The sequence below is a fragment of the Pholis gunnellus genome, assembly GCF_910591455.1.
Source record: "Pholis gunnellus genome assembly, chromosome: 11".
NCBI lineage: Eukaryota > Metazoa > Chordata > Actinopteri > Perciformes > Pholidae > Pholis > Pholis gunnellus.
Genome location: NC_136538.1, coordinates 10,080,443 through 10,138,446, shown reverse-complemented (window position 1 = coordinate 10,138,446; position 58,004 = coordinate 10,080,443). Strand labels below are relative to the sequence as shown.

Genomic DNA, 58,004 nt, shown 5'->3' with positions numbered 1-58,004 from the left:
TATCGCCTACAAATACTGATTCTTTAAACCTGGATATGTAAAACACATTTGTAAGCATTTGCATCAAGGCTTGTCTAACCACTTGTTTCTGTCTTCTAGGCTGTGGCTCACTGCAGAAGCCATGTGTGGGTGTAGAGGAAGCACAAACTGACCTGTAGGGAATTAAAAGAGAAATGACTGTAGTGCTGCGTCCCACTTTTTTAATTTTCGTCCCACTTTTTCTTTTTAATGACTGCAGTGTGTTTAAATTAACTTTGATATTTTGAACGATGTCATGGTGGAAAGGGACTGGGCTTTTGTTTTTCTGGGGGTGTGTGGCACGAGAGGAGTGACGTCTGCAGCGCAGCCTTTTACTGCTTTGCTAAACAAAAGTCCCAAAGCTTCACTGTCGGGCTTTGCAGATGTGCATCATTTAGGTTGTACTTAACAATGTTGCTTGCTGAGTGGTGTATGAAAGGACACAGATTTGTATCATTTTAAATCTGCAGCAGAGAGTGCTGCTTTCCTGATTGGTCTTTAGTGCTACCCCCCCCCCCCCACCTAATTATTTCCTTTTGATTCCTTCTCACTGGAGTAACCGCTCTGTGTTAAGAATATCCAGCAGTACATACTAGCAGTATGTCTGATCCCTAAACAAATTATTTTGTAGAGGAAATGTTTCTGTATTAAGAGGATATGGAGATAATCGACCCGAGAGTGTCCCTCCCATTGTTTGCACTGTTCCTACTGTTTGTAAATCACTGTTTCTAACGTACAGAGAACAACTCTAATTTGATTGTCTGCCTCAAACCGTGAGCCAGCTGTCAGTCGATCTGTACATTTAACAATTAAAGTGATCCCAATCCACTTGGTTTCATTTCTCTTTTTTCTTTTTTCTTTGTTGTAACCTGACCATAACTCAGCATTCTTATCAAGCTTGTCATAAAAACCTACTGGCTCCTTGTTATTTTACTCTATCCAAAAGTACGCTTTACTCTTGATATACAATAATGTTCTTGGCCTATAATCTGCAACTTGTTATAAATGACAGCCTACAGTTCTGCTCTAGATTCATTTCTCAAAGACATCTGTGTTAATCCATTTAGGGGAATACAGAAGGATGACTTGAGAATTAAAACTGTCAAAGATGGGTAAATATATTTTTAAATGGCTAGCAGTAATGTAGTATATTACATAAGTATATGTGTTTTGATCTCAAGTTGCAGATAAAATAGATTGACAGGCCATTGAAAAAGCTAAATATTTAATATAGGCAAAGGTGTTTAAGATGGAACATCAAATATTTAAAAAGGTGGCTACTTTCCTTCACTCCTACTGGACTGCAGTCTTCTAGAAATTATGACAAAACAAACGGTTACTGGAAATGTTCAGTTTATAAAGTCTGCTTAAGTAACAAGGTTCACACACATTAACCACATGCTCGTCAACAACCAGCATGTATCATGTAGCGGCTGTATCCCACTCAGCTGTGATGCTTCTTTTCCCTCTGCATGTTTGCTTACAGTGGAACTAAAACGGCACCTTCTGCATAACGACTGATTATTATTATTTTTGGTTCAGTTTTGCAATATGAAAATGTGGTTTAATAGACTGTGCGCCTAAGGGCTACATTAGTGAAAACAATCCATATTAATGTGAGGCGTTACGGTTGAGAGAGGCTTATCAGTCCTTTCCTTTCATGGCAGACTTTTGGCTTTACTGGTGCACTTAGCGTCGGTGCTTTGACGCCACTGTCCAGCGATTGTCTGCCGTATACCACAGTAAATGACTAGGTTATTGCTCAACAGCCTGGTCAGATGTAGTGCACAATAAGCACGGAGAAAGCCGATCCCACAGCCAGTCCCAGAGTGAGAAAGAAGGACATGACCACTCCTGTGGCCTCTGCCAGCTCCCGGGGTACGACCTTAGGGCCGTAGATCATTGGCAGAGTGCCGAGGTAGCCATTGGTGAGGCCCAGCAGGCAGTTAAAGACCACGGGGTACACGTCGTTGGCGAAAAGCACAGTGTGGAGGTGGTCCCTTGGCTGGTAGTTGCAGAACATCAGAAGTGGCACCATGACGGAGCGACACAGCACCAGCACAGGCAGGACTCGGCTGGTGGGGCCGGGGACCTGCAGCCAGGCTGTGGCCTGCCTGCCACAGAAGTCGGCTACATTGTACAGGAGGAAGCTGGTGAGGGGCACAAAATAAGTGGTCGCCCAGGGGCTGCCGCTGTCTTTGTTGACGGACTGGATTCCCGAAGACACCGCGGGGAACACCATGATGGAGACGCAGAAGACGTAGAAGACGCTCACGCCGAGCACCCACGTCTTCCTGAGGATGGGCTGCAGTGGCGGGACGGAGACTCCGCTCCCTGTGCCTGCTGCGCCCCCCTCGCTCATCACCCCTGAACTGGTGCACGCTGCTGCCTGCATGTAGTATCTAGAGAGAAGAGGAGCAGAACGCAGCAAGTGACTCGTACAACTAAAACCTTGGAAGAAAAACGGTGGAAAGGCGAGTTGACAGCCAGGCAGAGCTTGTGGTGTTGGGGGACAGAGATATTCAATGTCAGGGCTGCGTATTTAGATGATTTCGACAATGTGGAGGTCGTCTTTGAATTTGCTGTGACGCTATACCCACAGAGGGAAACTAAGTGATATAAAGAGTGGGACCTTTTCTGCCTCAAGGATAAAGAATACCGTCTTTCTCCGCAGCGTCCTTTCCATAATGTCATAAACGTATAATAACAGAGTATTCAGTGAATGAAACATTACATTGACGCTGCACATTTACCCTTGCAGCTTGTTTTCACGGCTGACGATGACAGCGTTAGCCCTTAATACTGGACCCTTAATACTGGACCCACTTTTGTTGTCCCCATTAATCACTTAGACACAAAAACATGAGAAATACTTTTTAATCTTTAAAATGGCTATTTAATGTCATTAGTCCAACTGTGTTAAATGCAGCATTAAATAATGACAACAAAAGATGTGTTTATGTTTATTGCTCGTGACCTTCATCAAACAGTATCTGCAAAATGAAAATGCACAAACCCAATAACTGGAATAGGTAAGATTATTTATTACAATGAATATTAAGTCATTTGACGCCACTTTGTGTAGGGGCGACTGTGGCTGAGTGGAGAGCAGGGCCGTCTTTCAAACCCTGGCTCTGGCACCACTAGTTGCAAGTCGATGTGTCCTTGAGCAAGACACTTAACCCCGAAAATTGCTCCCGTAGGCATGATAGCATCTAAATAGTAAGTCCCTTTGGATAAAAGCGTCAGCTAAATGACTGTAATGTAACGTAGGATCTGAACACGTCTAATGTTGGCACCATCTGGTGGTGGTGGGAGGAATGAAGGATCGAATGCACACAGCTTAACTGTGATCTATAGTAGTGTACATTTTACATGACACGGGAAAGGTGTAATCATAACCTATATTTGTAATAATAGAATGCAGGGTGATGGGTGTATCCGTATAGGAACCATAACATCTTTGGCTGCTACCGACCTTGAATATGCCAGCTTTGGCAGCAGCAGATATGCGATGATGCAGAGCAGGATGAAGACGTCGGCTGTCAGGAAATAGACCAGAGCGCTGTCTGTCACATCCTTCGCCACTGCCAGGTCCACTATCGATGCTACTGCACTCAGCGTGCCTCCCATGCCCTGGCCTGAGACAAGAAAGGACCTCCGCTAATGTATTGTGCAGTCAGTTAAAAAGAGACATTCATCACTTTATTTAATCAGAAAACCCTTAACGAAGCTGCTAAATAGTGCATATTTAGGACATTTGTACAATGGTAATGTATAAATACAAAGACAATATGACCTGAATGAGAGCCGTACCTGATATAAGAGCCTGAGAAATCCTCATGGGGAAATGCCCACTGATCCCGAACACGCTGCCGGAGAAGAGGTTGGACGCTCCGCTGACCACGGCCACACTGGCCAGCGTGCCGATAAAGAAATCCGTCCGGCAGTCCGACACGTCCACCTTCACCAGCACCGTGGTCACCACAAACACCAGCAGGATGACGAAAAGCGAGGACAGGATCCGCACGTTTGAAGATAACCTACATACACACAGACGTACAGGGACAAGGCAGGAGTTCATCAGAGATCGGTCGAACAACTTAAACACAGACAGAAGCACACGTTTGGTGCTGTGGGACAAATGTGAGACAGTAAGCAGTTCATTATCCACACATGTGTTCTGCTGCATGGGTGCTGTTCAAAAGGTCAATCTACAAGGCCCTTGATAGGACAAATGTGACACTGTTAACACCCAAACATCCAGAGACAAAGAACCATGTGAAGTGAATGTACTTTGGTGTGTGTGTGTGTGTGTGCGTGAATTAACCTGTTAACTAGGATATAGTTGAGAATCAGACACAGCACAGAGGGAACCGTGGAGGCAATGGCCAGATAGCTTTCAAAGTATTCCTGTAAATAATTAGTGAAAAGACAAAACATTTAAATTCGCTTGAATAGAAGACCACGCACTCACACAACATGTAACAATCCTTATCTCTGCCCTGGTTCCTGTCAAATAATATCAAGCATTAATCTCACAATAGCAGAAATCTATAGAATTCCTCCATCCTAAACGAGCGTCTTGGCGTCTCTAATTGTGTTGCGATGGATTCCTTTCAGACATGTGATAGGACACTCAGTCCTCACGTCTGTCACAGGACCGTGACGGTTCGATAAAAAGCATGCAGAATTGCGCAAATGCGCACCTTCCTGTGTGCGCACATGCACATAATAGTCGTAGTTGTATTTGTACTCACGCCGAGGTCTGAAGGTTGCTCCTCATTGCCACCTTGTTGAGTGTTGTTGCTCAGTTTGTAGAGCCAGTAGTGTTTGGCTGTTATGAAGAAGTTCCAGGGCAGCAGGGAGCCGATGCCCATCAGAAAGAAGATGAGATACACCAGGCAGTATGAGTCATCTGGACTGTAGCGCATGGCTAGGGGCACTGAGGAATGTTTGGGCAGGAGCGATACAGAGGAACTCTGGTCCTCGCTCTCCTCATCCTCAGACACATGGTGGTTGCCCAGAGCAGTCGGAGCGTAGGAGGAGTTCAGATTGGGCTGCAAGGGCTCTGTCTCGTCCATTTCCACGGACACTCTCGAAGTAAAGATGAGCGAGAATAGGGAAGATTGTGGTTGTCAAAGAACGCGAAGGCAGGAAGTGTTAAAAATAAAGCTGTGAAGAAGAGGAAGAAAAAGAAACAAGTTAATAAAATCACTGTGAAATAATAACGGTATTATAATAAGTGGGCTCGTATGATGCTTACGTTTACTTGTGCTCGTCCAGAAAGGAAAAGACACACTACTTGTTGTGGAGCCATATTCTGGAGAGATCTCTGTGTTGCAGCTGGAAGAGACCACTCCAATTGTCCAGATCCTGACATGCTGCAATGCAAATAATCACGTTTCACCCTGAGGATTATCATTCATTGGAATCAGTACTATTTGGCAGCAGTGTGTGAACGTGAACCCACTGCAGGAATCTGTCCTGGGCTTCCATGACTGGAGTCAGGGCGTGGCAAATCCCACGAAACAAAAGTGAAATGCTTCATCGCACACATTCAAGTAATTCAGCATTTACCACGAATCACTTCTTACATGTGATTGTGATAACTACAGTTTCATCTCACACCTGCACACGTCCCATTTCTACCACAGACAGAAAAAAACAGACTTTCACCAGCACCACGTGCTTTCAAAATGTGCTGTTGTTAGTGAAACTATTTAAGGAGGCTGCCATGACAAAACAAAGCTGACCTTGCATCCTAAAAGCATCACGTGTGCCACCAATAAGGAACCAATAATCACATGATGAAAACCAATTTCACAGACGCCAGGCTACACTGGGCTGTTCATTCAGAAGCATATGCCTCAGGGTCACTGCGGGAAAAATGTTATCATTATTAATTGCGAAATTATTCTGCGCGGTCTGCCACGGTCTCTGTTGTTGATGTCTTCAGGCGAATAGACAGCAGATCAAGTTTTATTTGTTACGTGCGGACACGGCTGTAAACAAGAAAACTGTATTTTAGCTAAATCTGAATCCCAGCCCTGTACAAGTTACCTACAAACGTAGCAGTTGGCGTGCCAACTGCTCCGACCCGTGCGTAATGTTGGGCTCATTAAATAAAAGATAAACATACCTCACAGTTGCACCTCCCTGACTGCTGCTCCTGTGTTTTCTACAAGTGTTAGGCTGACACAAACATCCATATCACAGCAGCCTTCATTTCTGGTCAGCTGACAGCAGCAACCACGATACCTTTTCCGGCACGAATCCTTCAGACTAAAAGCTCTCTCTTAACAAATCGGGACCAATTTGTTTTAAATATATATATTCTAGCCAATAACAACACAACTTGCATTTATACGGTACTCATTCTAGCCCAGGCCCGAGCTTTGCTTTTCAAAAGTATTTAAAAATAAACACAACTCTTAAAAAGTAATTCACGCTATTATTCGGAAAGCCAACCTACATACCGGAAGTTTGGTTCTTTTCCGGTTCTAAAATAAAAGCACCTATTTACAAATGTACCTTATTTCTACGTTCTTATATTAGACCCCAGAGGTATACTTTTTATCATATCCAAAATAACTTTGCATGCTTTATTCTATCATCCAATTTTTTCATTACGTTGTCAATCAATTTGTCCTTACTTTATAACATTGATGCTGCCTATGCAGTTTTAATAAATGGAACTATTTATTGAGCTCGCCATGGGTCCCAATTTTAAGTGTTACCACTTAAACTTGGTTAAAGCTAAATTAATACTGCCAGCTGGTTGAATTATGCCCTCCTGAATATGCTAGTTTTGATTTGCCAAGGCCATGTAGACAGTGCAGTCCAGTATCTATTGACAATTTCTTCAGCTTTGAGGTACAAAGTGGTCAAAATTTGTGATACAGATCCAGTCGTCTTTGCTGTTATTTAATAACCTCCCAAAACAAATCCATGCTTTAATTTGTGAATTTTCTGAATGTACAGCCTCCATTGTACTGACCTTTGATAGGATTGTCATTACTGACGATTTAAATAATCTTTCTAATTCAATGACCGTTGAATTCAAAGCCATGCTAGAAAAAATAGTCATAGAGATAAAAACTTTTTAATGACTTTTTTCGACATGCTATACTATGACTTTTTGGGGACGTTTTTCGACGTTTTTCTGTGCTATGACTATTCATAGTACAGTATGTCGAAAAAAGTCAAAAAAAAAGTCATAGGATAGCATGTTGAAAACAATGTAGAGGACACAATATCAAAAAAAGTCATAAAACACATAATATAGCATGTCACACATGATGTCGAAACAAGTCATGAAAAAGACAGTACATACAGAAAAAAACGTCATAGTCCATGATGTTGAAAAAAGTCAAAAAGGTCATAGTATAGCATGTTGAAAAAAATTCACTGTACACAATATCGAAAAAAGTAATAAAAAAGTCTTAATATAGCATGTCGAAATAAGTCATGCACAAGTCATAGTATCTTCCAGGTGAGTTTTTATTGACATAACTTGCTAAAACACAATAATGTATGCACTTTGTGTTTAAACTCACCTGGAAATCCTGTTAGTTTTAGTTAGAACATGAGGTAGCGGTGCTTCAGCCTCTTGTGGCCAAGATTAGTATTACAACAACAAACGTGCACAAAAATTACCTGCCAAAAATTCAAGTTAAAATGTTATTTTTCCACCTGGGGATCAAAGTACCACTACTACTACTTTTACTACTATTACTTAGACAGTAAACTCGTTTAGCTTCCAGGTTGTCCTGCATTGTAATTCAGCTTTTGACTTCTTTAGATAATACAGTTTAGCTTCCAAGTCGGCCAGTTAGACATTTCAACTAGAAGGGTTTTCAGCAGTGCAGTTTAATGCTTTTGGCCTTCAACATTTTTCCGACAGGTAGTCTCCCATTTCTATATTTTCAGCAATTGCTTTGCGATTCATTTCAGCTTTCAGCATTCCAACATATTTTCTGCAGGAAATGCATTTTCTAGTTTACTATATCATCAAAAATTCATTGTATAGTATACCATCAGAAATTCATTTAAAAAGACATAGTATACTAAGTAAATTATGCCATCAAAAATTCATGGTAAGGTCACAATATAATCTATAGTGTAGTATATCATAAACATCATAGACAAAAAAGTTATAGTATTGTATGCCATAAATAAGTCATAGCGTAGAATGTAATAAAAAGTCATATAAATGTAAATGTATTGTAAGTCATGCCATTAAAATTAGTAGCAACAACTTCTTGAAACTAAACAAATACTCGTATTTGGTCCCTATTGTCACTATTAGCTCAAAAGTACGAGACAAAAGAGTCTAACTGTAGATAATGCTAAAAACTTAATTGAGTAACTTAAGTACAGAATTAAACGGGGTATGTCTGTCAGTAAGTCAGCCTGTAGGCAAATGTCTGTGTTAATGGGAGTGATGAGGAGGGTGTGTATGAGTATCAAACACAATGCACAAAACAAACGACATTCTCAGTAGGCAGGCCAGGGGAAGAGATCGGGAAGATCTTGCAGGTTTACTTTATAGACTTCTAAACCCAGCCTGCTCAGGTGTGCTGCATGGGTTGATGAGGTCTCAGCTCCACCCACCAATTGCCTGAAGCAAAGGGGAAAACACAGCCAACAACAAGGACAAGATGGGGCAAATCCTGAGGCCGTCACACTAAGCTGAAGAATAAGAAGAAGGCCCACGAAATGAAATCAGAAAAAACATGCCGGGGCTTTGTTCTTAGTTGAGAGTTAAATTTGCCCAAACACATCAAGAACATGACCAAAACAGCTTTTTTTACTCACAAAAGCATTGCCTTCCTATCCTATAAAGATGCTGGAAAAACCCTATTTATGCTTTTATCTGAAAATTAAATTATTCCAATGTTCTTTTTACTGGCCTTCAAAAACAGTCAATTGAAATAATTCAACTCATTCAGAACTGCGCAGCTAGACTTCAAGGTTTAAGGTTAATTTATTTGTTAATGGTTTGGAAGCAGCCTCGTTGCAGAGTCTCTTTTGTTTTATAATCCTTCACAAGCACTCAGATCTTCTACTGCTGGGTTTTTACATACAATTATACGCAAACGAAAATAGGCAGCGTAGGTTTTTCTGAAGATTATAAATAAATAAATTATGTAATACCCTACAGCGACACGACTTCTGTGTACATTTAGAAATGACAGCTTTTTTAAATCAGCTTCTAATTAATGTAATTCTTATATTTTGACAACTTCTGGTTTACTTAATGGTCTGTCTTTTTAAAAATGTTTTTATACTTTTAACATCTTTGAACCTCTACTAACGGATGAGCTAGAGGTCGCCCCTATATTTTCGTTTTACACAATAAGCGAACTAACTGTAACTATCCTAAAATAATAATTACACTTTTAGTTTCAAATAAAATGTAGAACATTATGTTTTTGGAGATAAATTGATATTTCCGAGTAATTTCCAGTGATTAAATCAATCAATGATGATAAAACTAGTGCAGTGTAGTGTAAGAAAATATCATCTTACCGGCAATTGCAATACATTATTATTTGTAGCATGTCCTTAATCAAGCTTTAAATACAATACTATCATACCATTTGAAGTGCTTCATACAGCGAACCTAACCTTCAGATATCACATGCAAATCATTACACCATCAACAGACTACTGTGTGGCTTGGAAGTATTAATACTCTATGTTGTTGTGGACACATTATTACATGATTATTAGTTATTACTACAATAGTACTACTGTTAATGTAATATGATTGTTTGTTAAAAGGTCATTAATCCACTAAATTAAAATACATTTGTATTATTTTGGGCAGTGTAAAACCAACAGGATGGCATGGTCAGGAGCATTGACATTACAATCACCTGTGCCCTTTACGATCCTTAACCCACCCTTCCTTGAGTGACAGTACATAGTAATAGTTCTATGTCACAGAATAAGAGAAAGAACTTGAATACTAAAATAAACATCAATAAAAAAATACAATATAATAAACAATAATTATATTAAAATGAATGTGTGTGTACTGGCTTTTGTTGAGAAGTGTGGGTTACCCATCATATTTACCAGGTGAGGGCACTATAGGACAGTATATCCAGTCGCGTGTTACTGCACCTCTCTGGAATGTGAAAACAATTACAATACCAAGAAGGAAAAAGACGTTAGGTTCTCTACAGTCAAACATGATACCAGGTGGTTTTGTGTCATTGACTGGAGTAAAAACCTGCAGACTCTTGGTTGTCACATGAGTGAACACCACTGTACTAAAATAATCGTTATCAAATGAATCACTGTCTGATTGTAAAGGGTTCTCCAACTCACAGCTGTTGAACTACTGTTTTCCCCTGGCAACAACAGATCTAATTGTGCAGACTCAAAAAATACTATTATCATTTCATAATGTCAAATAATATCTGTTGCAAATGCTGCACGTCACGCAGGTGTGTGCATTTACTGGCATCACATGTTCTCAAAATAGCTTTTACACACCTTCAAAATAATCATATTCTTACTGACGATTTATTCCCTCAAAAGGTAACAAAAACGTCCCGTTTAGATGTGAAGGGGTGGGTTGAAGCTGCAGTCCTATCATTGTATGCATTGCAAAAGGTTAAATTAGGTCATGCACCGACGGGTGGCATATCAGTCCTTAATTAGCAGTGCATCTAATGAAACAGGTGCAAAGTGTTGCCTGCCATTAAGACAATACTGCAGTGCACTCTCACTAGAGATGACTCATTTGGATATTTGCTCGCAACATAAGAGTCTAATCTGCAAATCCCTACACATCCTGCACTCGTAAAGAAAATAAATAAAAAAACACAAGGTTAGAATGCTCGGTCCAATCGCCCAGAGTCAATCCTTAAAGGGCACTATTAGTGCCTGTAAAACCTTTTTAATTTGAAGGCGGACAGCCTGCTTGTTAAAAGCTTTCAAAGCTAAATGGACCTAAAGGGAATTTTCCAATGAGGTGTGAGGAAAAGAGGGACAGGTTTAGCAGCTCTCTATGTGCTGTGAACATGGAGTGTAATTAATAAAAACACATGACATTCTTTTTCCTGCCAAGAAATTCCAAAGAAGCCTGCAATTTGCTCTATGGATTTTATGATAGTTGCTCGTATATTAACTTTGATTTTGCATGTTTTAATTCAATAACAACAACACACAGACTATTGTTAAACTAAGAAATATAATTTATTGCATAAAAATTATATTTAGTTACAGGTAAGAAGGCTAGACGTTTATTTACAATTGATACTTTACAGAGATAAAATAAAGTCACTGAATCCATTTAGGTTTTTTCATAAAAATGTCTGACTTCGTGAACAAAGGCTAAATATTTCTCTTTTATTGGAGCAAGGAAGAATCCAGTCCGGCTCCAGCATAAATTATCCAGAGCTATAGCCAAAGATCCAACAGATACTCGAGAAATCTGGACGAATAAACACTGTAGTCTACAGCTAGCCAGTCTCTGTAACAAGATGTGAGGAACGAAAAATGTTCAGGGATCCAAAGTTCTGAACTGGTTGTATTCAGTTATTTCCTCACAGACAAAGACCTGCAGGGCACGAGTTCATGGTATTAGTCACAACTTGTTTTGTAGCCATTGTACCGCACTTTGTTTTCTTCTACCATATGGGCTTTTTCAATAGTAACTTTCTTGGTCAGTGATCCAATCCTTCCGATCCAGTTGAAGAATTCCCACACATACCACTGTAACCAAAAAATGTTAAACCACTCAAGAATACAAAATCAAAACCCTGTCAATGCCCTAATCTGAAAAAATAGAATTACTCTTCCAGGAAACAAAAGAAGTCAAAATGCTTCACTTTTCTTTTGTACTTGCATAGCACTTACAAAGAGAAATGACAGCTCTTAAGCGTGTGCACACACTGTACGTGCACACCCACCTGCCCACACACTCAGTTACACTCAGTTACACTCACTCACACGCGCACACACACACACACACACACGCTTGCGTTTTCAGTTCATTCACACAAAACAGTGACATGAATCACTGCTGTAGAGGGGGGATACTGCCTGCGTTTTGGTTTTTGTGGTTTCAATGATACAAACACTTGTTTTGCTTTGAGGGAGAAAAAGACTCAAAAACACACAGAACTTAAGTATTAACAAAGTTAAAAGATGAGGGCATTTCAATTTCCGTCTCACAATAACTGACAGATCAATATTGACAATGCAAAAAGCTTGAGGACCCTGACCACAAAGCAGGCGGCTTAGTAAAAAGGTTAACAATATGTTATTAAAAATGAGACAAGGGAGACATAATGAGTTACAGGGCGATGGATAGACAGATGGACACATAGATAAGTGGTGGATAGAGAATAGATTGAAACATAATGTATTAGTGTTGAGGTCAATGTTATGGTCCCTTGTTGCCTAGTTGATTCAAGGAAAGGCTAATCTACTCTGTAATATTCATCTCTGAACAATGGAAACCTGCCCTCAGTTACAGCAAAGCAAAATGCCTAAGAAATACAGCATACAGTATTTTCACCTGGACATTTGACCGCCTCTAATCACGTTTTACAGAATACATTTTACATTTTGAAATAGATGCACCGTATTAAAAATAACAAACACACATGGTTTCGTTATCCACAACTGAGACATCCACTATGCACATAACTCTCCCATTTGGCCTGCTCTACTAGAGTTAAAAAAACAAAACAAAGAAAACACAGCAGCTCAGCAGCCTAAATAAGCACTGATGATAGAACAGGTTCTGTATGATCGTAACAGCAATGACAATGAAATAAAAAAATCCACAAATATGGATAATAACTTAAAGAGCGTTCCCCAAAGGAAACTTTTAAGGGATGACCAGAAAGCTCTTCTGCAGTTCACTCTCAACAGATCGGAGGAGTGTGGCAGAGCGATAGAAGACAGAGGAGCCCCCCCTGTGAGTTGGAATGATATGCCAAGGCTTTGAGGCATTTGTTGGTACAATATAAAGAGTCCGTCGGTTAAGTTATCCGTAAATTCTTAAATGAACGTCACAATTCACCCTCCTACCACAAATAAGAGGCAAGCGCGAGCACAAAGCGACATGCTCAAGCTCTCAGACCCTTGAGGGTTCGCACCTCAAGGGATTTGTTGACAGTCCAAGTGGTTGGACAAGAAATCCTAGTCTGATTCAGAGCCTGTTAATGACCAGTTTGTGTGCGAGTGTGTGTGTGTTGGAGTGTGTCTATAGCCTGAGGAGGTTTTAGACAGGTTGGCGCTGCCTGTCATTCACTGCACACACAGAATGACAATGGAGAAAACAAAAGCCCCCTGCCATGAGGTGAGATGGTGTTAAATCATGCACTTTCATGCTGCAACTGAAACATGGCTAATCCCGTGTTAGCATTTCTCTGTTTGTGTTATTGTGCGTGCTTTAGTATTGAATACATGAATTTTGTTTGTTTGTCCCGAAGCTTTTGTTATTTATATACAAAAATAGCGTAAATTTCAATCTTCGAAGAAGACAGTCAACACAACATATGACATGACTTTGCACCCATTTTACGCATTCGTACCCTCAAATTGGTTTCACATCTTGCAGATGCAACCTTGCTTTGGAGGATCCAGGCAGAATGAGATTAGCAGTTATCATAGGAATGGGTTACGGTGGGTATGTCGCTACAGCGAAAAGGAAGATGAGGCAGAGGTAATACATTGCATGTGACGGAACCAAAATGCTCTGTGGGCTTATGGTTTGTGCATATTCATCGGCAGGTATTCTTATTTTCATCACGGTGGAGAGAGAGAAAAAAAAAAAAAAAAGTCTGGCTTGCTCTCTTGTTCCTTGACCAATTAACAATCCCCATCTGTTGTCATGACAACTAGCACCTCACTTTTGCCCATTTCTTCCAGCGCAGTCGCCAGAGAGACCAGGTCTGCGTCGGCTTGGTGACAAGCTTCCCATAAGTCCAGTAGAACACCTGTGGGGCTGGGCTTTGTTGCAAAGTAGTTCAAGTACCTGAGGGAAAGAAAGACGAGGCAAGTTGTAAGAAGAGTAAAGGAAGCTCTCCGTTATTGATTATAGACATTTTTAAGTCATTAATACTGTATACTGCAAATACTGCTGGTACTACAGTCCAAAATAAATGCCACAGTAACCATATTAAATACCATCATTTACAAATCAGGATTAGCTAATTAGCAATTTATTTGTATTTAGCAATGCACGGCTAAATCATATCGCTGAAATTAATATTCAAGTCTTGTTTTCCAGATTCTTATCAGTAAGACAAGGATATGACCCGATGTTTTTCACAGTTGCCTGTCTACATAAAAAATAAAATAAAAAACATAACCCCACACATCTAACCTCAGACAGAGAATAGCTTCAAGCCTTCTTATACACAAATCTGAGTTATCACTTGACAGGAGGAACTAGGAACCTGAGTATCAACACTGGACTCGTGCATGACCAAGCTGCCTTTCACGCATACATGTGAGGCAGATCTGACCTGTCAAAGCCCAGACTGCGTGCCAGGAGTCTCCAGTCACATCCTCGAGCACTGGGTGCATCCAAACTGGCACAGATCTTCTGGCGGATGGAGTCAGGCAAGCGAAAGGCATAGGGTCCCACTTGAGAGGAAGGCAGGCAGGTGCCTCCTGAGGGGAGGGGTGAGTGCGGGGGTAGAGTCTGGATTGACAGAGAAGGTGGGAAGCATTGAGACCAACCTCTGTATTTTGTTTTTTGGCAAAACTGTGTGGCTTTCATTGCAATTTGATCTGCATTGGCATTATCTAAGCTGTGACCATTACCTCCTGAATATCCGTATGAAGCTGGAATATCTGTCCCTCTCCTTCCACCTGTCGGACACAGATCTTACAGGTGAGCTGCGACACAGCCAGGCTTCCTCTCTCTAGGCTGAAGGTGCAGTGCAGGGGTCTCTGACTGCCGCTCCAGATGTGATAGAATGGGATCTCCTGTTAACATAGACAAATGTCAAGAAGGAAAGCTGAAAAAACATGGGTCTCTGCAATGTGATACAAGCTCTTTTGTCCTAAACAGCACAATCAGGAAAGAGCTAGAAGACAGTTTCCATTCGAGGAAATCGCAATATGCTTTATATCGATATCGGCTGTTTCCACCAACTGGGTCTGGTTGCCAGCAGACAATTTATTTCCTCAGCGAACTGTATCAGATTTCTCTATTTCTTTTTTCAGAGGGAGTTCAGACTGCAATCTCGTTGCAGCTGTGAATGCAGCATAAAGCTTGTTTACAACAGAAGTGACTGGTCGACTAGCTGTGCTTCTTAAGAAGCACATTCACTAGTGAATCTTAGACGGGAAGTGATACTGACAATTCATCAATAGTTTTATGGATCTACATCATTCAAGCTGCTGCCGATGTGTGCTCTGTAGGCATGAACATAATCTATCGACACTATGCATATCAACAGGCTGTTATCTAGTGTCTGCTGCTTTTTCAGTGTCTCACCTGATACTTTGCCAGCAGTTTGCTTCTCCAGTGAGTGTGAGGAATGTCGTGGATGGACAGGCGCAGGTTGTGATAGCTGTCTTTGAACAGCAGAGGCTTGGGATCCTCCAGCAAAACTCCTCCTAGACTCCTCTCCAAATCCAGCACCTCCTGCAGAGAGGCAGAGGGAAGAAGGGCTTCAGGACACATTTATGTCATCAGTCTAACACATTTCAAAACAGGTTTTCAAAAATACTTAATTAAGATGCATTGTGCATTCTCTAAGTTGGGGTCTCCAAATGGAAATGTGTGAGAGCTAACAGTCTGAAAGCTGTTTGAACTTTATCAGCCAGAAATCATGTAGTGTGATGCCAGTAAAATGCACACAGCATGCTAATGTTTACTACCCCGGCTGGTGTGTGACCACTTTATACATAAGGGACTGAGAGAGGGAAAAAATCTAACGTTAGCGAGTCCAAATTTCTCTGGATGGGGTGAGCACTTGCTGTTTACTTGGGGGTTTGTATTGTGCTGTACTATTTAGAGTTGTTGTTTACAGTGGGTAAGGGAGATTCAATGTAATACCAGAATTTGATTTGGGCAAACAGGATGGGAAATTTTGATTTTGTGAATATTAGGAAAAATGTGTTAAATGTTCTCTGTGACCAAACAAAGCTCTATTTTAGCTGTACGTTGCAACTAAAGCTGACTTTATAGATGTATTTAAATGACCAGTATAGCACTTAATAATACTCACACCAAAAGTACAGTAATGCCAAATTGACTCACACGTCAAAGAAATTAACAAACAGAAATGCAATGTGACAAAAGGAAAAAAGCAAGAAGAAGAAAGGTGGACAATAAAGGAGAGAGGTGACCAGACAAATGCAGACATTTTAACAGAATGACAAACACACAAGCGGCACCTTGAATGCATGTGGGGTGTCATGGATGCAGTAGATACGAAGGCTGTAGTCCAGGGAGAGGCAGGGTGCTCGAGGGGCGAACAGTGCCAACTGCAGGCGTTTGCAGGCGGGCTGCGGAGGGCAGGACTGGCCCACAAGACCGTATGTTCCCAGCTGCTCCATGAGAACATGACAACACTCCTCCTCCAGCTGCAAGTAGCACGGAGACGACAAAGTCTCCTCTCCTACTGTCAGCACCTCCTGAAAACAGATGCAAGTAGGGCTCAATGATGTAACATCGTCCAACGAGCTGCCCGTTATATTGTACCAGTCGGAGGATGTCTCACCTCCCAAGCCCCCTGGTGAGTCTGTGTCTTGAGTGTGAGGGTCCAGTCAGGTGTAGGTGTGTCTAGCTGGGCACAGTGCGGCAAAGTAAGAACCACAGGACGATTCAGCAGCATACCGGATGGGCCACAGCTCACCACGGGACTTAGTACAGTCTGACTTCCCTCAGAGGGTAGCCTGTAAATGTTACACGCACACACACACACACACACACGCACACACATGCACACACACAGAGGTAGAACGCCAGGTGTTTGCAACAGATGCCAAAACATCACACTACATCTATAAAAGAACATCACGGCCACGACACGGTTTGGAACATGCAGGTATTGACGTACATGAGAACAGCTGAATGTGAAACTTCCAGAAAATTGGCAAAAAAATGAATATACTCCAGTTTCAGTGTAGAAGTTAAGACAAGTTGATAACATTTTTATCCTCAGAAAAAAAAAGATAGAACTTTCAAACAAACTTCAAGTGGTTCGCAGTAGGTGAGCCGTGCATGGGAAACAAAAATTGTGATTGAGGTGAGCATGAGGTCTGTTCTGCCTTGTGGTTGTGACGGAGATGTATGAAATAGAGGATTGAAGATGAAGGGCACTCACGTCGTTTTGTCCCACTTGTTGATAATAAGGTACATCTCGTAGAACTTCCCCTGGGGGATTGTGCCAGGGGGGATCAGCAGACTCACACCTAAGGGAGAAGATGTCACGACTCGTCTTATCCTATGGGTCATACACACTGGAACCAATGACATGCGATAGCTGCAGGCAATATATATTACCTGTGTTGGGGATGGTAAGGCGTCCTCCCAGATTACCCAGGGTGGCGCTGGTGCTCAGCCCAGGCTCTCTGGAGAGGGTGTGGCTGTGGTAATCTCGCTCTCTACCCATAGTGCCCACTGACTTCAGGCTGAGGATCTCCCCATCACCTAAACACATGTCCACGGGGAGCTCCAGCGAGGAAAGAGTGGAGCCATTAAACACCTTGATTTTGAGACTTGGCAATGGGTCCAGCAAGGGAGAGGTGGTCATGGGGATTTTGTGGGGGCTGTCATTGACCCCCCGCTGCAAGGAGAAGAGCGGCCCACGGAAAGCCCCCGCTGTGGCTGTCAGATCCGGTGGAGCTGAGGGATGCAGAGGGTGAAGGTTATCTGTGGACACGGGAGAAGAGAGGAGCTGTTCTCTTATCAACAGAAATGACACAGGCTCGGTGGAAAGTACTAAAAGTGACGAGAGTGGAATGGATTAATGTGTCTAATTAATATTTAATGGCAAGAACAAGGGAAGGGATACCGTGACAAATGCTTGAAATGTAAAAAGAAAAAAATGTAATGCAGTAAAAGAATAGAGAATTGACTAAGCGAGAGGAGATAATGGTATAAAGAGAATTCATTTATGGGATGATATAAATAGCAGTGTGTTAATGAACTGAATTGTGAACAAGTGCTTCAATGAAGATGAGTAAAAACAAGAAAAGTTGGGGAAACAAACATAATGATAGAAAGGAAATTGTGTGTGAACGTGTAGTGGATGGCGTGTGTGCGAGTGTGCGTGTGTGCGAGTGTGTGTGTGTGTGTTTGAACCCACCCTGTCTGGGAGGCTTGTAGTTGCCAGGGTGGAAGGCGGCAGTGAGAGCAGACGACGAATCGGTGATGTCTCCATGGAGATGGCGGCATCTGCGGCGATATGCGAGCACTCCCACGCATAACACCAGAATCACACACAGCAGCAGGGCCCCCACCAGACCAGCATAGACTGCGACACCCATACCTGGGGGCAGCGCTGAAAGAGGGATAGAGAGGCAGACGGTCAAGACACCGTACAGCGACACGTGGAAACAAACGGATACAAATGAAAGGGAAACACAAGAGGGAAGAAAACACAATTTACACAGAATATATCATCTAATTTACTACACATCAGTTGTAGCAGAAAGAAGTGTAAGTGAGTTATTGTAGTCTAAGTAAGTGCTGAAACGACTGGAATTCTGAGTTGGACTTTGGGAAACTTCTGAATATACCAATACTGACTTTATTTTTTTTTACATGAGTAACCATTAGATTATTCGCTGATTATAATCAATGGTTGCAGCCCATTTATTTTACATGGGCTGTCTTAGTAGAAATTGAATTCTTAAGAGTCTATCTTAAAACAATACTGACATTCTCACATATGTACATTGAAGTAGTTATTGGTCACTGGGCTTAAAGAGATCCCTCCTTAGTATGATTCCAATATAAGTGAAGGGGGGACAAAATCCACAGTCCTTGTTCCGTGTAAAAAAAGAATTAGATGACGCTAATGTGACGCTTCAGCAGTCTGACGTCTAATCAATGTATATCTTAAGTTACACTATTTTTAGTGCTTAATTCCTTTTCTGTGTTGCTTTCAAACTGTCACGGCTCAGCAAGGAAACACTGTCCGGGAAATAAAAAGGAGATAATTAAGCCCTAAAACTGTAACTGTAGCAAATAATAGGAATCCTTTTTAGGTGTATCAGGTATCATTAGGGCCAAATACAGTTACTTTGTCAATGTCATTGTAAAATTCACTGTTTCTACAAGTCATTGACTGATTTAGGCTTGCATCGCGTTACCTTATACAAATGAAGCCAATGAGCTCCATGCAGTCGGGTATATGAATTTAAAAGGAGAAATGCTCTCTTTCTTTGGGAGAAAGAGAGCATTGGTATCAGGAGAGAAGAAGGATTAGTACATCCATGGAAAATATTCACTGCATGCGACTAAGTCAGATTGTCGAAGCCTCATTTTAGCTTCAGTTGAACTTTGAAATGCATTTTTACACAGACACAGGACTTTGAATTTTGCCCGTCATCTGTTTCATAGGGAGGGGATAACTTCACAGCCAGTATGGACAGAAAAAATAATCACAGTGACTGATAACTCTTTCAGTATACTTGTGTGTGTGTGTGTGTTGCTTTAAGATAGACTTGAAGAAAAACAAACTATTCTATAACTCTGGCAGTATGCCTGCTCGGATATACCCGGTGTTCAATTTGATTCTAGCTAAAGCCACATTTTTGTTGTTGTTAAAGGAATCATTGAGGAAAGCAACAATAATAAACAGCTCCTCCTAGCCTGCAGGGGGGCGCATCTGACAACTAAAGTCTGCGTGGATCGAACTGGTGGTTGGCCACAACTTCACCTGCTCCCTATCTTTTCTCCTGCTGAGTGATTGGCTGTGACTGGTCAGCAGGCCCACCACAGCCCAACAATAGCAGAGACATATCCAACACAGACACGTGAGCCATTCACACCCCAGCAGACAAGAGGAGCAGACAATGACCATGGTTGGCGGGAGACAAAAAAAAGAGTGAACAAGAAGAGGAGGCAGAATAAACAGAGGAGGAGAGAGCTGGAGGAAAGGCAATTTGGCAAAAAAGATAGGAAGGAGTAAGATAAGGTTGTGATTTGTTGAGGGGACAGACGGATTATAAGTGTGGTGATGAGGAGAGGGGAGATAAGGATAGCGGTGCTTTAGGAAAAGGCCCATGTTAAAAGAGCAGGAGAGAGTGAGGAGGAAGTTGGAGGAAACAGACACTACAGAGCAGCAGTGAGAGTAGAAGAGAGGGTGGAGGAGAGGAAAGCCGGAGGCAGACTGGCTGGCAGAAGAGAGCTCCCGTGCTCACGTGGCGCAATGGAACCGAAACCGACAGCCATCCGCACTTATTACCAGAAACGGAACAATAGCGAATTAGGTGCATTACCGTGGCTGCTCTCCCCTGAGCCCATGTTACATTGAGCAAGAGGAATAACCATCAGTTCGAATGTGAACTATATCACAGATTAACTGAAAGTCAGACATAAATCGACTGTTTTTCTCCAGCAAGTGCTATGCTCCTACCTCATCGCTTATAGATTCATGGGGCTCAGCTTGGAGGCTTGTCAGTTTGCTCCCTTCATAACAGAGCTTGTAGATTCTTTTTTAACATGTTGGGTTAGAGCCAGATTAACTGTTTTGGGGGCAATTTGTTGAATTACACCAACAACTATTAATCTTTGCAGTAATTGTATCTTTTTTTCCCGTTCAGCTTCAGTGAACTGCTACCAGAATCAAAATCAGGATCAGAATCAGCTTTAGAAACTGTTTATTGCCAAGTACGTTACACATACAAGGAACGTGGCTAGGTGAATAGTGCATAGCAATAATCACAGTGCAATAGCATAAGACATCATTTAAAAAGAGAAAATATGAAAATGTACAGTAAAATATAGTAAACAAACAAACAAACAAATAAGAGTATGTTAAAACAAAAATGTAAAAAAATAAATAAAAAAAAGTTATGTAACCATGATAACATGGAGTCAGCTAAGAAACCTATGTTACACTTAGTCAACATAAAAGACAAGACGGGGTTACAACACTCATAAGAAGGCTTGACAAGAAGGTAAGGCGTGTCTTCACTGAACTCAATCTGAGATGACAACAAGGTGTGGAGAGACAAAACGCTGCACACACTCAGCTTCACGTGCTAACACAGATGTTAGGACTCCTCATCTGTATTAGCACACGGACAGACACACACACACACACACACACACACACACACACACACACACACACACACACACACACACACACGGTACAAACACAAACAATATGGTATGAAACAGCGAAAGAATGAAGTCATGGGAAGGTGAACTTACGATGGCTTGCATGTTCAATAGAAATCTTTTTATCTGTTTGAACAGGAGAAATAAAAACAAGTGAAGAAGAAAATAAAAAAAAAACACAACATAAAAATGGATGGACTAGTTGTTATGCAAATTAAAGATACAATAACATAATACAAAGCAGAAACGTGAAAGTAAACAATAGCTCATCAATATGAAGATAGAAATAAAAGGTGTACTGCAAGAAAGAAAACATATTTTATATCTAAAAAACAACAACCTCTTCCTGAAATGCACGACAATATGCGGCATTGTGGAATGAAGTTCAATATAATTGTTCATATAATATAGAACAAGAGAATAAAAGCCAATTATAAATGACTGTGAAAGAGATTAGGATCATTTGGATGAGTGACAAAGTTAAAGACAGGCTTCAAAATGAACCAGGACGCTGGTGTTGTATGGTACATGAGGGAGAAAATGCAGATTAAAACAGTCTCTTTTACACCCAACAGGGTATGTTATCACCTTCATCATATGAAAAAGAAAATCAACTATCCTGACAGGAACAATCTTTTCTGAAACAACCACCAATTTGAATCATCCCCGAGTGGTTTGATGAATGTCAAAGCCGTCTTTCGCCACTTACTAGAATCTCAAACCAAATAACCTTCTCTCCCAAGGATCATCAACACACCAAATGGTTCCCTCCGACTTTTACATTCATTGAGCAGCAATTAAAACCTACTAGGAGGCAGCAGAGATGATGGTTTGTGGCGTCTCAGAGCATTTTACATTTATGACTGGGGTGAGTCATTAGAAGCAGCCATCGTCTGATCGACTAAAGCATGGTCGGAACGTAAAGAGTCATGATGTCATGGGGACAATTCGTGGCCGCAGAATAATGATATTAATGTGCTGGGAAAGTAAATAAGTCAGTAACCTGCTGTGAGCCAGGTGACACATTTACAGATTTCCAACAGCTTCCCGATTCCCCCCTCCTCCAGAGCCACTTGAGTGCATGTTTTCCCCGACAGCCTCCTGAGAATGCTCCGCTCTGACAAATCAGACAGTGTATTGGTCTAATCAGGCTGCTCCATAGAAGCCTGTTTATGTCAAGGCTTGCATGCATGTCTGATAGAGTTGAAGCACTGTGTGCAAATGATCTCCCCCCCCTCCCCCCCCTCATTACTCATGCTTTTACAAGGGTAGTCTGCATGCTTGTGCATGTTTATGTTTTTAAGCGTGTACTTGAATGTATTTCACTGCCTCTGTCGATGTGCGTCTCAGAGACTCTAATGCGCTGTCAGCTGGATTCCTCCCAGCTCATCACGGGCTGCACATTGGGTGTCAGTGTGAGTCTAACTCACTCTCATATGCTCTTCCCTGTGCTAATTTTTCGACTTGGTCGTGTCATGCTCACATCCCACTCCATGTGCTCCGTTAGCCTCCGCTTGCTTCTTCTCTCCGTCTCTCTCTCTCTCTCTCTCTCTCTCTCTCTCTCCATCTGTGCTCTTTAGATGTGAATCACCTGACTTCTCTCTTTGTGAACCAAAATTTTGCCTCATGAAACATCTGTCTGGATTTAGCTGATTTGTTTTTTAATTTCTCTCTCTCTCTCTCTCTCTCTCTCTCGACATCATTGGCGCTTTCACCATGCTGCAGTGTGAAATCACCTAGGGAATGCAGTTCTACACAAAATAGTTTTGAGATACAATACACCTTATGAAACTGTGAGCTATGACAAAAAATATCACCGCCTGCAACACTCACGATTATTAATAAAACAACCACCTGAAGCAACAAATTTGCCATTAGGGAGTTGACCCTTATAGATACCTGTTTCTTTTAGATATTAGACAGTTGAACTATGTGCACTAATTAACTAAGTTCTTAGTTAATCAGTGGCTGATTTGCATTAACTGAAGAATTAGGATATATCACAAATGAATAAATGAATATATGTCAAATATTTACGAACTTTTGACATTTAACAACCACCCCAGTTCAAACATATTGCTCAGGTGACTTACTGCGTGCACACAACCCCTCAGTGCAGTTTTTGCTTTCCATCATGCTGCCACTGCAGTGCTTTCCTCCGTTTCTAGGTGGGGGGGGCTTGGCACTCGCGACTGCGCCAGTGGGTGCACTCTGTCCCACAGGCGGACCACTTTGTCCACTCTGTCCATCCTCCATCCACTGGAATGAGACAGCAGAGATGTGAGTCATTTTACAGCTAACCAACGGCTAAATACTTCCATCACTGCAGGTAGAGGGGAATCGGGCATGACTGTATAATGTGACGGGATGCATATGTAATGGCTGGAAGTGCATAATTTTGTAATTTGCAAAATGTATTCGATGGTATGTTTTTAAATTACTTTGGAGTCATGGTGGTCCGACGCACGGGTTGCAGCAGTAAGTGGCAGAATGGCGTGTGACAGTAAATCAGATAACAGAAATCAGATGTTCCTAATTTACTTTTCACGATGAAATCAAAGCAGCTACATGACCAAATGTTATTCTGTCCGTATTGGAAAAAATTGTTTTTACATTGAACAAATGTGGGGGTCAACAGCCTGGTTTTTCCAGCATCTTAAGCTCTAAAAGTTTGAAAATTCATCCCGGCACTTCTTGCTAAATACCCCATTTGGGAAATTCCCTGATATTTCAGTGTTTGACTACTTTGCCTGAAGATGTTATAAATAACACTGATGAGTATGTCATCGTCACCTGGGCAAAGTGTGGTGCAGGTCACTCTCTGGAAGGGTGGGCCTTCACAGAAGGCTCCTCCATTCAAAGGGGCCGGATTGGTGCAGCTGCGTGTTCGTCGCTGCCAGCCCCGCCCACACCGAGCGTTACACTCTGACCATTCGGTCCAAGAAGACCAACCTCCGCTTACTGACAGAGACAGACAGGCAAGTCTGGCCGTTAATACCGTGGTCATCTTTAACAATAATCAGGATATAAACCCATCAATCCATTATCCGACTACCAACCACTTTTATAAGCTTTGTATATACAGTATGTATGGGGGTTTTCAAATTATATTACATTTTTAATTTTCAACATTGTCTTATGTAAAAGTACAAGATCCATAAAGTTAATTCAGTAATTTAATGTTTACATTTTGAGCTACTAAAGTATCTCATTTTGCAAATCACAATCTGAACAGAAACAAATGGATGATTTTGATTACTATGTTAAGTCATGATTCATAAACCAATCCGCCCAAAATGGAAGAGGAGGAAAAGCATGCGAGCGTTACCATAAACAATAAGAGTAGCCGTGCTGCTGCGTCTTTTGGCCACCACGTTACGAGCCACACAGGTGTAGTTGGCTGTGTCTGAGAGCCTGGCCTGTTTGATGATCAGATCATGATCGATGGTGATTAGGAAGTTGGAGTCCTGCGATGGATTAATGACATCCTCGTTCTTCAACCAGTCCACCTGCAGAGAGGCAGGCACGCACACAAATACTCAGGCTATTTAGACAAAGTGATGAAATGAATGAAAATAGAAAAAGTAACCACAGCAGCCCACATTTTAGTTGAACAACTTAAAAAAACAATAACGTCTGTACTCTCGAACCTCCGTGTTAAAGCAATTTTGAATGATGGAGTCTTTTAATTCTTTTGGCAGATAACTCTCCAAATAAATGATTGTACAAATCATGCATAAACATGAGTCAGCACACCACACACAGAACCATTCAGACAACACTATAAAGTATTTAGTCTTCACAACACGCTTCAATGCTGCAAAACACTGTCAATATAAGATCATTTTTAGTTTGTTCACGAAAAATATAATTTGAGGCTTCTTTTGTCCAAACTCACTTATATTTTTGAGACATCCTCTTTACTAATGGACATAATATCCGAGCGAACAAACACACTTTATCATAAAACACGTGGTAAAATTATTTTTACGTCACACAATAACATGTTATTTAGCCACTGTAATGGCTAAATAACAGCCTGGCAGAACATAAATGTTTGATTTGTTTTCTCTTTTTAATATATTGTTGCACTACTGTTTTATGAGAGAAAAAAAACTGTTTGATATATCGGCATGCAGTTAAAGCAGCTTAAAACATGTCACTATGTGAATTTAAGCACAGCCTTTTTACCATCATAGTATTACTGATCCACGTCGCCGGATAGACTTAAATCTCCCAAACTCAAATGCCCTTTACTATACTGCCTTTTGTATCATGTTTATGTTGCTCTCTAACTTATTATTTAGAGCTCAGCTTTCTTGCCTCCCTTGAGATACAGAGCTATTCAAAATACAAATGATCTCGCACTATTACCCTTCAGTATCATAAACACAAATGTAACCTCTGAAGTGATTGAAAAGCAATGGGAGTGGGGGTGAGGAGGTAGAGTTATACCTCGGCGGCGGGCATGCCTTCCGGGGGGCGACACTGAAGCAACACCTCCTGTTCGAGTCGCACCTCCCTCCCCAGTGGCTCCTGCTCAAAGTTCTTCCTCAGGTCTGCAGGGGGCGACACAGATGTAGTCAGCCGTTAGTGAAGGCTGCCCTGTGACAGCAGTGAAACCCTGTGACATTGGCTGTCACACAAAAACATACACACACACACACACACACACATACACACCAGGCAAAGCTCTCAAAAAGCCTGTGTCACTGTGTCTTGTTTTTTTCCCTTCATACCCTCATAAACATGCACACTGTCAATCACGCTATGCCACCCATTTCCACGAGGGACTAAGATGGGTAGCTACAGCAAATTTATTTACATATATACTTAAGCTGACACATTTGACAAGCAAAAAGTTGGAAACACTTGGCCTTCTACTAGCTTCCTTCTTCACACACACACACACACAGCCTTGGTACTGACATGCAATGCGAACGTAGGCACGGTTGCTCTTGGTGGTTCCGGCCGAGCTCCAGGCCACACACTGGCACCAGTAGTCATCCAACCCAAACAGCTCCTCCACCTGAGTCCTCGACACCGAGATGTCCACCTCCCGCACCACCAGACCTGAGCAGGCAGAGGCAGAGGCAGAGACAGAGACAGAGACAGAGAGACAGAGAGAGAGAGAGAGAGAGAGAGAGAGAGAGAGAGAGAGAGAGAGAGAGAGAGAGAGAGAGAGAGAGAGAGAGAGAGAGAGAGAGAGAGAGAGAGAGAGAGAGATATTAGTGGGGCATATTTTTCACGGCGCATATAAATAATGCATTGGCTGCAGGCCAAATGCAGTTAACGTGCACATAAAGTCCTATGGGAACTAATAGATTATGTAGTTGAAAATTATGTTTGTATGAGTATGATGTTTATGTCTGTGAAATACAAGGTGACATTACTATGTGTGTTTGTGTAGTTGTGTTTACAGTACATGTATCTGTATGTGTGTGTGTGTGTGTGTGTGTGAATTACCCGTGATCTGGTCCAGGCTCTCTCTGGTGACGTGATCGTTTTGATTGACCCATTCTCCGTTACATTTGAAGTAGATCTGGGTGGCCGGTGATGCCCGGCACCGTAGCTGGACTGGCCGGTTCTTTACGATGAAAGCGTCCTCCGGTTCCAGCAGGAATTCTGGGAGAGGTTCTGCTGGTGCCGACGGGAAGGAGTCGGGGAGAACCTCGGCCTCGCTGTAGTCGCTGCCCTCTGAAAACACAGAACACAGAAGTGATTTAGATGCATTGCAATGGAAAGGCCTGACTTATAGTGTCTGCCTGCTGGAGGCGTATTCGAGCAGTGCAGCCCCATCAGTATTTTGATGGCTGCTCTGTGGCTGACCCTCTGCTTTGACCTAACTGTTGAGGGGGTAAGAAATAAAGAAAATGACAAATGTATCCCTCTGGGATCAATCACATCAAACACCTGAAGGGAAAATGTGTGTATGTCACCTTGTCTCAATCCAGCTTTCAACAACAAATCTGTCACCAGTGTTGCATGGCATACATTAAGGCAACAATGTTAGTGTATTTCAAGGTGTTGACAGTTTGCACTGTAAATGGAACGGCACGGTGACATTTCCGCCTCCTTGTATTGCCAGTAATCTGGCCAATGCAGGCCTCCTGCTCTGGTCTCTCTGGGAGAGTCCATGCCTCTCAGCTGGGGAGGAGAGCTGCTGACCTTCCGCGGACCGGTCCTGTTGATCGCACATTATCCCCTGACATTCTCAATGTGACAAATTCCTCCTGGCACATGCTGCCAAGAGCTTCTCCTGGCAGGAAGGAGACAATATTGCCGACCTCTTCGCTCTGACGTGTTTCTTGGATAATCATGGGTAGATCGCAGGCAGTATATCAATGCTGGAATGTCATCGGCTACGATACTAGTTTGCAGAACAGTAGATGGATTTAAGTATGTGTACTGATAACATTGCTATGTACTACCTTGTTTTTGACATGAATTGTCAAACAAATCACATCTCCAGTTGTTAACCCTTATATAGGGCTGCAGGATGGCAGACGATATGATGCAAGCTGACTCCGTGCCATAACTCCATTTGTCCATCCACTGAAGTCTATCCTTGTGTGTTTGAGCAAAACACTGAAGCACTGGCAGACTGGCGAAGACCGTGTCATGTGACAGGATTACAGTATAGCCTCTGGCATGAAGAATAACCTGACCACCGTATAGCTATAATGGTCTGCCTGGAACCTGATATGTATAGCACACAAACACTACACACTTCATTAAAGTATCTTTCAAAAACAGATGCCAGAAACGTTACATTATTTTTATGCAATGTCTAAAAATCATCTAGTATCAAAATCTCATCATCACTTTCTGACTTTGCCTTTCGGGTAATTGTTCTTATGCAAGTACAAGTTCTTATAAATTGTTAATGGATCCGACCTTCCGATACAAAACTTTGCTCCGCTTACGAAAATGAGCTGAATTCAATAAGCATTAAATGGAAGACAGAAGCAGAGTGCAGAGGATTGACAGGGTCGGCTCCAGTCAGTAGATGCCCTAAAGGTATACGGGGACGTACAGCCCAGTGCACTTTCCTCCCCTGACTTACACACACACACACACACACACACACACACACACACACACACACACTTGAGGGCATAACTTGTGGTTCTACAGTTTTTAAATCTTATTCTCTACATTCAGACAATACAGACAGAAGTGGGAGGGCAAATGCGGCTACTTTTCCAAAATGAGACTTAAAGCAGACAAATTTGCAGTGTTCAGTTTTCAAAATGTATCAAGTCCAACTTGATCAGTTATTCCCCAACCAGGGAACAAGAGAAACTACTTAGAAAGATACCGTCTCCTATTTTAAGAAAGGGAGCGCTTCCCCACCCCCATCCCACGGTTTCCCCTTGACAGACTGTCTGAAACATTAAGGGAAAGCAAAGAGGAACACTGAGCGTGAAGGAAGTGGGAGAGAAAGTTGTAGCGTGATTCAAACCAAAGCCAACAGGGAGTTGTGGGATTCAAGAGGCTGTACCATCTTCAGACAAAACGGACGGGACCATCTTTTGACCCAAATCTTCTCCACCGCAAAAAGGGCCGGTCTGAACAAAAAAAGCCGAAGCAGCACAGCTCATTGCCTGGTCGTGCTCTGGCCACAGGACAGGCAGAAAGGGCACAGCTGCTCCAGGCCCAACAGCCATCCAGGATGGACCCGTCATCCTTAATCTGTCTCTCTCCATCCCGTCTCTACCGCAAACACATCCTTGTTCTTCTCCAGTGACTTCTTCTGGAAGCACCTTGCACCACCTACATTTGTTCCTGAACCGGTGACCCCAAACTGAACCCTCACCACTGCAGGTTTTACTCCACCTAGACCTCAGTGCTGTATCAGAGCTCTACTATCCATTCAGCTGAATTATTATTCGTGCCTGTTCAATAAATATGTTTTTTATGTTTAAGAGTTTTCTCATCTCGGTTGTTTCTCACAGGGAGGTTAAAAAGATTATTTTCCACCACACAGGTCACGGTTGTACTGGATACACACAACAATTTTGTCGACTGATCGTTTTAAATTAGTCACTACACAAAGAATCATGCAAAAGCACCACTTTATATCTTGCGTTTACCAGAGATGTGCTCACAAGTTTCTTGGAAATAATTCATTCAGCATGAAAAAGCTTTTAAAAATTGACACAAAAAACACTTACATATATATCACAAAATCACACCTGAATTGTGGAAACACAAGGTTTGTGATATACAATTTTCTGTTCACACACTGTCCCCACGCACAAGGAAATCACACACACACACACACACACACACACACACACACACACACACACACACACACACACACACACACACACACACACACACACACACACACACACACACACACACACACACACACACACACACACACGTTGCTGCTCCTACAGGTTACACCCTGGGAGGTGTCCACACATACAATTAAGCATGTACAATACTATAACTAAACATGCAGGTAAAGACAAACAAATGTGGAAAGACGAAATTAACACATCTCAAAGTGATACTTATTCCTAAACATAAATCACATACATCACTGTGTGTCTCTCACAGTCCTCTCCTCGTTTTCTCTCCCCACGTCTCCTTGCTCTCCTCTTACTAAGCTGTCGCCTCCAGTATTTCAGACTTTGAATTCACAGTCAATAACCAATTGTGTTGCCCCTCCCCGCCCCTCACCCCCGCTCTTTCCCTTTGTCCGGCATTGATCGCTCGGTGTTCAAACATCGGCTGAAAAACACAGCCTGTCACTCTTCAGGCACGATGAGAGGGGTGACGGGGGGAGGGAGGGAGGGAGGGAGGGGGAGAGAGAGAGAGAGAGAGAGAGAGAGAGAGAGAGAGAGAGAGAGAGAGAGAGAGAGAGAGAGAGAGAGAGAGAGAGAGAGAGAGAGAGAGAGAAATAACGGCAGCAGAGACAGACAAACATAGAGAGACAGTGGGTTCAGACGGAGACAGAATGGGAGGAGAGCCCCGCACACTATGCAGTGTGTGTGTGTGTCTGTGTGTGTTCTGGGGCCTGCAGTGAGGCACAGTTTAATTAAAACACTTTTGTATGACAGAGGTAGGAGACAGACAGACAGCTTCTTTCTCTCCCCCTGTCTCTCTCTTGGATAATGGAGCTGGGGGTTTAAAGTGGAACCTGTGTTTTTGGGCCAGCATACAAACATCCATCAGAGCTCAGCAGCCGGCAATTTGTGCAGAATGGAGGAAGACAAGAACTCCTCGCCGTGCATCACAGCAAGTCTTTTATTACTCTAATGACAGACAGCAGACAGCAAGAAAGCAAACACAAGCTTCTGGGTATTATTTTCCAGAGCACAAGATCGCAGGAACACGCGCACGTAGACCCAGACACCAGATGACAACCTATGCTTATACAGTACATTCTCACCCACTCTTATTCATATATGCTAAACTCATATATACTGTAGCTGTGTCCCCTCCTTCGGTGACTGTGTGTCAGAGTGCAGAGCTGCAGTTCAATGTAACTGAGAGTCGGAGTGACAGTGGTGGTGCGAGGCCACACGAGAAGGCAGGAGAGTGTAGGAGAGAGATAGAGGGAATCTGGATAGAGGTGACAAGATGGGAAAACAGGAAGGCTGGCCAAAGACAGGTCAAGAGACACTAAGAGACAAGTGGAGACGATGGAGACAACAGAGCACACAAACACACAATACTGGACTGCCATAATAACTGGCAAGAAAAATGAATCACAGCAATGTCTGTCTTTGTCTCAACCTGATGTGGAAACGTGTTCTTTCTGCCCTCTGTCTTTCTCTACCCTCTCTTTTGTCTCTCTCACACACACACACACACACACACACACACACACACACACACACACACACACACACACACACACACACACACACACACACACACACACACACACACACACACACACACACACACACACAACTGTAATTTTCTTAGCCCCAGCGCCTCTAGCCAAAGTGGAATCTAAAGTGTCAGTACTTTATCATTACCTTTACAGAGTTAGTCATTACTGTCCTCTCCAGTGCCTTCGCTATCCCAACACTGCACTCAGTGGGGGAAAAGAGATCAAGAGAGACTAAAGCATCGGAAGAAGAATACTTCGAAGCAGCCTAACAACAGAACAACACTATAAAAGACATTGGGTCAGGTTGTGTTTGGAAAGATTAGGAATCTTTCTTTTCTTAGGTGTCCTATAAGGTCAAAAACAAAACAAACAACAGCACAATGTCGCACCTCCTCCCTTCTGCTTTTCAGTTTGGTGTCTGACATTGGAGTGCTTTTATTCTGGCCCTCCCCTGACTCCAGTCCTCCTTCCCTCCTCCCTGCTGGATTCAAAGCACTTTGTGCAGCTCCACTAGACTTCGAATGACATCCTACAGCCTTAAACACAAACACACACGCATGGAGAAAGACTATAGCCCACAGCGATGAGGCTCAACCGGCTCGCTGAACCCATTAAGGACAAACAGCTGTGAGGACAGATAGTCAAATATGATAACACTGTTGGTGATGGAGGAAACAAGGCCAATAAATAGAGTGATCAGCAGACATTATGTAGCATTGATGGGCTGAGCATATCCATCATCCTCACCCTATCAACCTCATTATCATCATTCTTGCAAGGAAGCCCGAAGGTAGAGTCACACATGGCACGCAGAGGCAGGTCGAAAGAGACAGAGATGGATGGGGGGAGACAGTCTCTCCTTGCCTTCCTTAAAGGACAATTACATTGAGTGATTGATATTCAGACTGACCTCATCCTCATCAGCCTGAAAACTACTCGCTACAGGAGGATAGAGAACAGAAAAAGAAAACATCGGGGAGGGAAATGATGAAGTGAGGAGACGTGGAGACTGGAAAAAAGCAAGTGTCTGGATTTGGACGATGGGTTGGATGGAAAAATCACTGAATGTGTGAGTGGGACAGTCTCGGTGTGTGTGTGTGTGTGTGTGTGTGTGTGTGTTGGCATCAGGCATTGCATGAGGCAACATGAGTGCAGGTTTGAGCGACACAGCATCACTTCTCACATCAACAAAGGCAGACGAGGTGTGAGAACTCATGCGGTTAACCCATCTGACTGAACACACACACACTCGTACAAACACTCACTGTATAACCAGCCCTTTTCAGCAAGACGGGGGGTGGGGGGGGATGGGTGGGGGGGGGATTGGTCATCTTTTAATAGGAAATGTTGTTGATTCACTATCGACTAAAAGACGCCATCATTTTCATTTCATCACGGTTGCTGTGAGGCAACAGGAGGCAGGAAGCAGAAATTGACATCCCGCTACGAGTGACACAGATCCAACTCCGTGTGCTCGCTCATGAAGCCCTCCACACGTTGGCTTTGAAAGTTCTTGTTTGGATTTTTTAATACTACCACCAAGATGTGCACCTGCGGCGGCTCCACGCTGCTCTGCAGCCTGTTTCTTTGTAGACTCACCATGGTGACTCTAACTAACAGTCTTCATGTCTCACACAGTCAGGCACACACATTCCTCTTCATGTCTTCCTTGATGCTTACCTTTTTTTTCTGCCAGTAGCTCTTTATGTTTTTTAACCCCTATAACAAGTAAAATTACAAGGTATTCTTTTTTATTTCTTTTAGGTGATCAAAAGCGAGGGCTGATATTAGAGAAATACATTGACTCTTGCCATTTTGCCAAGAGTCAGATAAAAAAAACAACGTTAGTTTCGTCTTGTGTGTCTTGCACAGCAACAGGTCCAAGATGTGTTAGCATAGCCTAGCTTAAAACAGGAACTGGAAACAAGAGAAAGCAGCTTGGCTACCTCCATCATAAGACTTTGTCAGAACATACACATTATATATTGTGTAATTTACAGCTAGTTACACATTTGAAGCTTTTTCTTGAAGAACCACTGCTGCATTTCAAAAATCCGACATTTATTTTGTTATTTAAAAGAGTGATTAGCTAGCAAGCACCCCTAGTGGTGCTGTGCAAATTAATACTTTGTCAATACACAACCCAATATAAATAGATCCTTATAAGGTATGAAGTCATATTCAAAAAATATTTGCTATATAAAACATGAACAATAAATCAGCTTTTTGTGGTCTTGTTTTGACTTCACTGTTTCAAGTGTGTACTATGAGAGGCTAGTTGTGTTGGACATACAGGGGGAATTGTTGACTTGTTAACTCAATACTAACTTTGGACACAACAGAACACAAACAACTGTTCTAAATGTAATTGAAAAATATATATATATATATATACTGTATATATATATATATATATATATATATACTGTATATATATACTGTATATATATATATATAGTTGACAAAATGTGTTCAATATATATATATATTAACCAAATATTGTCAACGTAGAATCACATAATATTCGCAAATAATCATGATTTTTACAGGAGCTTGTGAGCAGCAATTTGTTGGAAGTTCATCCTAGATGAGGAAATGTCACGACTTTGATTGATTCCAACATGCGATTGAAGGTGTCTGCAGGGTGGTTATTTCTGTGTAGTGTAAAACCTCCCCTTTTCCTCAGGATACAAGGGTGAGCATGTCATTTACAGATCAAGGCGCAAGTGCAAGCAAATGCAAGTAAGTAAGAAAGATGGAAGATCTGTGTGAGCCAGAGAAAGAAGGAGGGATAGAAAAGGTGTATATTTATGTGTGTGTGTAAGTGTGAGACAGAGACAGAGACAGAGAGAGAGAGAGAGAGAGAGAGAGAGAGAGAGAGAGAGAGAGACAAGAGAGGTGACAGGAGGCTGGAAAGCAGATTGGCAGAGGGAGAAGACCGAGCAGGTGATGGAGATGCAGAGTGACAGAAATGCTTCGCTTGTCCATCCAGCATGTCCGGGTGGCAGGAGTAGAGAGAGCAAGCATGAGGACATAATAATGCACGTATACGCGCACATGTGCTCACACAGCAAACGCATTGGTTTGAAAGACCTCATTTACAGATGTGCTTGTAAATAGAGTGGTATCACACACTCTTAGCTCAAGGTGTGCTGACCTACAACTCACTAATTGTAAATGAAGTGTGACCTCCCCTTTCTTAAAGGACTCACCTTCTGTCATCCTATAAGCCCTTGGTGGTTGGTTATAATGACACTTAATCAGCCCTGTTGGAGGGTACGCTAGGGGGGAAACCGACAGACCGACTCACATACTCACACACACACACACACACACACACACGCCCAGACACGTAAGCATGTTATCTAACTATGTGGTAAATAAGGCAGTAAATTACGCCCAATGACAGTCAGTGTTTTTTAACTGATAACTGGCTGTTTCACATGCACCCACACTACATTCAAAGTGTGTGTTTGTGTGTGTGAGAGGAAGGGCGGGCGTGTTTGTAACATTGTAATAGACCATGGATTAAATATATCCCACTGTGTCAGCAAGGGACAGCCTCCTCTAAGTGAGATTCTGTGACTGTATTTTTGAATGTGTGGGAGAGTGTGACTGCGAGAGTGGGAACGCTAAGAGGATTTGCGCTTGTGTGGTAGCTGTGATCCCACTGCTGCTACTGGTGCTTTTGAATAGACGGGGGGGGGGGGTCTATGTCGTGGCTGAAAGTGTGCGCTATCACAGCTAGGGGGCGCCACCCCCCCCGTAGAGCTCATTAATCATAGTCCATCAAAAAGTGGCCCTGTGCTGTTTGTGTGTGCCCTGACGACCACCTACTGCATGGGAACACAGACGTACACAAGCGGCACTATCAATCACTATCAGGGGGGGGGGGGGTAGACAGGGAGACAGAGGAAGGGTGGGAGGGAGAGGAGACAGAGTGGGTGAGACAACGTTGTTTTCCTATTATCCTCTCGAAATTACAGACCAATGTCACAACTATTACTTGGAGGTCAAACTCATATGGTAGAATGAGACTCTGTGTGCGTGTGTGTAGACATAAGTGTATGTGTTGAGTGCAAGGCGCCACTGCTTGTCTGCTCCACCACTGCTCAGCTGCTTGATGAGAGTTGCGCAGATCTACCCAGAGTGGCTGGTTGCCATGGTGGGTATTCACATGGAGCCGGCTCCTCTAGAGGCCCGTATTCTACACAGCCATTAACTAAGGTGCACACACTGCAGCTACACACACACACACACACACACACACACACACACACACACATATTGTCTGTAGTCTGTTTCTCTATCGCTCTTTATTTTGACACCTCAATTCCTCCATTTGGAAGTCTTGTTCAAAATGTGTCCTTCTCTGTCACCAATTGTCTCACAGTGACTGTGTGTGTGGGAGTCTGTGCATGTGCGCAAGTACGTATAGTGAATAGGTGAGCAGTACAGTGGGATGAGTGTTTGGAAGCTGGGGCTGTTTAAATGGCAGTAATTACATGAGAAGATGAGCTGCATTCCTTCCTGAGGGCAGGCTGATTACAGGCCTCTCCTCTCTGGGCCCCTGTAATTACCCACTCTACCCTGCCCCCCCCACCCCCACCCCCACCCCACCCTACACCCCACTGTACTTGCACCGGCTCTGCCTCGGCGGGGCTACAGGCGAGTTCACCGCACCCCCCCCTCTGTCCTCTGATCCACCTCTCTCCAAACTTCCGCAACACTTCACCTCCCTGTCCCCTCAACAGGTCACTCCTCTGTCCTCTCTCATTGCTCCTCGAACTGATTGCTAGTCACACAAGCATACACAGACTGTTAGACACTTAAGAGAACACTCAGAGGACAAATAGCAGATGTGGTGTCATGCACATAGTGCCTTCATTTTTGCCAAATAGTATCATGAATCTTTTCTTTGAATTTCCAAAAAAAGAGACAGGATTCTGCATTCTGCATATAGAGCATATATATCTATATATATGTATAGATCTATATGTATGTATAAAGGGCGGGGGGCGGGGTTGTCAAATGCCATTCAATCCGGATTGATGGCCACTCCTTGAGACGAGACGTGACAGTTTCTGCCTTACAGGTAAATTCCTGCTCACTCTCACCCTATTTATTGTCTCCCACGGAAAGACACAAACAAAGTAAGGGTGGGGTTGCGCACATGACCTCAAGCATACACAAACCTAAACAAAACCAGTCGGTCCACCCAAGTCAGTTAGGGATTCTGGTAAAACTGGAGACACTTAGACAGCTAAATTACACGTCCTTCACCCAAACACAAAACAATTGTTGCATCAACCAACATTCTGAGTGCCTCCACTCTTTCATTTGTGCTAAAGCACATATTCAGCAGGGAACTTATTTACAGTTTGTCAGTCAAGCTCACGCGCCGTTGCTTAAATACGTTTAGTTTATTAATATATATAATATGTATTGTGGTACCGTCACGTGTCAATATGTTAAGTCTGGCATGAACTGTGATGTGAGAAGAATCGGCCAAAGGTGTCACAACATGTGCGTGTTTTATTACTTGACATGACAACTCGGCTCCTTGGTGACAGGAAGATGGCCGGATCCAACTTCCTGAACAAATCACATCAGACACCCTGAGTGGGTGATAATGAAGAGGGGGGAGAGTGTTGGGGGTGGGTTTAAAGAGCAGGAGAACAAAACAACAAAAACATCACGGTGGGGATGGATGGATAAGGAACGAGAAGTGTTGATCTCTTCGAGCATTATAAAGACATAGAGCCGGAGGAAGGGAGGCAGAAATGGCGATAGTCTGGGAGAGAACTTCAGGGAAAGGTCAAGAAAATGGGAGAGAAGGAGAGCGAAGTACAGGTGACCTCGCTAATGTTAGGTGATGATGGCGGGAGAGGGGGAGGAGGGGGGAGGAAAAGAGGGAGATTAATGACAAGGCTGTAAGTGGGTAGCCAAGATAGATGGGAAGGAAGGAAGCAAGGAGGGAGAATATGTGGATGGAAGGAGCAGGGGAGAAAGAGATGGAGAGAGACACAGAAACACCCCCTGGGTGCAGATCAAGTGCAACTCTCGATTGGTCCAAGTGTGTGCGAGTGTGTGTGTGTGCGTACTGTGGGCATTGGCTATGGTTGCCACGACTGCCAGTGCTATTAGAGATGCCTGCTGCTGTAATGTGTTGTGACAGGGGCTGATTCTTATGACTAACTGCTTTGGCAGGAGAGCTCCTCTGTCATGCTAATGACCAGATGAGGAGATGAGCCGGATTGACAGCGGATCGACGGGCCACGCACAGGACTTCTCATAAAACTCACACATAGAGAAACAGAGGGTTGGATGGTATATACCAAGACACGAGCAGACCTCCCTGTCGTCAAAGTGTACAGCGCACGGCACGCTGATGCAGACATCCCTGCTCACAAGTAGCTAGTTACCGAGTCAGTGTGACAGAGGTGACAACACACGGACAAACAAAATGAGAAGAAAATAATACGATCACACCCCACACAAACACAGCTGGGTTGGCGTCACTCTGTTCCTACATTGCGTCCCCTTGCATCAGAGAAATCCCAAGATGCAGTACACAACAAGCAACATGCTGAAGGCTAGCCTCTGTGTGTGTGTGTGTGTGTGTGTTTGTGTGAGGGAGAGAGAGAGGGAGAGAGAGAGAGAGAGATATGGTTTGTGAGCTTTATAATTTTGACCAAAAGAAATTTCGAAATGTGCCGTTGAAATGATGCAAGCGCCTTTACTATTAAAAAAAAATGCTACGAGCAAAAAGATTAGCAAAACTTACCTCAGGATTGCCAATGATTAAATATTGCCAATAATATCAAATTGTGGGGTTAAATGAATAAACAAGTTTTGGATAACATTGTTAACAGGGACTCTTTAGAAACAGATGATTTTAACAGGATATTATTAAATAAAAATGAGAATGATAGACATAGAAAAAGACGGATAGCGAGGAGAGACAGAGGTAGACATGGAACAGAAAAGATTAGGGCACTAATAGGCTGAAAATCCATGTTGGAGCAGATGGATGACGAGAGGTGATGTGGCGATAGCAGAGGAGGACAAATGGAGAGGTAGAAGATAGAGATGAGATTCAATCTCCTCACCATGCAGGATGTCGGGGTCTTGTACGCAAAAGTAGTCCTGTGCAGAAGCTAATGGTTGTTTTATCGCTTTGATCTTTTCCCCTCACTCCCTTTATACCTCGCTTCATCATTCTCTCAAAATAAATTTCCCTCCCTGCCTCAACTCGGACATACTTGATAAAATCCGGCCAAAGGAGCAAAGGCAAAGGAAGCGATATCCATCCAAACCTTGTTTCAGTGAACCAAATTTGGATCTACCCAGCATGTCACTATGCCATACATTTTAAAAAAACGGGGTTCCTTTTGCAATTTTCTAATAGTTATTGTGGTACTTTTTTTTCCAATCCAACAGCAAGCAAGAGAAAAAAAAGTCTAAACCCAGAGGAAGTGAAACATCAGAAGGAAATGTGCAGCTGGAGATAGGAAGGGGAAAACACAACGCACTGTTTGACAGGTAATCTCAGCGTAGTGCACTATCAAAACATAAAAGTAATAACTAAAGCACAAGCATCTCGTAGACTATCACTTTAGGCCAGGACAACTTTTCCATATCTGCAGATCTGCCGCTGCTAACAGATTGTGAAACTGTGAGATTTTGCACAAAGGGACTGGCAACATCGCTGCAACGTTATCGGCAACCTGGGAGTCCCGCGTGCATCTCTGCGCGATTCTACGGATGTAAATCTCGTTATGCTTTAGGTCAAAATGTTGGTTTATTCCTCCTGTGCGATGAGTCAGCACTCGCGCATCAATCATTCATGAGGCTTTGGTTGCTGTCTGATGTCAACGTTTTTCCACTGCTCTTTACCGCAGCTTCGGGAATCGTGTCCTTGACCCGGGGACGGGATGGTGACTGAGCTGGAATGGAAAAGAGGACAACCCAAAGCCTCGGGCCTGGACCAGTAGGTCTGGACTGGCAGGAATGACGGTGATAGAGTGCAGTGATGAAGAGAGCATGACAAAAATCCCCTCGGCACAGACAAACAAAACAGGCGGCAGTGAATGAGAGAGAAAACGTGCTTGCGTATTTGTGCGTAAGCTGCAACAGGGAGAGATGGATGGACGGAAGGAGAGTCAGAGTGTCACCCGCCAGACGCCCAGGGCCAACACAGACTGATGGCGACACTGAGTGGTCAGTGTGTGACACTGTGACAATAACGATGAGAGACTCTTTCCCAATCTCTCTGGCTTCTTCTCCTCCTCCTCTCCCACTCTCCTCCTTGTGTCACCCCCTGCAGCGTGCTGGTGCTTTGATCCACACCCTGACCATGTGTCCTCCTCTGGCCTGGGTCAAATCGCATCGGCAAGCAAAGTCTCGTGGTCCTTCAAACCTCCCTCATGAGAAATCCTCGGATGTCAGAAAAACTCCCAAAAGTTTTTTCCATGTTTAGTGCCGACATATTCAAGAAGTTTTCAAAAGAAAATGTGAGATATTGTAGGTTAGTACTGTTATGATAACGTAAGAAAACGTAAGAAATCCGTGGGAAGCTTTTTGGGCTTGTGGTGGAGCGAAATGACCGAGATAGATCCATGTTGTGCGCAGATATCCAGAAACAGAAGAAGTATAAGCAGGCTCCAGCACATTATCATTTATTTAACAAGACTAAAAGAGTCTACAGCCATGCGAGCGACTCTGTGAAGCTATTCTTAGCAGTGCTTTGAGCTAAATGCATGTAACATGCTCACAATGACAATGCTAACATGCTGATGTTAAGCAGGTAAAATGTTCACCAGGTTCCCCTTCTTTGTTTAGCATGCTAGTATTGTAGCGCCAACGAACGAACAGACGGACAGTAATCCCTTGAAAAGGATCGGGACAATGATATAAATTGGCTTTAGTACCTGGACTAGACAAGAGGCGAAATCTGGGAGGGAAATGCGAAAGAGCAGGCCTACTCATGTTTCATTACCCAACTGGTTCAATGGAGCTACTCCGTGGACAGCATCGGATTGTGGGTTTATTGGGCAGCTTCCAGGTATGAATGTTTGTAGATGTGATTAAATACAATATACCTATAAAAGGTTTAGTAAAAAGATGCCTTTTTTTGTTTCTTGTGTTGCAATTTTGTTTTCCCTAATTGTAAAATTAAAATGCCTTGAAATCAAATGATCAAAATGATCAAATGTGTAATTATCATATTTCTGGTCCTTACTCTGGATCTCTGCCAGTGGAGAGAGGGGGCACATGGCCGTGGCTCCTGTGGACAGCAGGGCATTAACTCTCTGTCCCAGATCCTGATGGCCCCGGTCCACTGAACCTCTCACAAACCCGAGCCAGCCCAGAGTCACGACTCCTAATTTTGCCAAAAGCATTGTTTTGTGCACACTATACATTTTTTTCCTGACCTGTGAACTTGTGTATGTTTTCAGTACAGTCCTTTGTCTGTGTGTGGCCAGGCTCGTCACTCAGCTCCCTCTGCCTCTCTCTTCGGCTTCACCCAGCTGAAGCCATGGCAGCAGTGATAGTTAAGAGGTTTGTGTATCCCATTAGGATGATGAAGAGGCCTTTCATCAGCACACTCCCTCCGGCCAGGCGCTGACAGGAGCTTTACCTCGACAAGCCTCTCAAACACACCGCTCGACGTAAGACAGCACCCAGCAAAGAGGTCCGCAGGCGGTACATATACTCACTGACAACACTCACTGCTTCTCACACAGATACACATACTCTGAGCAGAGACAAAAAGGGAAGACTGAGCCATTTTTGTTGCTAACTTTTCACTGTCAATCTTACATCCATTTCTAACATGAGCCAACAGGGTTCAGTGTACGAATAGGGGAGGCAAGAGGAGGCCGGAGAGGAAGAAAAGTCTTGACTAATTCTGACTCGGTCCTCCGCTCTATTTTTAATCAGTGCCAAACGAAGACTAATAGTGTAACAGCCGTGCAGGGCTCTGTCCAGATGGGCAAAGTCATTTTTCAAGAGGAGGAGAGCGGGAGGAAGAGGACAGAACGTGAGGACAGAAGAGGAAAAAAAGAGACAGAAATAGAGGAGGAGAAGACAAAGACAGAGAGAGAGTACAAGGCAGAGAGGAAAAGAGGGAGTGAGGAGAGACAGAGATTGATAAAGACAGAGAGGGAGGGAGACAGGGAGACAGAGAAGCCACAGGAGCCAAGATGACCTGGATTCATAGGACCAGTATTGATTATTAACGATGAAAAAAACAAAGAAAGAGCTTTGCTTAGAGACTAGATAAATGAACTCACACGCAAAGACCTGGAAAGACAGAACTGGGTGAAAGGGATAAACAAAACGCACCCAGAATCTGACTAGCCGCTTTGCCTTAAATCTGACAAGGTGGAAGCAAATCGCTGCTTAAAATCCATCGCTATGATAGATAATACATGCTGACAGACAAAAGACAGTGTGACAGGTAGGGAATGGAGCAGTGTGTGTCGGCTGAATCCACACACACACAAACAGCATATGGGACGCTACATGATCTGATTAGAATTTATTTTGTGTGGGATTTACAGGGCAATCTATGGAATTGTGTATAGATGACGTATTAGGTTTTGAAACCACACACACATGCATACAGACAACACATTGGCCCAACTCTCCATTTTGCAGTCTGGATTATGCCGCTTCACGTAGATTAACTTTGTATAATCGCTTTGAGAATTCTGAGCTTAAAGCACTGACGCCATCCAAAGACGGGCCATCAAAGACTCATAGTACATTCAAGTGAATCACAGGTAGGCCTCGCACACAAACTCCTGCCAAACAGTACGCTCTCCCCTCAGCTCCACATTCATGTGGTATTTAGGATGTGAGATGGACACTTTCATCCAAAGAGTCTTACAGTTCCAGCGCTTATGCTTCTATCCACCTTTCAAAAACAGCTACCTGTGCGCTTAAATGATCAGCAGCGACTCATTCGGAAGCCGGATTCACTAAGATACTGTCCATTGTCTGGGTTGAGAAGAGAAGCTAGTGGATAGCAATGATAGTTCTTTGGTGATAACTTTGCTGTTTTGTTGCTGCTTCTGTGTAATTCTCAGAGGCTGATAATGACCAGTATTAGCGACCTCTTACACATGGTCATTTGGTCCATTGTTGATACAAAAATGTGGTATCAACAGGTTTAAATAGTAAGAGTTTCACAGTCGTATAGAGTTCAAAGTATGGAGGTGTTGTAACAGTAAGAAACCTTAACCTTCTCATATCTTCCCTGAGATATTTCTTGGTTCAGCCTTCCTCATACTGATGGCCCATGGAGCAACAGCAGTGCAGGCCTTGAATGGCCACACTGTGCTGGAAACAGTAAGAATAGAACTGCTTGACCTTCATATGGCTGCAGTCACTTGGGTCATTTGTGAAGCACAATGGCAGGCTGAAAATCTTGCCGACAATTTACAATCTATTCAGCATGACTGACTTCAAAACTTCCATTTTCCACAACAACAAAGCACCAGCTTGTGAGTGTGGAGGACGTGCAGGAGAGCATATAGGTGAGTGGAGTTTGGGTGGCTGACCGGATTACAGACAAGATGTGAGCTTTACAACGCTATTCGGTTAACATCATATGCACAACAATAATGCTGGTGCTTTTTGAATAGTTAACATGCCACCACCAGACCAAAAAGCAAACAGCAAATGATTGATGTGAATGAAATGAGACTCTGTGAGTCCAGCTTCTCTGCAAATACTCTTAATTTATTCCAGACGCCACCGCTTTATCAACCCTACAGCATACCGAAGCTAGTTAATAACATTAAGTATTCATGTTGAGGTTTCTGCAATGATAGCGCACACTAGTGCCCTCATAACATCAACATCTAACATTTCAATTTATACAGTGCTAATCGGCAGCTCAGAGGTCAGAGCCCTCTGTTAACTCCATATCCCAGGCTTCACTGCTCGACATTGTAACACCTTCGTGGTTCTGCTGCACTAATACCTCATGCTACACTATTGAAAGACATGCTTATGAAAGGTCTCTCAGCCTTTGGCGTGGCCTCACCTCACTGTGATCTCTCACCTCCGCCTGTGATGAGCTCCTCACTGGTCCCACTTTGATCCAGAGAGAGCACAGCTATTCTGCACATGCTTCTCGAAAAACAACAATCTCAATTTAATTACCCGACACAGAGGCGCGCTACTGTGTTTTCTTTCCTCCCCATGAAATATTATAGCATGCGCAGCAAAACTACTCTAAAAGTACAAGCACATTAATATACATTACGCAGTCTCCAATCATTTTAATGGCTGTGGAGACGCCGAAAGCGGTCAGAGGAGAAAATAAAAAAAGGAGAGAGGAACAGAACAACACAGGGAAGCAAAGTGGACAGGATGAGGTGAAGGTACGACTTAAGGAGTGTGACGACGAAAAAGATGGAAAGTCAGCTGAGCAGAAGAGGCAATTTTGGACAGTGTGAGATTCATCATGCCGTCTTGTCTTAGACACATCATGTTCGAAGATGGTCCATATAACAAGGTGTGGAGATCAATACCATCCATTTACTGAGGTGCAGCTCATCTAATCATCTGGCGCTCTGCTGCCCAATGAAGGAGCTGCGACACACATCTGGGCCTCTGGAGGAGAACAGAGTAATGAAAAGTACACTGCCGCCTGGCCTGTTCTCAAGTCCCCAACAGCTAGCACAAACACAGCCCCCGCACCTCCCCTGTCTCCCTTCCTTTATCTCCTTCCACCTCCACATATGAGCAATAAACCCAAGCTCCACTTCCTCATCTCTCTGTCTCTCCTTCTTACGCACATGCCCAGGCTCTCATACGTTCTGCTAAAGTTGCATATCGTGTGGTCCATTAGGAATCTGAGGGGTGTGAGGCACGGAGACCAAAATATCCACAGCACTCTGTTTCTCTCTCCAACTCATTGACTGAGTGCCTCGGGGTAACATCAGAATAAGCGCTCCTTGGCCCTGGTCCCCAATGCAATTCTATAATTCATCTTAATTAAGAAAAACAAGCAAGCAAAGGGGAGCCCTGGAAGGACGTGAAGTGCAGGTTGTGTACAGTATTTCAGGCACCGAGGGACCTGGTGTATGTTTTGTGTAAGTGAACGGTGAATGCAGGTGCTTACCGTGGCAAAGAAATTTATTCAACCTTCTTTTTTTTTTTTTTTAGGTGCAAATTTACCTATAAAGACATTTGTCCTGTAATGAGGTTGAAAACAAATTATGTATGAAAGAACAACATACAAAGGAGAAGACATTATGTGATGATTCACTGTCATTTGACTCAATTGCCACAAAGGTGAAATAAATTGAGACATTTGAGATATGTTATTGAAAGATGTAGCAATATTTTACTGTTGAATCATTTTCATAAAGTGATATTTAGGGAAGACGGAGAGGAAAGCACTGAAAATTACACCCTCCGGGCTCCAAACATAATGAATGACAGGGAATGCAGTTTTCTTTTCTGCACTCACTGTCATTTTAATGGGTATACTACAATTTATTCAAGGGTCCTCTAGTTCAGATTCCCAGGCTAAGAGACAGGGCTAAAAGGCAGATGGTGTTTAAACACAATCTTGAAAATGCAGACTAAACATGACATCTGAATATCAAATTGTTGAGCAACTTTCAGGACAATATGGCAGCTCAAACACAGATGGAGCCCCCAGCTTTAACCGCACGTACACAGACTTCTGCTTCAGGTAATTAGCTGTGTTTTTTTTGGTCTCTTATGTTGGAATGCAAAAGCAAACTCTAAACTGGTTGGCCAAGGCAAATCTTAAGTTTCAGTGTACTGTTTAACATTTATGATTTAGAATACCGTTGCTGTTCTAATGTAGGATCAATGCAGGATAAAATGCATGAAAGAGGGATTTTCACATTGGCTGCCACCATGCTGAGCCTGTACTCCCACAGCTCTATTGGAAAATACATGTTTTTAAAATATGTAGCACTGTATCATTTGTGTTTGCTTTTATGTTTTCATCCATTTTCAGATCCTGCGCTATCTAGGGCAGTGGTCAGCAGTTTTAATCAATTTTCCAAAGACAGGAGCACAACAACAGTCGAGAAATCCCAGCAGGATAGAAGGGAATGGACATAGCAATAATAATAACACAAAATATAATCTGAATTATGCTCTGAAGAGATTAGGTCAGAATAATCCCCAGAATAAACACAAATGGGGAGGAGGGGAGGCCGCTTGTGATCAAATGTAGGGAGCTGTATTTGTGTGGATGTTGTTATTCCTGATGGTGGGATTTGTGTAAAGTTGTGTTTGATTTTGGGTGAAAGAGTGATGATGATGTTTATTTTGGGAAATGAGAGTATGTCTGAGGCTCAGAGAGTTGAGTTATTAAAGTAGAATAAAATGCTTTCTATTACCTGCTCAAACAAAGACAAATTCCCTCAGTGTGATGGATTCCTGAACATTTCAGTCACAAAGCCAAATTGCATTCATTTCCAAATGAGATGCAGATTTATTCAATCATATCACCACCCAGTTAGATAAAGACCCATTAAAACCATTGTCCTTTTTATGGTGAAACTATATAGTTTAAACATTGTGTAAACATATTGCCTTCCACCAGTCTCTCTGACAAAGGGGCACAGCAGGGCAGTGTCAATATTCTCATTGCACGGCCGTATGCTAAATAAGTACCACAACATCACTGATGTCAGTATGGCTCGAAGTACAGGGCAAGGTTTTAGCTCATATAGCGGTGTCACACTCATTCTCTGCCCCAAAAAGAGTGTGCAGAACTTTGTGAAGTAAAAATTAAAGAAATAGTTCGACAATTTGTCATCATCTCACAGTGACGACAGGATTAAAGGAAGTCAAAATAAACAGCCAGGAAATGACAGTTCTAGCACTTAAACCCCTAACTTTTTGTGATTGGATTTCTGCTTGTGTACGGATTAAACCAGCGAGATATGACGTGTTCGATAGTAAAATGTTGTTGCTGGTAGGTGGATCTTCTAAACTTTGAACACTGCAGGCTCTTGCTTCAAATTCAGCATACAGATATGGGAGCGATCTTCTCATCTGATTCTCCCCAAGAAAACGAATACACTCCCAGAATGTTTCACTACGCATTTTATTCAGTCACCAGCAGCTTAACAAACTGTGATTTTTGGTTGATTTGCTTGAGTTACTGCAGGATCTCTGCTGTGGCTTTCCCGGTGCTGACTCTGTGTGGCGCGGCTTGAGGGATCAGAGTGGACAGGGCCGGAGCAGACCTCGAGGTCACCGGCTGCCTTTCTGCTGAGCAGGCTATTGTCCAGCAGCTGCGTGGCCGCACCACTCCGGGTCTATTCAGCAGCTTCAGCTAAGTGCAATAGAAGACCCCAGTCTATTGTCTGACGCCAAGTCTGTTTGAGCTGCACCAGAACGCTCACTTCATCTCCCAGTGAGTTCAGAGAAACGGTTAAGTCCCTTTGAATGGGGGCGGATTTACACAAGTAAAAAGACACGTTAAACACATTCAGGCCGACTCCATCTCTCAAACAGAGAGCTGCTTAACCTCAGTGACCTTTGCAGAATGTCAAACCACACTGTATGACCTTTGCTTGCTTACTTCAACACAACAGTCAAACATACATTTAGATACAGAGACGAGATGCTGACGGATGAGAGGAAAAAAAATCATATTTGTCCACTAGATTCATGACAAATGACCTATTAGTCGCAACACCTATTTTGTATTTCTACAAGCATGTCATATTAACAAGAGTTATTTGTATTTATCTTCTGTTGCGAGTAAAAAATGTAAAAGCAATAAAAGCATTTTAATGTGAAAATGGTTAACAAGAGACCAGGGGCATTGCTAGCAAGATACCTATTGCCAAAGTATCGGGTAAGTGTATGATCATGCACACAAAATGGCCATATCACACTCACACAGTAAAAAAGCCATCTGGAGGCATCAGCACTTCTATGAGGAGAATTAAGTCAGAGTGCAATGACTTTCTCGTTTAAAGTGCCTCCAAAGAGGCCCATTATTACCTTCCCAGAATGCAAATGTGCTTTGGGCCAATTAGAGGTTGAGCCAATACCAATGTAAGCCCATAAAAATCCGCCCTTCCATAATCATTCAGCAATATGACTCATGGGTAAGATTGGAACACCGGCCTGTAAATGTGTCATGATTATGACTCTGTGCTTAAAATGAATGGAGGAGCTGTGTATTTCATTCCCACGGGACTGGAGCTGAGCCACGCATATGTTAGTGTCAGTGCTTCTAATGAAATAAATAGACTTGTGATAGTACTTATTAGGTCTGCATAAGTGGCAGGTAAAGACAAGGGCCCTGCGGTGGATCAAAGGTAGTTAAATGTCTCTTTTTAGATCTCCCCCTATCAAGAGGTATTTAGGAGGAGAGAGGGTTGCTTTTTTTGTTTGTTTTGTTTGTGGAGACAGACGCCCTCATCCAGGATCCCTCTGTGTAATTACACGCCACAGAAGACCTTCATTCCTCTCCTCTTCACAGAGAGAGATGAAAGACAAGAGACATTGGCATGTAATCGCTCCTCCGGCTGAAAGAGGTGGGGAGGGAGGTGAGGGACACAGAGAATAGAAGGACAAAAGGATGGTGAGTGGTGGAGGGGTTTTAATAAACCTCCTCTGTCGCTTGTTTACAGAGTCTCTCACCCTCTCTCTATCTCACACACGCACGCACGCACGCACGCACGCACGCACGCACGCACGCACGCACGCACGCACGCACGCACGCACGCACGCACGCACGCACGCACGCACGCACGCACGCACGCACGCACACACACACACACACACACACACACACACACACACACACACACACACACACACACACACACACACACACACACACACACACACACACACTCTAACTAAGACTTTCATTATTCTCAGAGTTGCCCGTTCTTCGCCTCAGGACAGATGTGTAAATTGTTTCGCTAATGTAAGGCCCCCTGCTGAGCGCTTTAGAGGGAAGGGAATTTACACACTCCACACCACTGTATAACTGTCACTCACAAACTCACGAGAACATAAGGAGGGGCGACGCCATAAGCGACAGCATCTCAGCACACACACTCACCAGACTATGCCCGCAAATGCATGCATGTACACACACACCCTGGTACTGACAGAGGCGTGGGTGGACGTTGACACGCACATGTAAATGTTCTATTTCGTTCTGCCATTCATCGTCTCCTAGCCTTAAGAAAAAAACACTTCCTCACCTCATCACGAAGGGCTTGAGAGCAGCAGAGAAGTTACAATCTCTCGCGGTTCCACAATAAAACATTTTTTTCCATTACAAGCATTAAAGGGCACAGGGGGCACAACACCAGAAAGGTAAGGTAAATGATCTCCCCGTGCCTCTGTGGCTAAGTTTAGATGCTGATCTAAGGGTTCTTTGTGATGTTTTTAATAGTTTAGCAACAGCTGGTGTTTGAAAACAGCAAGGTGCTCATCATACAATTGAGAGTAATGTGAGGAAAAGGGATGGTATGTGACAAAAGTCAAGAAATTAAACCAAGGACATCACAATAACACAAAATGCATCTTTGCTGTTGAGTCGTACTATACCATACCAGGGGTTTTACTGGATTATCAATTAGTTGATCAACAGAAAAGTAAGGAACAGCAATTATGCTCATTTCCTCTAATGTTAAACTTTTGCTTTAACATTTAATTGTTCCAGTTTCTCAAAATTGAGAAAGTGCTATTTGTCTTTGTTTTATGTCATCGCGCATTGAATATCTTTGGTTTTGGACTGTTGGTTGGACAAAACAATCAATTTAATAACAACACCTTAGGCTCTGTGAAATTGTAATGAGCCTTTTCCGATATCTTCCTGACATTTAACAGACAAATTATAATGAAAAATAATCAAGATATGAATTAATTATGAAAACAATCATTAGTTACTGTATTCATACTGTTTTGAAAGTATTTCTTCTGGTCACATCTCTGCCACGGTTGCATGACACTCTGTGACTCACCACTCGTCGGTCTGTCTGTGCCGAGGTCTCTGAGGGTTTCAAACAACCCATCTGTCTAGGAATCTGCCCGTCCGTCCGTCCGTCTGTCTGTCTGTCTGTCTGTCTGTCTGTCTGTCTGTCTGTCTGTCTAGCTCTCCACAGGTACGTCTTTCTGTCCCTGCGTGATACATGTTTCTTTTATTAAGCTGTGGAAGAGGGGGGCAGGAGCTGGCTGCAGCGTGAAGGTTGAAGCTATAGACAGGGAAAGACACCGCTCAGTGTTTAATGACCCTCTATAACTATACCTATTCATCTCCCCCGGTAGAACAGCGAAATGCCATGGAAATGCTCCTCTGCTGAAGACAAGGCATCGTGCTAAATCATAACTCCTCAGACGGCACTAGTATGATTACATGAAACATGTTTCTGATGCTGCTTTTCGTGTATATAGACCTTCCTTTGACACAAATTGATTTAACACGGGAGTAGTTTACCATGATGACGTCAGAGGGCGCAAAAACAATAAAGTGTCATCCGCTGCATCGCTTCCACGTAAACTAATCAAGCAGAAACTTCAAGCTCACATGCAGTAGATCGATTAACATTTGAATGGCTTCCCTTTAAACGTGTGAGCGTCTTTCTCTACCTGCTGCACCAACACACACACACGCACATTAACACACACACACACACACACACCACCCCTTGCTGTCGAGTGCATTGGAGGCAAGTGAAGCTGAGCAAGAGCAGAGGCAGAGCAGAGACACCCAGAGTTAATGAAGCTTCACCAGTCAGCATGGCTGTCCATCTGCTTTCATAATCCCCATAAACAGCAGGCCACGGGCGCTGCCCAACCAGCTACACACACACACACACAAACAGCCTATCGTCATCCTAAATATCTTATGTGAATAATGAGGGCTGCATATGTGATGTACTTGTGTGTGTGCAGGATATGGTGCTGTGCGCTGATGTGTCCATTATAATGCCTCTGTGCCTTAGCTCAGCACACCAGCTCATCTAAGCAGAGTGACGGGAAGAGGTGAGCGCGAGGTCGGCTGTTGAGCCCATCTGGTCAGCAGCAGGTAAGAGGCTTGAGACACACACACCCGCTGACACACTTGATGCGTGTGTGAGCTCATACACTAAAATCTAACCTTAATTACATGCAGGTACATCTGCCACATTAGACCAGGCCTCGCCCGCTACTTCACACATGGCGCCCATTTAAAACGATTCCCAACTCTACAGCGACCCACGCTTGGTGGCATTTTGTAGCGTACTTCGCGTACACCTGGCTCAGCGAACGCACCAGGAGGATAAACCAGGTTTCCTCCTGTGCAATCAGAGCGCCTGCCAGAGCGAGAGAGAGAGAGATGGGTGTGTGCGCAAGCTGTGTGCTGATTGAGATTGGGAGTGTGACCCCACTGTGACCCATGCAGAAAAGGGAGTAATACCTAAGTAATACGGCTGGCTTCCCATCAGCGTGCACCCACACACACACACACACACACACACACTCACGGCAAACACAAACCCGAGCCAAGAGGCGCCTGTCAGCCCTTGATTAAGACCTGCATCCAAGGCGAGAACAGAATCTTTACTGTGTGTTTGGAGGCTCCCAGTCAAAGCCTCTAGAGGAGAAGTAAGAATTAAGTCCGGGAGCTGAAGACGGGTGGAGGAATTAAAGAGTGGATGAGGTCAGATCTCAGTCTTTCGCTCTTCTCTTTGCTACGGTTGTGATCCAAGAGTGTCTGAGCAGAAACAGGGATTATTGCCCCTACCGTGCGTGCTTGTATGTGTCATATGTTTCGGGGATGAAGCCAGATACTGCAAAGCAGACCTTTTCCATAAGCCCAATATTTAAAGCTCAAGCCGAAGAGAGGGGGGGGGGGGGGGGGGGGGAGAAGAGGAGCAGAAAAACAAGGATAGGAGACAAGGAAAGGAAAACAGGGAAAGAGCAGTAAAGGAGAAACGAGGAAAGGGAAGGTCTGGATGTGCCCTTGTTGACCTCTGATGAAGTGGCCAATCACCGCGCCATTACTGATGGGGGCAATGAGCTTGAGAGATAAACATGGTGCTTTACGACACCATGTTCAGCACACTGCTGACATGGAGCCAATCACACAAGCCCACGCTCCACCCCACCCCACCCTTCACACACTCACAAATAACAAATACACTCATTAAGCATCATTCGCCTTGATTTAAAGCCCGAGGGAGAAGAAAAAAAAAATCTGTAAGTTGTTTGAAAGTCCTGCTGTTGCCTAGTTGCCTGCCATGCAGACAGAAGGAGGCAGGATCATTTCCGTTCCCTCTCTCAGCCGGAGATATGCACACGTACGCTCAATACGCCGTCTCTCTGGGGAGGTCTGTGTGTCATTCCCCTACTTTAGACACACCAGCTGCTCGATGTGTGCTCTGCAGTGTTAGGAGCCCCCTCCCGCCTCGCACAAGCCCCCATTGGCACCCGCATCCACTGACAACACAGGCATGACAAAGCTCCCTTCGTTCCCCCCCCCGACCCCCCTCTTCCCCCTTTACCTACCCACGACAATCCAAACACCCCCCCACATTCATTCAAGTACCCTGCGGGCAGATGGGACCCTAATAAGTGTTACACTCAGAGAAATGGGATTCTTCACAGTGCCTTCTAAAGAGCAATTCCCAAACTCCGCCAGAGAGCTGGCTGGGGGAAAAATGATGGAGTGAGAGAGATATGGATGACAGAGGTTGGTATATTCGAGACGATAAAGCTATAAATACACCTGATGAGACTATCAACTTGACTGAAGGAAGGGGAAATGGGGACAAGGGAAGGCAATTTATTAATGTGGAAGTGGGGCAATGTAGCTTTGTATGCCACATTCATAAAAGGAAGTCAGAATAATACTAACTGCTATCGCCTTCCCTAATGCAACACATTTTAACACACTTTAAGCTGACTTTTCCTCCAGTTAGCTGAGCCCACATGACACACTCTGATGCAAACAGACACAAACACAAGCATTAACAGATTGTCTACGGTCTAAGCTCTGAGTGGACTTGGCTCAACTGCCTTTCAAAGACAAAAAAAAAAAAAAATCCTCTGCTAAGAAGATGAGGGGAATCTACATGATCTGAAAAAACTCCTTTTTTTAGACCAGGACACACACAGAGCACTGGACCACAGCACAGCCAATCAAGTGCTGACACTGCTTCTGGTCAATAGACCTCAGCGCAACCACTTTTGTCAAGTGTGTGTGTGTGTGTGTGTGTGTGTGTGTGTGTGTGTGTGTGTGTGTGTGTGTGTGTGTGTGTGTGTGCGTCGATCTTAGGGTAAGGAGGTTGCTCAGGATCTGGCAAGACCCCCCGTGGTGAATCCTGATCCTATTGGTCACGATGCCCAGAGTGCTGCTGAGATCTTAAATAAAAATTCCTGCACTCACTCTCTCACTCCCCCAAGTGACCCAGCGGGTTTTCCACCATTATACAAATAAATGCTACCTCTTCATCAGAGGATGTGGCTCCGTTTTGCATATGTGGGAGTGTGTGTGTGTGTGTGTGGGTGGGTGGTGTCCTTTTGATGTCAGATGTCACTAAGCATGTCTTAGCATATCAATCGAAATGAGATCCAGAGATTTTCAGGCTTCAACAGGCAGGTGTGATCTTAAACTATGCATGAGTGGTCATGCAAAAGTAACACACATCTGAAGAATCAGGAGCACACACACTCATGCAAGTGTAGCTCCTGTTGAGGTTGAAGTGAACGAGCTTTGAATGTGTGTGTGTGTGTTCTGCTGCTGCTGCCCCCCTTTACCACACACAAAGAGGAAGAAAAAGCTCTGTGGAGTCTCCTATTCATCTAAAGCACAATGGAACCCCACAGAGGTTTTCTTCCTGCTTCCCTGTCTGCCCCACCCATCTCCCCCCACAGGGCAGGATGGAGGGGCAGGGGGTACCCTGTCCTACCGGCCCAGCAGCAACTCAGCTCCCATCTGCCACCGAAACTCTCCTTCCTCCACCCCCGGCACATCCATCCATCTATCCATCCAACCCCCTCTCTCACTCCAGCCTTAACTTGTTTTACTGCACTCTCTGGGTATTTGAAGGTCTGAGCCAAAATCTTGTTTGTTTTATTTTGAAAATATCGCCTTCAAAAGTCATCGACAGAGTAAAATTCATTTTGTGATTACCATTTCGAAAAACTAGTTTGACCTTGGTTTAAACAGCTCTGTCAAAAAGAGTTTTACACTTCACATTTTTGGATTAAATTGAAACATTCAAGCATTTTGTTAATGTTTTATGTAAGAATACACAGCTAGGAGAGAGCATCTGGTGTGAGTTCAACAAGACACCAGAAATATTTAAACAGCTTTACTTGATGATCATTTTGTACTTTTAAATAACATCCAGTTTGAATTACTTGGCAGGCTTAGCGATATTGATTAGTTCATTATTACGCCAGATTCTTAATACTTTGAGAACATATTGTCTTTGAAAAAGAAAATAACAGCCTGTGCCTAAAAATCATATTCATCTCAAGTCTGCCAATCTCTACTCGAAAACTTTCTTCTGCTGCCAATTCCTCTTTCCATTCTTTATAGTCAGCTCCTTCTTCCATTTACCTCACTATTTTGCCTCCTACAGAGCCCTTGCTGTTTGCTGCAGATTTATGGTCCGGTCTAACATGCACAGTATTGGCAAAGCATTAAACATGTCTACTCTTAATACTGTGAGCTCTCTCCATCGATAAGAGCCTTAATAAAAACATCCCCCAAGTGGATTTGTGTGTCTCTTTTTCACTTGCCTCCCTCCTCGACAATATCCGTCTCTCTTCTTCTGCTTTGCCAGCTTTAAACTGGTCCTGCTGCACATCCCTTGCCTTTCTCTCCTTCTTTTCCACCTATATCTTCCCACCCACACTCCACCTCATTCTCTGGCCCGTGCCAGGGGTTTAATGACGCTTGAATGCCACTGCTATGGAGGTTTCTTCTTCACTCCTTTCTCATAAAGGATATTTAAAAGCAATGCCCTGAAATCAATCCAACTCAATGTGTCTGTCGCAGATTCATTTCTCTTTCATCTCCTCTTTCTGTTTTTCCTCTTAACTATCAAATGGATAACATTAGCCTGCGTAACCCCTCTCCTTGTTTGGTTCCCACACATCCTCTGCAACAGCCCTCGGCTGCAATTGGCACACTTGCTCAAACTGCAAGTCTTTTATATCATCTATAAATGCCTATTGGTACCCTAAAAGCCTTCCCTACCCCCTGCAGCCATCCGGGTCAGTTATGCCAATGAGAGCTGAGCAGCTGTTCCCCTCCCACTTCTTTCTCCTTTGCTGTCTCTGATGTCAAGAATTTGAGCATCATAAGCACATTTTAAATATTAACAAAGACCACTTTGCACGTATGAATAATACAGCAGAGAGGGCAGCGGCTGGCCAGCGATCCCATCCCCTGCCGCCTGACGACCATAAAACTAATGCACTGCTCCGGGACAGAATGTGGCCTGGTCTGGTCTGCCAGCAGGACTTGCCTGAGGAACTAGTCTGGTCTGTGGCCTGGCCCAAAGAGAGCTGTCGGTCTGCTTATTTATCACGGTGCCTAACCACCTGTCCAAATCTCTGTAGATGCAACAGCCTGGCAGCACTTTTGTTATGACTACATGTTTCAGAGACACTTTAATCTAATCTGACATTTCAATCTGTTGAGCGTCTTTGAAGCCAAATCTACTTTGGTGTCTGTTCGAGGTTAGCTTTGTTGTCACATTCCTTTCTTTTGATACATCTAAAAATCGTACTTTAGCCGTCAGAAAATTACAGAATTCGTCAGACCAAACTGTCGAGCAGGGCAGCAAATATTTCAGCAGCCTGTTATTAGCTCACACAATATTAATGAGTCTTCTTTCAGCCGATGCACTGTTATCAAGAGCAAGAGGACTCCCACACCTGACGCGAATGAGACAGCACATCCTAGAGGAGTGTCACCATTCGTCCAGCCTCTATGGGAGTGTCTGACGCGATACGCTGCCTAACTCTGAACATTCGACTGCCTCTTCACTACTCTCAGCCTCGCTCTCCTCCTGTCTTGACCTCCCAGTCTGACCACTAGTCTCCCCCGGGGCTTACTGGGAACCTTGTCGTCTTCATTTAATCCTGATGTCAAAAAGCAGTGCGTAAACACACTTCCCGTATGTCGGTTTTCTAATTCTAATGAAGTCATTTATAATGACACACGCACAGAAAGAGGCAGCGGACAGCAGGGAAGTTACTCCAGACAAGTGTTCCTGGCAGTCTGGGTAATTAATGTGTATGTCAACACAGAAAGAGGAGCACCATAGCAGAAATGTGAGCTCAGCAGATCCACAATGCAGGCAGAGACCGAGACAGGAGAGATCTGAGGGGAGGCGGCAGAGGAAAGGTATACACACAGTGGGGGAGAAGATAAATGCAATCTGTCCGTTCCATCATGCATTCCCTAAATATATCTCTGCCTTCCTCTCTCCCAGACAGAAACTTTCCTGGGGCACACTGAGCTATTGTCCCCTGCTGTCCCCCTCCTCCCAGGCTCTGCTCCGCTAACAGCACCTCACCGCAATCCTCAACCTCCAACTGTTTATATGAACGTTTCTCATTTCTCATGCAAGGATTTCAGAACGGTCCACAATTTTAATAAACGTAAGCTGCTTTTCTGCTCCGCCTGTTCAGGGAATAATACACACACGAGGACCTTGGGAGGTATACGGCTGGGGCGGGGGGGCGGGGGGGATGGGGGGCATTATTGGCATTCAAAGAAATGACCACAGACTTGGACAGACAGTCCAAAAGATTACTGCTGTCATTAAGTAAAAAATGGACTTCCTCACTAGAGAGTCAGGTTTATTTTTGGAGTGGTCTTTTAGCAAAGCTTGTTTGGATTCTGTAGTCATTGTTGGCCGCATTGTTCTTTTATTTTTCTACTGTAAACCGAGCTTAATCCACAATCCAATGAACCCTCAGATTTCAGCCTTATATTTCAATCCTTTCTGTCAAAGGGAGGGGGTGAAAAGTCCAGGCTCACCTACCACAAGGCCACACTGAGTGAAATCATTCATCTAACACTGGAGACAGGCAGGTTCACCTTGGTGTCCAGGTCCTGCCACTTCAGCTCACCAACAGTGACCGGCCCTGTGTACCAAATGATTTCATCTCCATGAGAGCTGCTGCACTCTTTGAGGGCATTACCTCTGAGCAATCTACTGATTGAAGCCTGCTCTTCCCTGATCAAAGCCTGCTCGGCTCAGACTGAAAGACTATGTCTAATAATAAATGATTAAAAAGGTGTCAATGGTTTATGATCAATGGGAGCATTCAGTATTTCAGCCACAACAAGCTTAACAACAAGTTAGAGTACATTTTTAGATCTTGCAATGGGAAAATATATATATATATTTTTAATCTCTTTCCCTGAAGCATTTTAAGTGCTCCGTCTTACTTTTCACAAGGCTTTTCTTTTTCTTTTTGGAGAGGCCAAGAAGACATGGAGGAAAACCGTAATTACTCCCTGCGCACCGGGGAGTTCTATTTTTCCGCTCCGAGTAGAAAAGAGAGCTCTGAGCTCGGGTTTACTGTAAGGCTAAAGACTTTGCTGTGGGGTAAAGAAAGTGCTGGTCAGCAGTCGACCCCAGACCCCTGAACTCTTATTGGTGTAGCTATACTCTGGAGTCCAATGCATGTTTTTTTGATTTTATTCTCTTTTTTTTAAATTCAGGGCGTGGAGGTAATTATGGGTTTGGACACAAATCGGAAATTGTGTGTGTGTGTGTGTGTGTGGGCGCGCGCGCACAGATGTGAGCGTGTTTTGTCAATGTTGCGCAATGTCACATGTGTAGCCTACAGTTTTTCACAATGATTACACACTGATCTTTGAATAACAACTCCGTATTTCGCAATGATTAAACACTGATCCTTGAATAACAACTCACCAGTGCCAGACGCGACGTATCCCCCGACCAAGAGGAGAAGAACCAGAAGACCGAGACCTTGGTCACGCTTCATCCGAACAGAGAGCATCTTTTCCGGATACGCCGTTGCGAAATGTCCCGGGGTTTCCCACACAGCGTTACCTGCGGTGTTTCTGACAAAAGTGGCTCTTGCCAACAAAGTCTCTGCTCCTGAAAAAGAATCCCCAGGAAAGAGCGAAACACCAAAGAGTCCAGTAATTGATGTATGTGGTTGTTTTGGTAAATAGTTCACTCTTGATTGTTGTCGCAAACAGCTACTGCAACGCTCAAAACATTTCCGCCCGTAATCAAACTTTGAAAAGGTCCGTAGATATCACACCCCGCAAACAGTAAGAAACAAATTCCTGGTAGATTTCATTTCCAGCTGCACTTACTCTGCTTGCCTGGGAGCGATACGCGCAGTGGTGCCACAAAAGTCACCAAAAAGTTTGACGCATTGCTGCTCTGACTGGAGAGGTTAAATCAGGCGATAGAGAGTCCGATTCCCAGCAGAAGACAAACTTATTTTGCGACCATACAAAATAAGTACCACGGGGAGATGATTGTCAGATTGCCGCGTCCACAGCTGACTGGACTCCTGAGTCTGTTCTGGGGGGCCCCTGGGTGTCTTGTCTTGCCTCGTCCCCGTCCGCAAGGTGTAAACAAGAACACGGGGATCACAATGCCAGCCTCCGGACTACCAGTCCCCGCCTGGCCAATCACATACCATCCTCCTCCTCCTCTCAGAGTGAAGGCTGAACAAGTGAAGGTAAACTAGTGGCATGCGAGGAGGAAATAGATGGGAGGGGAGAAAAAGAAAACCCGGACCCTAGCGCACCGCTCCGGATTCAGCGGCTGGTCACACTGCAGACTAGTGAGGTTGCGA

The 58,004-nt window shown here is 43.6% G+C and overlaps 3 protein-coding genes across 4 annotated transcripts in view; 1 reads left to right on the top strand and 2 right to left on the bottom strand.

The window, feature by feature from the left end:
* Positions 1-846, top strand: part of psap (prosaposin) — an 8,168-nt gene extending 7,322 nt beyond the window's left edge. For both annotated transcript variants that reach the window (XM_079169247.1, XM_079169246.1), the window contains exon 14: positions 100-846. In XM_079169247.1, the coding sequence (XP_079025373.1) occupies positions 100-135 (36 nt within the window). In that variant the 3' untranslated portion in view covers positions 136-846. The remainder of the gene's footprint in view (positions 1-99) is intronic.
* Positions 847-1,335: 489 nt separating this feature from the next.
* Positions 1,336-6,237, bottom strand: slc29a3 (solute carrier family 29 member 3). Its single transcript, XM_079169141.1, has 7 exons — positions 6,161-6,237; positions 5,285-5,402; positions 4,779-5,193; positions 4,349-4,431; positions 3,835-4,061; positions 3,497-3,659; positions 1,336-2,420 (listed from the first exon to the last, which is right to left on the bottom strand). Exons 3-7 carry the CDS (start codon positions 5,100-5,102, stop codon positions 1,793-1,795), a joined length of 1,425 nt encoding a protein of 474 aa, XP_079025267.1. The 5' UTR covers positions 5,103-5,193; positions 5,285-5,402; positions 6,161-6,237; the 3' UTR covers positions 1,336-1,792.
* A 4,999-nt stretch (positions 6,238-11,236) lies between these two features.
* Positions 11,237-57,756, bottom strand: unc5b (unc-5 netrin receptor B). The gene is given in 18 exon segments (XM_079168725.1): positions 11,237-14,026; positions 14,520-14,698; positions 14,821-14,985; positions 15,500-15,649; positions 16,405-16,644; positions 16,731-16,905; positions 17,337-17,424; positions 17,516-17,884; positions 18,321-18,515; positions 21,401-21,433; positions 23,401-23,488; positions 23,490-23,566; positions 24,101-24,268; positions 24,636-24,816; positions 25,763-25,866; positions 26,237-26,380; positions 26,774-27,004; positions 57,101-57,756. Coding segments are annotated over 18 exon segments (2,841 nt in total). The 5' UTR covers positions 57,189-57,756; the 3' UTR covers positions 11,237-13,860.
* Between the last annotated feature and the right edge of the window lie 248 nt (positions 57,757-58,004).

Excerpts from the sequence above, each read along its gene's own strand:
- slc29a3 (XM_079169141.1), bottom strand. The coding sequence starts at position 5,102 with ATGGACGAGACAGAGCCCTTGCAGCCCAATCTGAACTCCTCCTACGCT. Across the intron at positions 4,062-4,348 it reads AACTATATCCTAGTTAACAG|GTTATCTTCAAACGTGCGGA; the intron begins GTTAATTCACGC and ends GTGTGTATGTAG. Across the intron at positions 2,421-3,496 it reads CCAAAGCTGGCATATTCAAG|ATACTACATGCAGGCAGCAG; the intron begins GTCGGTAGCAGC and ends TCTTCTCTCTAG.